Source organism: Trachemys scripta, chromosome 1, assembly GCF_013100865.1.
Source record: "Trachemys scripta elegans isolate TJP31775 chromosome 1, CAS_Tse_1.0, whole genome shotgun sequence".
Lineage (NCBI taxonomy): Eukaryota > Metazoa > Chordata > Testudines > Emydidae > Trachemys > Trachemys scripta.
Genome location: NC_048298.1, coordinates 191,490,717 through 191,562,613, shown reverse-complemented (window position 1 = coordinate 191,562,613; position 71,897 = coordinate 191,490,717). Strand labels below are relative to the sequence as shown.

Genomic DNA, 71,897 nt, shown 5'->3' with positions numbered 1-71,897 from the left:
TGTTCTGTGGCTGGTGGGATTTTGAACCTGAAAAAAACCAGGTGGGAGGTGAGCTGGGAACATTGTGTTCAATGGACTCCACTCACCCACTTGCCTGTTACTAGTGTAGGAGAGAGGCAAGTCTAAGGGCCATTGTCCAGTAGCTGCCAAAGTTCTTATGTATGCCATCCCCCTCAAGACCTTTTCTGACTCTTTTTTTTTATGGCCTTCAGGAACAGTACTGAAAACCCCACCACAAAATTTTTATCTCTCGTGCTTTAAATTCATAATCTCTGCCGTAAAATATAACGTGGATCTTTACGTACTGAGGTTTCTCCCATTCTGTCATGATTTTCCCATCTTGTCTTTCCTCGCAGTCACTTATTGTTAGCACCTTACCTGAAGCTGTCAAGGTAAATGAGCAGTTTGGCAAATGTGTCCATAAGCTGGCCATTAAGAAGTTCTTTTATAGAGGGTGGGTTTGCCTGTGCGTAACTCTCTCATATTTTGAGACCTGAATATTAGGAAATGTGTGATTCCAGGGTACACTGTTACTAAGCCTCTGGACTCATTTCAAAATTTACCTTTGGAAAACAAAAACTTACATTTGAGTAGCTGTTTGGGTGGGGTTGTTGTTAAAAATGCAGTTACAATAAAAACATACTCTTTTCTTTTCTCTGTACAATCTGACTGCTCAGACTTAAATGCTACTCTCTTTTCTATTTTTAAAATAATTGTGTTCACCATCTCCTAACTCTTCAGTAGAAACATTCTGAGTTCATGATGCAATACATGAGTGCAAAAAAACATCAGGTGTCACATTCTTGCATATTGTGAGGATGTTTGTGTCACACTCCACAAATAGTACAATATTGTTCTACACAAAAGCCTGTCAGAAAAAAAATTCACAGTCTAACTGTGGGGCTCTTGTATGTTGTGTTCTCTATAGCATCATGGCTTTTGTGAAGTAAGACAGGAATATTTCCTCTTTCCCCCATCCGCCCCCCACTAAGTTATGCTAGTACAAGATGTTTGTTGTTTAAAAACTCACATCTGCATTCGTTTTGCAGGGGAAGCGTTTGCCAAATGTTCTACTTAGCCAAAAAAAATCCTTCACGTACAATGTTAATGGTTCACAATTTGTACTGTCTTTCATTATTATTTTTGCTCTTGCCTGTGTTGCTTTTTACCTCTTATTACCTTTCTGACTTCATCTTTCTTACTCATGCCTTTTGTAAACTTAAGAGGACTACTATGCCAACCTGAATTAATTGCCTACACAGTAAGTTATTTTTGTTTTACTTTTATTAAAGAAAATGTAGCTTTACTGTGAGACACTTATTGCAAAAGTGAAGCAAAACTTTCGTTTGTTTTCTCACCTGTTATCCTCTTCCCTGTGTCAGGGTTGGGTTTTTTCCTTCTCTCCGCAATACCTTTGTTTCTGTAGAGAGTTCTTAGCAGCTTAGTCTGTAGTAGCAAGTCATTCTAATTTAAGTGTGTTACCCTTACAAATAATTGATTTGGGGGTGTGGGGGAGAAGATTCCCCTCTCCTCTGTCCAGATTGAAGATAACAGATTGGGGAAACTTGGATAATTACTGCAATTTTACTGACATCTCGCTGTATTTCTATGGCATTCATCCCTGTAGGAGCCTACCAAAGACATGCATGTACAAACTACAGATGATTACATACCCATACATGAATACTGTGTGTGTTTTACAAATTGTTTATGGCTTTCTAACACTCTTTCCTAACAATCCCCAATTATTTGAGCTATAATATCTTTATATTTAAAATATTGCAATATCATTTCAAAAACCGTATTATTCATTACATACATAGTGCACGTTTGTTTGCCTTTATGGAGCCAAGCAAAACAATTAAGACTCAAACGTGACTTGAACTCATTCAGAGTGCTTGCTAAGGATTCTACGTGCCCCACAAAAGGATTGCATGAGAATACAAGTTGATTTTGTATTTGCTTTCACCTGTTTCCAGTCACTTGTGTTTCCATCCTACTGCCCAGCTAACCTGGCTGTTTCACCAGCAGCACCACCTCCTGAAAGAAAGATACTCCTGCTTCCAGAAGTATAGATTGAACATTAAAGTATAAGCAGTACCAAAGTGAAAGCAGAGGCATGTATTAAATAACTATATTGCACTTCCTGGATGGAAGTTACTTTTGTGGAATAGAGAAGACTGGGAGAAGGAGGGGCTTTAGTCCAAAGCCACGAATAATATGGAGACACGGGATACAAAACTCATTAATTAAACAAAAAATGTACTAAATACAATTCTTCAATAATCAATTTGAGTGGGAGTGGGGAACAATGTTGTTGTACAGGACAACTAATCTTGTATTAATTGTAAGGATATTGCACTGAATTTCATTAGGGTATGTCTTAATATGATGCATTTGACAGGAGATTCCATTGACAATAATGGTAGCCATATCCTACTTCCAGGACAGTATAATATAAAAAGTTCCCTGTCTGCCTTGGTTTATGTATTCATAGGTAATGACAGCAAAGCAAAGCGAATGGCATCAAGATGGTGATGGGTGCCAATAAAAGAACCTAGCTAGACTCGTTAGATTAGATAGTGGTGTGAATACAAGCTATTGTGACTGTACAGCACTGGCAAGTTAGTAATAGAGACCACATTTTGTTCTCTTGTACTAGTTTGAGCTCCAGAAAAGAAGATAATGAGTACTTGATGCTCACTGTTTGGGGTCCTCAGCTGCACTCCCCCCAAGTTCTTCACTTTAACTGCCAATTTCCAATCTGCATGAACCCTCTAGAGGAGGAGATGAAAATGCCACCACCCCACTGTGCACAAAACCAAGTTTGTCATTTTAAATCTGTATTGCTAGACCTTCCTTTTAATACCAATGTTGGCTGACCTCTCCTCTTAACTTCAGGGTTTTGTATCAGACACTGACTAATTGCATGCTTCAGCCTCACAGTTGAGGCTATGTGTACACACAAAACAGGATCACTTACAGAAGAGAGAATTCTTAGAAGTGGGGGACTGCTGGCTCCCAAAAGCAATTCATTTTCTTACAGAAAGAAAAGATTACTGATGATTTGTGTTACATATGCAAGTTTATTGAGGGGAGACAGGCTGTAGTTGGCATGACCGCATAACACATGACACGCTTGCCTTTTCATGCATTAATCAGGACTGTATTATTAGAAGTATTTTTCATGTAATTGGGGTATTAATTTAGTACGTAACTACTTATGTCTGTTCATTTTAACAACCCTGCTTGACGACAAACTGGCGAGGGATTTTGAAGAGTTTGGCGCATGTGCAAACTGAGACTTTTTCAAAGATTTATTACTAGTCCAGATTTGGGCTTTTTTTTTTTTTTTCCCCCCCCTTATGGAAACAGCAAATGGCACATCCTTGACAGCCGGCTCCCTGCCAAATGCGAAGAACATCTCAATGAAACACTTGAAAGAATGTTTTTAACATAGGAAAAACAATGCATGTTTCCCTAGCCTCGTTTTCTGAAACAATTGAATTCCTTTCTGCTGAAATTTTAAAAATGAAGAAATTTAGCCACTTTCCATGCCCAGTCAGCTAAAGTTAGGCAAAGTTATAAGCATCTGACAACAGGACATTTATAATGGCAAGTGTTGGGCAACTTAACTGTAGGTACCAGCTCCACCTATAATACACACACTGACTTGTACAGGCACATGGCTTGTATTGCTCTGAATAAATTAGCATTTACAGATGCCAATGGGGATCCTGAACTTGGAATTTAAATGCCAACTTCATCTTGTGCATAAACTAGCTGTATACTCTCTCTCCCCTGCTCCCCCCCCCCCCAGCTTCCTTGCTATTTCAGCAGCAATCTATGCACTAGATATCTGGAGGGAGGAGGGTAGAATGTGTGTGTATTTCTGAACCTGTCATCCCATTCATTTCATGTCTCTTCCCCCGTACCATATGCTGTACTTCCTAGTGTATTGGAAGGATTAAATCAACCTGAATGAGATGTGAGAACTCAAAGATCCTGGAATGTTGCAGCCCACAATGAATGCTATGCACGTATCATGGGCTTTAAGAGAGCAATTGAAACTAAGCAAATGGAAGGGAAGTCTACAATACTCGTGGATTGGCCCTGAAAAGCTGGAGAATTCAAAGGATCTCCAATATAAACAATTCTCATCTGTACCTTGTTCTGTAATAGCATCTCTGTCCTTTTCAACCACACTCTTTTTTCGAGGACTGAAGGAAAACTGACATTCTCTTTAGTGCTCCTCTTAACAATAACAGTAAATGCCTACGTTGCTTTTGTTGCAGATAATATTTTCTTCTTGGCTTTTCTATTACCTGTAAGTGTCTGTGCATAAATAGAGATCTATAGTTGCTGTAGGTCCTCATGAATCTGAGTGATTAGGTTAGAATGAAAAGCGCTATTTCCATGGAGTTGAGGGGAGGTGAAAGAATATATATACACACACTTGGTCTTTCACTAACTTAAGAGCCTAGACTTTCCCAAAATTGTTCCATTTTGGGGTGGAGGGAGGAGGTATGTGCATGTTGCTGGAAATACAGTAGCATACAGTGTAGATGCATTCTGTCATGTAAGCATCTAGTTGACAGCACAGATCGTGTACAGGAAAACTTAAGTTATTGTGACTAGCTACAAAACAGAACTTTGGTAGAGCATTGATGTTATCTAACCTAGAGAACGTTCATAATATTCTTGCTCCAGTACAGAACATTCTTGGTTTCCTAGCTTGTCTTTCACACTAAGTATTTCAGAGGGCATCATTTAAAATTGGAAACACACTAAAAATGATTTTTTAAATAGAATGTTAAAACAAAATAAAATGGTGATCCATCGGGGAAAGCATATTTATATCTAAATTCTCCATCTCATTCACCTCTGCAGGTGGAATTTTGAAAAAAAGTGCAAAGCTGTTTTTCCGTCGGCGGCATCATCAGAAGGATCCAGGAATGAGCCAGTCACACAATGATCTTGTTTACCTGCAGCAGCCAACATCTGATGAAACCCGAAGGAAGGGAGCAACGCTAACACGCATCCTTCACAAGAAAATTCTTTCTAAGAACAAAAGCAAGAACAAGCTGAATGGCACTTCCATGGAGCCATGTGTATAAAACCTAATGCTCTCTAAATGATACTTGCACATCAATTGATCAGCGGTTTACAAAACAATACTAGAAGATGTAAACACAGATTGTGACATGCATAAAATGATATTCACAAATGCAGTGGTTCCAGAATAAGCAGACAAAGCTTGGCTTTTATTTTTCCAAAACACTTTATTTTTTTTAAAAGCCTTTAAGCAAGAAGGATCCTCCTGTCCCCACCAGCCTACTCCTAAGCATAAATAGTGTTGATTGTATGATGACAACATGTTTTCTCCCCCACTCCAATCCAAGTTGTCACTCTGCATTCAATCCTGATTTGAAGAAGGTTTGAATCTACCACTCCTAGTGATAAGATTTTTATTTTTGGGAGGGATGGGGGTAGAGAAGGTGGGTTGGACTGTAGAAGTGGTGTGACTGGGGAGGCTCACCTTTTTTTAAGTTTAGAATATTTAATCTATCTTACATTTAACTTCTAGCCAACATGACTTCTTGGTTTCTAGGTAGATGACTGGACCACTGTAAAGAGGTAACGTACCACTGTGGTTTGTGCTTCTGTAATAAGAAACAATAGTAGCAATGCAGATCTCAACTTGGGTTTCTAGACAGGCTGAAAGTGGACGCCAAGAGACTCTGATCTGGTTCCTGTTATAATTTGGAAACCGGTTTGTTTCTGGAAAAGGAAATTAAATGCTGATTAATACAACCTGCTGTAATAACTTGTAAATCAGTGTAGGTAGACGTTTACCTTTGATGTTAGCCATAATAATTGATGATTATGCAAAGCTGTATCCTAGAATATTTAATTATGTGCATATATTATGCTAAAACCCCTTTTTTTCTAGGTTTACTTTGTTCCCATTTGCAAACAAAGTATTTAAAAGGTCTTACTGTTACTTCTATTTCCCCCACTATATGAGAAGCTATAAGTGCTAATGCAACAGTTTTATTTTGGGGACTCTACACCCTTATCTACAGTACTTTTGTAGACCAGTATACTAGCAACCATATCAAAAGCAAAGTTAGGAGCAATAAATGTTGTGTAGATCACGTTTAATCCTACTTAGATTTTTATTAGTTCATGGTCTGATTTGCTAGTTACCAGTAGCCTGGAAAACAGAATTTTTGAAATGTTTCTCTTTCCCTTCCTTCAGTTACAAGTTTACAAGTTTTGTCATATGGTAAGGGTTTTTTTGGTTTGGGTTTTTTGTGTGTTTTAAAAGATATTGTAGTTAGCTCCTTTCTTTAATATCTGATAAAAGAAAAATTGTAGTTCTCACTTAGTCCCCTCTTAGGCAGTTTAACTAAAACTTCTGTATCTAGATACATTTTACAGATTACATATTTTTCATATATATGCCTGTTTACACATTCCTTTGCCATATATGCATTCCCTGTTGAGAACATAGCACCCAATCCTGCTGTCTTTACCCAGGCAAACATGCCTGTTGCACCAATATCACCACTGATCTAAACTGATGCAATTCTATTGAAGTGAACAGAGTTGTGCCTGTTTCTGTCACTAGTGAATTTGGCCCAAAGACTTCAGTAAGACATTTGACTGAGTAAGGATGGCAGTATTGGGGCTTAGCCTTAAAGGCATATTTTCCCTAAATGGAAACTTGAATAATTGAACTAAGAGCTTTCAATACTTGTGGTAGGCGCCAAATTCCTTAGCAAAGATGTACTGAAGGGTATAAAACTTGGGGGGGGGGGGGGAATCTTTAGCAAAAAATAAAATATCCAAAGAAATGAACCACCAAATGCTTTTAACTGAGCCTCTAGTTCCAAATACATTTTATTTGGCCTAGTAATAGGACTGTGACAGTGCTGTCATGCATACATTTTACAGAAAATAGGTACTGTCAACAGTCTTGCTGTATTTGTTGTTATAAATACTTGAAGGCATTTTTAAACACTATTTTAAAAAAATCTTAAGTTTGTTGCAGTTGCAATTTTTTGTACTATAACTATGCACTCTACAGCTTTTGTGGGGTTTTTCTGTTGTGGGTTGTTGGTTTTTTTTAAATCCGAAATCATTATGGCTTTGGGATTAGGTTAAAGTCCTACTTTAACATATTTGAGACTGTTTCTCCTTTTTACTGACTTGCAAAAAACTGAGATTAGGATTCCATATCTACTTTACAACAGTTTATGCCATCAGCACCAAAAGGCTGACCCTGCACTCCTTTGGTGCACACACAATTCCCCTTGACTTTGTTAGGTGTTGTTTGCACGTAATGGTAGGTAAAAGAGAGATCCCTGCCCTATTTAAAGTTTTTGATCTGGTCTACACTACAGACTTATATTGGTATAACTGCGTTGCTCAGGGGTGTTTAAAAATCCACACCCTTGAGCAATGTAGTTATACCAACCTACCTCTCCCCCTCCATGAAAGGCAGATTAATTATGCCGATTGGAGAGCTCTCCTGTAGTTTAGAGTGTCTTTATTTAAAGCACTATAGTGGCAAAACTCAGCGCTGCCCTGATGCAGCGTTTTAAGTGTAAACCCCCCAGGAGACCAGTAACTCTTCATTTTTATGGAAGTCTTGGATGACTGCCAAAATTTGAGTTTTGGTGGTGGGGAACTAAGGTGGAGACTAGAGTAGCCTATTCTCAAGATGGAGGGGACAAAGGCATTTGGGATAAAAGGGGGTCTTAATTTTTGTTGTTAAATTAAAAACTTCTCAACGGCCCCTCCAAAATAGCCCTGTTCAGATGGATAGTGATTTAAGATTTGCCACATGTGGCTAGGTCATTTCCCCCTCTTCTAGAAATCACTGTAGATAGTGTTGAGAACATGTTAGCCATAGTCACTAGTTGTGAACCCAAACTGACAGTTCAAATCCTCAGTATTTCAGATGTTCAAAATCATGATCCAGACACCCCCCCCCTTCAAAAAAAAAATTGAGATTAAAAATAAATGTGAGGGGGTTATATGCCCTCTGGTTTCTGAGCCTTCACTCTGTCATGTTTTTCAAGCTTTCCTCTGCAACCATGAGGACTAGGAACTTACTCTTATTTTTAAATGAAAGCTGAGAGTCTCATGTAATCATTTTATTTCCAAGCATTGGGGCTTTAAATAAAATCTCATATTGGAAAGCTCACTGTTAAAATTGCAAGAGCTAGCAACACTCAATCCTATGGAAATAGATGGGCACATACCAGTAGTTCACCTACAGCCTGCTCCCATCTACGTGAAGATGAGTTTTGCCACAGAGTTCAGCAAGATTGAGCACTTAACGTTAACACTGGGTCCAATCCTCTCAAGTGCTGAATGCCTCCTGTTGGTATTCTGTGAAGAATACCAATGGGCATGGGGGCAGCACAGTACCTTGCAAGATCAGATCCAGCATGGTTCTCTAACTTTGGGGAAGGGCAGGGGTTGTAATATACGGACACACATACCTTAATGATTTTAGTAGTTCAACATTTGAGAAGGAATATCACATCATGCACCAAAACCCTTGCATTGTGTTATAGTTTTTCCTCATAATCAAATTATTTCAAAGCTGTATTGTGGAAATAATTCATGAAATCTTTTTGTGGTGTTTTTTTAATTCTTATTTATCCGTGCATTCTGTAAGCCAAAGAAAGTATACAGCAGTTGGTTTATTTGGGTTTTTTCCCCCGTGTGTTTTCTCTTTATTGTTATGTAGAAATTGCAGAAGGAAACAGTGAAACTAACTATACTTTGTACATTTGACAGCACTTCACCTTCCCACCTTCACTCCAAATTGTCCTTTTCAGTTCTAGTGATCCCTTAGGTGTTAGAGCAATAGTACTATAGGGTTGGGGGGGGGGGGGTAGAGGAGGAATCACATAAATGTGACTTCTTTTTTTATTGCTTGTGTCTCATTGAATATAAAAGCCGAAAGTTAAGATACATATGAGCGGGGTACCATAAAAACCCCAAGTAGACCATAGCATAGGATTAAATGACTACTCGAAGGGGACAGAGCCTGGTAATACAGTCCATATTTACATGTAGCTGCCCTACAGGAAAAAGCTATGATATAAAAAGCAGAGTTGTTAACTAAACTGCTTTTAGCAACCAATGGCGTCACATTTACTCCTTGACATCCACATTGACTTCTGTGGGACGATTCATGTACTTAAAGTAAGGTCTGTGTTTAGGTACCTTGCTGACTCAGGGCCTTAATGATAAGGAAACTCTGAATACATTCAGTTAATCTTCCCACCATTCAATTAAGGGTGAGCGATGTATTACTCAGGACAGCTATACTGCTGTTGTGCAAGCTACTAGCGAGCTGCAAAAGTAGCTGGCATATATGGAACTGGTTATCTTGCCAATCTTGTTATTTTAACAGCCCTATATAAAAAGTGTAGCTGTTTACCAAGGGTGTAATATGCTTGCATATTCCAAACAGGGTGAAACATTTACTCTTAGCACTCAGCTGTGATAACTTTTTTTTAAATTTGTACACTAAAAGAGCTTGGTGCAATTAAGAGGACTGTGCTGTACAGATTTATTAGACTATCACTAATAAGCATGAAAAGAGGATGTCTCTTCTTTTTTTAAAAGAAATAACTACTGTTGTACATAAAACAATAAACACCAATTGTCTCTGTATAGTATCCTGTCATATGTGCCCAGGTCTTCCAGGTGTACCAGATCGTCTGTCTGCTCATCTGCATTAATAACAAGACTCCATGTTTACAGGGCCTCTTTACCTGTTTTCTTTTAGCAGCAAGCTCCTCCTAGCTGTGCCTGAACCCATCGAGGAAGGATCCTTTGCTGCTCTATTAAGATGCATAGTAAAGCTGTGTTGGGAGGCAGCCTATTGGAGGGGATTGAGGGACTAGTGAATAATTTGAGCCTAAGCTTTGATGTTTGCATAGTTTGTCCAGGTTTATGAACATGCCCAGCTCTTAATGGACAATTTGTTGTATCCCAAAACCAACTATCACTTCACCATTTTTTTTTTTTGGTCAGAAAAGGTCCTTTAGCAGAACAGAATGTCCAGAAGTCACCTTGTGTGGAATCCTACAACAGTAGGGCTGGGTGGCACCTCGACAGGTAATGTAGTCCAGCCCCGTGCACTGAGGCAGGATTATGTATACATAGCAGTATTGCAGTGTTGGTTGTCAAGATGCAATGGTGTTTAGATGAACTGAACGGAGCGGTTTGCCTAAAGGATACTTAGTGTTCTGTGTGTTTAGTTTGTGTGTGTGTTTAAAAAAAAAAACTGGAATTTTTTGATGTTCATTTTCCAAACATTAAAACTGGGATGAAATTGGGGTTTTAAAAAATTGGGGAAAAGGGAAAAAAATGTTCATAATATACACATTTTACTACAGTATAATTGAAACATTTTTATGTACAAAGATATTTTTGTCTCACTCAGAGCTAATAGTTTTTCCAGAAATCCTGATTTGCATACGCTCATATAATTTTCTTCACAGTATCCTCACTCTTGTTGAGTCTCTTGCTGTCTTGGAGGTAGTCTAACTTTGAAAATAAGCACCCTGCATCAAGACATCCAGGGTGTTCACTCAGAGCTCACCATGTCACTTGGCTGAAGTTGGGAAGTGTGTCTTGATGACTTCCAAAAAGCCAGCACATCCAGTTTCACATCAGGGTTAGGCATGTTCAGATAAGTCAGTACCGGGTTTACAATGGTGCCATGGAGTCAGGTGCTTGCTCAGAAGAGGCCCTGGCCTGCTCCGCTTACAGTGAGCCCCCGCCAGCCTCTGGTTCCCTCTCCCCCGCCTACCACTTGCTCCTCTCGGCCTGCCTGCCGGTCCGCCAAGGGCTCCTCTCCACCCCCTGGCCCCACCTGCCAGCTCCTCTCTGCCTCCTGGTTGGACTCCAGTGCATCTCTGTCTCCAGGCACTCTTCTTCCTGTCATCTATGGGGCCCCACCTGTCTTCCCAGAGTGAGCCGCCTGGGACTTGTGCAGAAGCCTGGCCAGTCTTGGCCAGTTGTGGGGGAGAGCCCTGGCCTCCCTGATCACGCCACTCCCGAGGAGCCGGAGTGATTTCCTGCCCCAGGACAGCCCTGGCTGCGCTGCCGGCTCAGCCTGGCAGACAGTCACCTCCCAGCAGGGAGTGCGGGAGTAGGTCTCTGGGGGGACGGAAGGGGAGCTGGGCTGTGAGGGGGTGGGGAAGATCTGTGTGTGTTGGGGCACTAGGGAGTGGAGGTTCTGTGGGGTGCTGGGCAGTTGTGGGGCTGTGGGCAGGGGGCACTGAGCAGGGGTACTGTTGTGCAGGGTGCAGTGCATTTGTGGCAGGATCTGGGGGGACACTGGGCATAGGAGATCGGAGGGGTGTTCCCGTATTGTGTGGGTGAGCTCTGTGGCATGGCATGGGCTCACCCCCGAGGGGAAGGGGCACGCTGACAGCACAGGGCCAGGCGGGCCATTGTGCATCTGGCAACTACCGCTTTGTAAATAGTGCTCTCACACTGGGCTGGGTAGAGCGGGTCCCTGCCATGCCATGTCATGCCCTTGGCCAGCCCCTCACTCCAGGGACCGACCTCCACATGCCATGCTCCATTGCCTCCATGGTGGCCCACAAATATGTTTGGGGCCAGGCCCACAAAAGGTTAATCCTGCCCTGAGGTAAGTAGTAAATTCTCCTTTTCAGATTTGAAATTCCACCTTTAGTGGCAAATGGTTGAAACACTCTGGCATAAGAGTCATAGTTAAATGCAAAATTCACCATGAGGAACAGGTGCAATACTTGGATGATGTTCTAAAATGAATCTTCAGCACCAAACACTTCAGGGTTCATTGTGTTGAAGGTTTTGAACGCGCTTTTTTTGTTTTCTTGTGTTCTGGGGTCGGAAGGATTTCTAAAAACAGCTGGATTTTCTTGACACGTTTCTCCTGCAGCGTTTGTACTCAATTCAGCTGAAATTTTGGTTGTCAGGATATGGTAAATGTGTGTATTGGCAAACATGTTGGCAGTAGTCAGAAAAAACTCCCGTGTTTTCTGTGTGTCACACAGTAATACCAAGTTTTCAACAATGAACATTACCTTGCTGTGCAGAATCTGGTGGTCATTTTGGTTATTTGCCAGTCTCGTCAGAGTTTCTGCTTTAGATCCAACAAACTCAGGATGATCTAGGAGACCCATTAGTACAGTCCATGCGTTATTTACATGATAGGCAGCACAGTACAAACTCATCCAATGATGTGGCACAAAGGGGTATATAATTGGCAGCCAGTTCTGCACTCATCTCCCACTGTGTAAAATGGAGCCTTCAACTTGTTCGCAAACGGCCCCAAATCCTATGATGCATGATTTCATGTCTTTTATTTCTTCTGTAGCAAAGAAATAGGTGAGCAGCATCTCCTTGTGAGTCAATCATAGTGCGATATTAACATTGTTTGATTTTCGACTTCCATCAGGTGTGTGTTCTGCGTTTTACACTGCAGAACTGCTTCAGTCTCAGCACTGCAGGACACAACAATCGCATAAAGCTTTAGTGTTTAACAAAAATAAGTACCTGAAAAAAATATTAACGGAGTGTAAGTCAGTAAAAAACCCAACTCCCTTAATTAAAAAAAATCTGGTAATTTGTCAATGGAAATTGGTAAAAACTGAAAACCCGGAACACTAAGGGTACTCAAGACCCCAGTCCTCGAATGAGCTCTGTGTGGGTGCTGGGGGCCATCTGAATGGAGCCCATTGTAGAATTGGAGCCTAAAGTATTATTTTTAGTTCACTGGCCAAAATGAAAAATAAAGTTCTGGGTTGACCTGAAATGAACCATTTCATTTTTTTACTTTTTTTAATCTTTTTTTTTTTAAAATAAAGTAAATTTTGAAACAAAGTAATTTCAAATGAAAAAAATCAAAATGTTTTGGTTCAACTTTTCTTTAAAACAATTTTGAATTTTTCAGAATTTTTTTTCAATCAAAACACTTGGGCAAATTTGACCTGTTCACAAAATGTTGGGGGTCAACCCAAACCTGCATTGTTTGGTGACAAAAAGTTTTGTTTGAAAAATTTCACCCAGCTCTACTTCTGGATAATCCTGCCAGCCTCTTAGCAGCTTGAATGCACATTTTAGCGCTATAATTATTGACTATCCTCTTCTCTCAAAAGGTATGTAAGTAGAACTTGTTTCTGAAAAGGATAGTTTTTGATTTGTGTGGGGGTATAAAGCCAGGGAGGGGTTAATTGTAATGATTTTTCTGTTTCTCCCCCCCACACACACACACACACACTTTTTTCTGTGGTGACTCTCTGCCTAAACTGACTTTTTTTTTTTTTTCTAGGGGTTTGGCCATACTGAACTATAAATCTATTCAATGGCCCCCAAAACTGCAGAGTTAGTGTTGCTTGGTGGTATGTCGTCCCGTCCAGTATATTGAGTTGGGCAAAACTCAAACTTCTGAAACAGGGTCTGGGAATGGGAGGAGCCAGGCAACTTTAAGCATGGCCAGTGCTTCTAGCCTCACCTGTAATAGCATTGTGGAAATCATTTAACAGCTTAATTTGTTAATTCTGTGTAATGTTTCAACAGTCATATTACAGGAGCCATCCTACCTCTTTGTGAATATGCTTTGTAACACGTGGCATAGTGGCTGGGACATGTGAGAGTGTGAGTAATGCCCCATTGTTTACAAGTTTCAGAGTGGCAGCCGTGTTAGTCTGTATCCGCAAAAAGAACAGGAGTACTTGTGACACCTTAGAAACTTAACAAATTTATTAGAGCATAAGCTTTCGTGGGCTACACTGTGCACTGTGGGAAGGCTCCAGCCTGTTTAGTAATGCAGAAGATCTCATGTTTGTGTTAGCATCTGTGGGTTTAATTGTATGGTGCCGGCGTTTAAGTCCAGAGAATCCCAGTTAAAGCATAAAAGTATGTTTACACTACAAGCACTACAGTAGAGGGTACATCCTTGCTACAGTGAGAGAAGTAACTCCTGTTACTGTAGTAAAGCCAGGGTGTCCCTTATTTTAAGATGTATTAAAACCGATAGCTTCCATTTAATATTTAAAATGGTATTTAACTGCATTGTATACAATAGAGTGGTGGAAATGAACACTGGAAAGAAGAATATGATATCCTAAGGGCAATGGTGTTTCCCTGACATGTCCTTTAAAATACAGTGTTGTCCTGTATTTCTCATGAGGTTTTCCCTTATTTTCAGACGCCACAGCTGGGCACCCTAATCCACCCTGTGAGGCAGGAGTTGGTCAATGGAAAAATTCTTCTATGGCCCAAGCTGTGCCTACAGCAGGGGTTAGACCTACCTACCTGCATCATTTCTACAGCTCTGAGTGATGGAGCAGGTGGCTGTAAGTCAGGGGTTCTCAAACTAGGGGTCAGGACCCCTCAGGGGGTTGCCAGGTTATTACATGGGGGGGTTGCGAGCTGTCAGCCTCCACCCCAAACTCTGCTTTGCATCCAGCATTTATAATGTTTATATAAATATATTAAAAAGTGTTTAATGTATAAGGGGGGGTCCTACTCAGAGGCTTGCTGTATGAAAGGGGTCACCAGTAAAAAAAAGTTTGAGACCCACTGTTGTAAGTGCTAGGGGCAGACCAGGGCTGGTGTGTGGCAGCCTGCAGCACAGTGGTTTGAGCACCGGCTGGGCTGCCCTGTGTGAGTGCACAAGATCCCCAGGTGTGCAGCGAGTGGGGGGGCCATGAATAAGGAGAATTGTTGCAAGGGGACGGGGAGAGCTACCAAACCAGCTACAAAGCACTGAAATAAGGGAGGCAGTATCAGAGGGGTAGCTGGGTTAGTCTGGATCTGTAAAAAGCAACAGAGGGTCCTGTGGCACCTTTAAGACTAACAGAGGTATTGGAGCATAAGCTTTTGTCTGACGAAGTGAGCATTCACCCACGAAAGCTTATGCTCCAATACATGTTAGTCTTAAAGGTGCCCCAGGACTCTCTGTTGAAATAAGGGAGGGTCCCTTAAACTGGGCCAGGCACCCGCCCACTGACCTGTGCTGCAGGCGAGCTTGCAAGGGTGGTGGCTGAGCTCTGGCAGGCAGCCTCCCTCGCCGGTGCGTACAGCGCCCTGCACAGGGGCCCGGACCCAGCCGGCTGCAGCAGCCTCGGGGCGCGACTGCAACAGCCCTAGTGTATAGCCCCGCCCCCACAGCGCGGCGCGGGAGTAGGCGGCCCCCTCCGCGAACTACGACTCCCATGGTGCTTTGCTGGCGGGCGGCCGGGCCGGCTTCCGGTGGAGGGTGGTTTCCGGAGCGGATCGGAACCTGGAGTCCGGATTCGATCCGGGTCGGAACATTCCAAAAGCAGGTAACGCAAATCCCCGCATTCCAGCGCGGCGCGCGGCGTTGCCCGCCCCTGGCCGGCGACCCCTCCCCACCCCTACTGCCCCACCACCGCGCGCCGCGCGGCCCCCGCCCCCCTGGGGCTGCCCGTGGCGCGCGGGGCCCCCGGTCCGGCTGCGCCGGAGCCGCCGCCGCCTCCGCCTCCATCTCCATCTCCAGGCCGCCTGTTCTTTGTTACAGCGGCCGCGCCGCCGCCGCCGGGGGGGCCGGGCGGGTCCGAGGCAAAACCCGGCGGAGCCGCTCCCGGATCCCGGCCCAGCCGCCCGCTCCCCCGGCGCCTTGGAGCTGCATCCCGGAGCCGGGAGCGGCCGGGTTCGGGGCCGCGCGGAGCCCGGCTGGGGGGGGGCTGGGGCTCGGCAGGTGCCGGGAGCCTGCAGGCCCCATGTCACGCTCTGATGGCTCGTGTGCAGCCCACCCCCATTTCCCCGGAGCGCGGGGTGTAATGATCCGCCCTCTCCCCCCGCTGCACACCACCCCCCTGGGTTCCCAAGCCCTTCCCAGGGCTGCAGCCGCTGTGAGCTAAAAGCTACTAAGTCCGATTTTAACTACAGCCACCCCCTCGCCCCTCCTGGAGAGCCCGGCACAGGCTCGCTGCTGAGACCGGAGAGAGCTGTTATCTGTTGTCGCAGGGGTGAAATCACCATAACTGAGGTGTTGATGAACAGACTCTTTGTGAGTCTTTCCAATCCATAAATGCGCAAACTGATTATTTAAACAGCATATTAAAATACAACGTGGAAGCACTTTGCACGTCCACAGAGAGGCAGGATTTATTGTATATTTCCAGAGAGGGTTGTTGTTACTTCTCTCTCTGGATACACAAGCCCTCTATGAGTTCTGTGCCGAGGTGAGATGTTTTGACTTCCGATTTTAAGGGGTTTGTTCTCCTGTCTTTGGGCTACACATTACCTAGACCTGAAAGGATTTAGCTGTGACAAAGCATTATTCTGCCACATAAAGTGAAACCTGTGCTAAAGACCCCCACCTCCAGTGAGGGAAACCACTGCTGTCAGAAGAAGCCACTTCAAAATCTCTCCAATTTTCTTCAGTCTTTAAAGGCCACCTCTACCAGGCTGTGGGGCTTTTTCTGGTTGGTCCCTTACATATTTTTGAAGGATGACTCACTACTCTCTTGCACTTAATGTAAACAGGATCTTCGTTGGCAATGTTAACAGATTGCTTTGGGCCCAATCCTATCTTAAAGTTAAATTGGATCAGGCCCTTTGTAAGCAGGTTGGGAAGTGGTCTCATTTAGGAAATTATTATTAAGTATTATTTATATAATACAGGCATTACCATCATGGTATTGATATATACATTTCTTAGTCTTTTTACATTTAAAATATTGGCTTCCTCTAAATATTGGTTTCAGAGTAGCAGCCGTGTTAGTCTGTATCCGCAAAAAGAACAGGAGTACTTGTGGCACCTTAGAGACTAACAAGGTGCCACAAGTACTCCTGTTCTTTTTTCTAAATATTGGCCAGCTCTATTGGCCTCCAGGGGAAATGTACTTTTCAGGCAGTGGTGAGGATGAAAGTGGTATGGTCCTCTCCACCCTGTAACTGTCATGGTTAGTTCTGAATTGTCATTCTGGCCTGTGGAAATGGAAGACACTTGAAAGTTTTGCAGTAACCTTATTTTATTTAGTAACAGTTAAATGTTACATTTTTGGCTAAAATCCATCTGCTTATTGGGGTGCATCAAATGGTATAAATGAATGTATGTGATACCTAGGTTTATTGCTAAAGTATGTGCTTTAAAGGCATGATGAAAAGTCAGGAAGACAGGACTAAGGGAGGGCAAGATAACCTTTCATGTTACTAGGAAGTACTTTGAGTTTTCTGATAGCAGTTAACAATGTAATGTTATGGTTTTTTATTTCAAGCCATTTAAATTATAAAACATATTGGTCCTATCATTTTGATTCTGCTTTGTAAGTGCTGGCCTATAACTTAACAAGGTGTGATGCTGTAGGTTGAATTATAAAGGAAAAAATGCCCTTTTCCATGGTGCATTCAGTGCTGTTTCCTGTAAAACATTAATTCCTTGCTGATGCCTTTCATTAAATACACTTTGAAGTTTACTTTTTCTTAGTACACACAAGTGATTATCGTGTTCACAGAGGGGCTAAATAAAATATGCTGTTTTTAAAAGGTACAACACAAACTCGGAACTTTACATTTTGCTAATCTGCCCTCTAAATGATTGGGGCATAAAAAATAAGACATCCTTTCCCCATCTCTCAGCAAAAAAATTAACAGTAGAATTGTATACTCAAGCCTTGTGTTACTAAAACTTTATTACTTGACAAAGTATACTGCAAGATATCTTTAATATGGTAAGAAGTATTATAAGTAAACTACACCGTGAAATAAGTGAACAAAGTAAACTTCTGATGAATTTTTCTTGTTTTATGTGTGTATTTGCAACCTTCATTCAGTTGTAGTGTGTTCCAGTTATTTGGGCAAATTAGTGAAGTTCTACTGTATTGTAGAAAGAGAAACCTGTATCATACACTCTCATCCTCATTTGTTTTCATAATGACAGGTATCCTCATAAATTCAGACAGAATTAAAGGTTTGAGTCTATGCATCTTATGCTTGAGTTTTAAAAAAATTATATTGTTTCCCTTTATATCTAGGTTACCAGTTCAGTTTGTGAAACCAAAATTGCGCATCTTGCCACTATGACCTACATTTTCCAACTCTGTGTTTTAAATATGTAACAATGTCCACTCACTCTGGTATGCTCAGATAAATGGAAATATTTTTATAAGAGCAATTTAAATATGTAGGTCCTGATCCTGCAACTGGCACCATGTGCCTGTATAGACCCTCAGTGGGGCTGACTTCAATGAGGCTCCACATGGATTTTATAGTTCGTGCATATGGAAAAGCTTTCAGGATCGGAGCCTTAATACAATTGGAAAAAGGGAGTTTACTTGGTTATGTTCTTAGAGCTCTTGCTTACATACAACATTGCTCAGTTATAAAATCTGAAAATAGGCATCACCTACATTTACAATCTGCTGATGATTATTAAATTATTACAGTAATGCTGTAAACTTTTGAGGGGTGAGTAAAATTCTCCCATTTACTTGCAAAATCTTAACTGGTTTAACATATAACTATTTATAGGATGCTATCTATCACTTGGGTATAGTTATGTATATTGGTAACTGAAGGGGCAAACAAACAGATTCTCTTCACTAACTATTATATTATAAGTATACCAAGCTGATGATAGCTTGCTGTTTGTGGGCTGACAGAACTCGTATGCTCCTTGGTGTAGATAATTTGCTAAAGAAACTTGGCAGTTCACACATGATTTCTTCAACCCTTGACCCCCAAAAGAAGCGCAGGTTGGTAAGTCAAAAATCACCTATCAAGCTGATTTGAGTTTCTCGCCCTTTCTACTTAAAGGGTATACTGTCCTGCCCTTCCCGCATAGCTGAGAGTACGCTCTGCACCTGTGATCTAATGGCCATTGTCTGCTTAGCTGAAACGATATTTGCAGAACTCCTCATGCATAGTGATGGGAACATTGCTGTTCATTTGCTTAGTCACCACTGAACTATTCCTATCAGTGTTGTTGGGCTTCACAGAAGTTCGTTATCATCTCTATAAGCAGATAACTATGTGCAGTGGAATGAGTAACTTAATAGATTTCTCCACTAGTACGAATTTTAGTATCTTAGGGAGGAAATGAACATGGTCTCAGGGTTAGAGCAGAAACTGGGAGTAACAACTACTGGGTTCTATCTTCAGCTGTGCCACACAGTGTGACTTTGTACAAGTTTTTCCACCTCTTCAGGCCTCATTTACCTATGTGGTAAAGGGGCATAGTAACACATTTCAAAAGGGTATTATGAAAACTTACTTCAGGTTTGCAAAGACCTTTGAGGTCCTTGCCTGAAAAGTTCTATGTGAATGCAAAGAATCATCAGCAATCCAGTTGTAGAGTCACACTTCCTCCTTCGAATTTGGAAAAACCAAAGATGTAGAGACTAGACAGAAATCTGTATCAAGAGAGTGCATATAGTAATGTACAGTAGTCTTTGAGATCTCTCTCTGCACCTGAGGTGTTTCATTTAGCAAATTTTATTAGCTCAGTCCCAATGGATATATTTACACAGCAGTTTCGAGTCTACTTGATACAAAATTACGGCTTCTGGTTTTCAGGATTTTTTAATTTAATTTTTCGGGGCTTATTTTTAGCAAGTTTTGAGTTCCACGTAGATGTCCAAAATTGTTTTTTGGGAGGGGCTTTCTCTTTGTACATATATGTAGTACTGTTTCAAAAACACTATGTTAAAGCACACTAGGAAACCATTAGTGCACGCCAGCAGTCTGCACCAGTGGTGGACAACCTGCGGCCTGCAGGCTGCATGCTGCCCATCAGGGGAATCTGATTGCGGGCTGCGAGACATTTTGCTCACATTGACCGTTTGGAGTCACGGCCCCCTGCAGCTCCCAGTGGCCGTAGTTCGCCGCTCCCAGCTACTAGGAGCTGCGGGGGGCTGTGCCTGCAGACGGTCAATGTCAGCAAAATGTCTCGCGCCTCGCAATCAGATTACCGTGATGGGCCACAGGTAGCCCACCCCTGCCTTAGATACAAGCTGGGGAGCGGGGACGTTGCCTGTATAAACAAACTGCACTTGGAAAGGGGTGATGTCAACATGAATTGAGTAACCATTTCTGGTGTTTTTCTGGTGTTCATGGGATAAACAGCAATTTATTTAAGTGTTTCATTGGTGTTTGTTGGTGAAACCCTAAAATCATCAGCCTTATACATATTGCATTATCTGTTCTGTCAACATAATACAGTAGGTCATTGTGCTAAACTTGCTGAAAAGACCTCTGATACATCAGAAATCACTGTGCTGTGTAGGAAACAAAAACACTTGTTTAGAAAGGTGGACATTAAGTTGATGTAAAACATTTACTGAGAGTTAGTACCTTCTTATCAATTAATTAATGAAGTGTATTTGGGTGACCTCTTGTTTTCTATCCTCATCTCCTTAAAGAGTAGCATTATGATGTTACTGTGTTCTCCCCTTTCTCTGTTAAATCGCTCGCACTTTCCCAAAGCAAATAGCAGTTTTGGTTCTTCCACAACAGTACACATCTGCATCCTCATTATTATCAAAAACATGTTTTGATTTAATCTGCTGTTTGTGAAAAATGCCATTCTGATAGTCCTGGAGCCAGAGTTGCTTGCACAACAAGTCTGACACAGGCAGTGTGCCACACCAATGAGTCTCAGCCCAATTCTATAGGGATTACTTTAGGACCCATCCACATGACGTATGGAAACCATTGCAAGGGCACAGACTATGTATAACCTAGAATTCCACAAGTGTCACAGTCATAGTCAGCACTGAATACACTAGGGAGAAGCTGTATGGGCTCTTTTACACTAGAACAGTAGTTCTCAACCTGTTTACCATTGTGGGCTACATATGCAGCTCTCTGTGCGTTATGTGGGCTGCATCCACACAATATATATATACTATCTGTATGGCCCTGAGGATGTCACATGGGCTGCAGCTGTGTGCTGATTGGACCGTGGGTTGAGAATCACTGCACTGGAAGCACATTTCATTAAAGCTTGAATGAGTGGCAATGGTTGTAAGTGGTGTCTGGTGGAATTCATAAGGAGACTGTGGATATCCAGACTATCGTCCCAGGGGGATGTTCCCTGGAGGACAGATCCAGGAGGAGTCCAAGTGACTGGACAATAGCGGCCCATCTTGTCCTCTTTCTTGCTATGGAACTTGCCCAGTGGAGTGTTAGCTCAGATCCACTTGGTAAGGAAACAGTGTTTTGCCTAATTGATCGGAAATAGCTTCTTGATTTTAGAAGGAGGAAGAACATGTTTAGTATCTCTGTGCAGAGCTGACCCTGTGTTTCAGTGATCATCAATACGGCTGAGAGCCGTAGGGGAAATATCAGATATTGCTTTCTGGTACATATATGTGATACTGGCAAGTCTGCAGCTTGGGCTGTTGTGCTAGGAGTGTGAATTGCAGGGAAGTCTTAAAAATATCCCTGAGGCTCAATAGAAAGAGTTGAGCATGAGTTGATCTCACTTACATGGTAGGGCTGTTGATAAGAATGGCCATACTGGGTCAGACCAAAGGTCCATCCAGCCCAGTATCCTGTCTGCCAACAGTGGCCAATGCCAGGTGCCTCAAGAGGGAGTGAACCTAACAGGTAATGATCAAGTGATCTCTCTCCTGCCATCCATCTCCACCCTCTGACAAATAGAGGCTAGGGACACCATTCCTTACCTATCTTGGCTAATAGCCATTACTGGACTTAACCTCCATGAATTTATCTAGTTCTGTTTTAAACCCTGTTATAGTCATAGCCTTCACAACCTCCTCAGGCAAGGAGTTCCACAGATTGACTGTGCGCTGTGTGAAGAAGAACTTCCTTTTATTTGTTTTAAACCTGCTGCCCATTAATTTCATTTGGTGGCCCCTAGTTCTTATATTATGGGAACAAGTAAATAACTTTTCCTTATTCACTTTCTCCACACCACTCATATCCCTCTTTAGTCTCCTCTTTTCCAAGCTGAAAAGTCCTAGCCTCTTTAATCTCTCCTCATATGGGACCCATTCCAACCCCTGATCATTTTAGTTGCCCTTCTCTGAACCTTTTCTAATGCCAGTATATCTTTTTTGAGATGAGGAGACCACATCTGTACGCAGTATTCGAGATGAGGGCGTACCATGGATTTATATAAGGGCAATAAGATATATTCTCTGTCTTATTCTCTATCCCTTTTTTAATGATTCCTAACATCCTGTTCGCTTTTTGACTGCCGCTGCACACTGCATGGACGTGTTCAGAGAACTATCCACGATGACTCCAAGATCTCTTTCCTGATTAGTTGTAGCTAAATTAGCCCCCATCATATTGTATGTGTAGTTGGGGTTATTTTTTCCAATGTGCATTACTTTACATTTATCCACATTAAATTTCATTTGCCATTTTGTTGCCCAGTCACTTAGTTTTGTGAGATCTTTTTGAAATTCTTCACAGTCTGCTTTGGTCTTAACTATCTTGAGCAGTTTAGTATTGTCTGCAAACTTTGCCACCTCACTGTTTACCCTTTCTCCAGATCATTTAGGAATAAGTTGAATAGGATTGGTCCTAGGTGTTCCCCAAGGGTCAGTCCACTAGTTACCCCTCTCCATTCTGAAAATTTGCCATTTATTCCTACCGTTTGTTCCCTGTCTTTTAACCAATTCTCAGTCCGTGAAAGGATCTTCCCTCTTATCCCATGACAACTTAATTTACGTAAGACACGATTTCCCTTTACAGAAACCATGTTGACTTTTGCCCAACAATTTATGTTCTTCTATGTGTCTGACAATTTTATTCTTTACTATTGTTTCAATTAATTTGCTCGGTACTGATGCTAGACTTACCGGTCTGTACTTGCCAGGATCACCTCTAGAGCCCTTTTTAAATATTGGTGTTACATTAGTTTGCTTCAGTCTAGATAGATAGGAAGATAAGAATTCATTTAGTTTCTCCGCAATGACTTTGTCGTCTTTAGGTGCTCCTTTTGTATCTCGATCGTCCAGGGGCACCACTGGTCATTTAGCAGGCTTCCTGCTTCTGATGTACTTAAAAAACATTTTATTACCTTTTGAGCTTTTGGCTAGCTGTTCTTCAACCTCCTTTTTTTGGCTTTTCTTATTATATTTTTACACTTAATTTGGCAGTGTTTATGCTCCTTTCTATTTACCTCATTAGGATTTGACTTCCACTTTTTAAAAGATGCCTTTTTATTTCTCACTGCTTCTTTTTCATGGTTAAGCCATGGTAGCTCTTTTTTAAATTTTACTGTGTTTTTTAATTTGGGGCATACATTAAAGTTGGGCCTCTATTATGGTGTCTTTGAAAAGTGTCCATGCAGCTTGCAGGGATTTCACTCTAGTACCTTTTAATTTCTGTTTAACTAACCTCCTAATTTTTGCATAGTTCCCCTTTCTGAAATTTAAATGCCAGAGAGTTGGGCTGTTGAGATGTTCTTCCCACCACAGGAATGTTAAATGTTGTTATATTATGGTCACTATTTCCAAGCGGTCCTGTTATGGTTACCTCTTGGGCCAGATCCTGCGCTCCACTCAGGACTAGATCGAGAATTGCCTCTCCCCTTGTGAGTTCCTGTACCAGCTGCTCCAAGAAGCAGTCATTTAAAGTATCGAGAAATTTTGTCTCTTCATTCCGTCCTGAGGTGACATGTACCCAGTCAATATGGGGATAATTGAGATATCCCACTATTACTGAGTTCTTTATTTTGGTAGCCTCTCTAATCTCCCCTAGCATTTCATAGTCACTATCACTGTCCTGGTCAGATGGTCAATAATAGATCCCTACTATTATATTCTTATTAGAGCATGGAATTACTATCCATAGAGATTCTATGGAACATGTGGATTCATTTAAGATTTTTACTTCATTTGATTCTACATTTTCTTACACATATAGTGCCACTCCCCCCACCCCCACCCTGCACGACCTGTTCTGTCCTTCCGATATATTTTGTACCCGGAATGATTGTGTCCCATTGATTGTCCTCACTCCACCAGGTTTCTGTGATTCCTATTATATCAATATCCTCTTTTAACATAAGGCACTGTAGTTCACCCATCTGTTTATTTAGACTTCTAGCATTTGTGTACAAGCACTTAAAAAACTTGTCACTGTTTATTTGTCTGCGCTGACGGAGCTTGCATGCTTATCCTATGCGCATTTTAGGAGCCATCACCCAGAATGACTATTGCTCCATTTAGAAGCAAGTGCTGGTGACTTTGAGATAGTTCTTGGATATTTCTGTTTGCTGGACAGGCAAAGTGCATGAAGCATGAATTTTTAAGAAATCTGGTTTGTACAAGAAGGGACAGTGTTTCCATTGTCAAGGGGGGGGTCTCTGCCTCTACAATGATCCTGGGTGACTGCTGTGCTAGATGTATCTTTGGTGAGTGTTTCCTATGGCAGCATGAAGACCTTTCGAATCTCAGATCAGACTAGCTTTGGTGTTTATCACCATCTGCTGGGTGTGTCTTTAGTCTTTCTCCCTCCTCCCTCCGTTTGCAGTTTTAATCTCTCATTCTTCTGCATTTATCCTCTCTCAAATACATCCAGCCTCTTTCTCTCCTTCCTTAGTTCTTCTGCTGATCATTTTGCCTCCTCCTCTCCCACTATAGCTCTGGGAATAGTCTGTCCCTTGTTTGGGGGTTCTGCTTCTCTTTCTTATGCCTCTGGATATGTCACTACAGGACCAGAATGACCTCTCGGAGCTGGGAGAGAAATGATCTTCCTGACCTTGTTTGTGCTTGCCCATTTTTTTGCTGTGAGCCCCAGATAATCACTAACAAAATATAGGGCCCAGTTATAACAACCGACCATTGACAGTTTAGGTTATTTAAACATCAGTGAGAAGCAATTATCCAATGATTTTCATCTGTTAACACTCGAAGTGCTTTAGAAGTGAGGGTACGGGTTCTTCGCCTCATTCACTGGTGAGGGGAAACTTGTTTGCATAGAGGTCAGGTGACTTGAGTAAGTACAATCACACAAGTCAGTGGCAGAGCTTGGACTAGATTGTGCATTTCCTAACTCCCAGTACTTAGATTGTAAGCTCTCTGAGGTAGGGACTGTCTTTTGTTCTGCGTTTGTACTGCGTCTACCACCGTGGGATCCTGATCCATGACTGGGACTTCCAGTAATAATAATACTGCATCCACTCCATCAAAGCACGCTACCTCTCTGGACCAGATGTGCAAAGGCATACGTGATTTACAGCCACCAAAATTTAACCCGAGCTTGTGGTTGGTGCGTATCAAAGAAGTAACTCTCCTCTCTCAAATAGAGTTTTTCCTTTGTTGTTCTGTAATACCAAAAATAAATCAAATAAAATCAGCCTTCCACGCTGGGTTGCCGTTCTTAGAATCCCGGCTCCTTAGCTCTCTGACCCATGACCAAAAAACCCAGCATCATAACTTGAGCATTGGGATTCACATTGCAGCATTTCTCCATTCTGCTTGCTCACTCCAATCTTCTTAGGGAACAGAGGACTGGCATTACGGATTCTTGTCATTTTCAGAATGTCTTCTTGTCTTGGCTCAGAAGAACGGAATTTGCAGGTGGAGGGCGGAATGATGTGACATGACTGTGCACCACACCAAAGCTGGCAGACCTCATTTCAGGCTTGTGAAGCAAAGGCATTGAGAAATGAGTCTTCTACTTCATGCTCAACTTGACACTTTATGGCTGAGAGTTGTGTGGGAGCTGAGCTCATTGTGTGAGGTTATGTACCATGTGCTGTACTGTCTAGATCTGGGGTAGGCAACCTATGGCACGTGCGCCGAAGGCAGCGCGCGAGCTGATTTTCAGTGGCACTCACACTGCCTGGGTCTTGGACACCTGTCCAGGGGGCTCTGCATTTTAATTTAATTTTAAATGAAGCTTCTTAAACATTTTAAAAACTTTATTTACTTTACATACAACAATAGTTTAGTTATATATTATAGACTTATAGAAAGAGACCTTCTAAAAACATTAAATTGTATGACTGGCACACGAAACCTTAAATTAGAGTGAATAAATGAAGACTCTGCACACCACTTCTGAAAGGTTGCCGACCCCTGCCCTAGATAATAGAGGGTATGAGTTCCTGAATAGTTGATGCACACTTAAAACATTTCTGTCCCCTTTTCTGTGTTGAACCTTGCCTTAGCTGACACATTACTAACAGGTGCTGTTATAATGTACAGTGGAATGCACTTAGAGTAAACTCAGAGAGAAGGTCAGTTTATAGTGAAATGGAATAAAAATCCCACATTGTTTAGTGGGTGTCTATTCATAGTGAGCCGTTATGTGGAAGGGAAAAAATACTTGATAATAAAAGAAAAAGTTGCATTGTGTTTACGTGCCTGCTTGTAAAGGTGTGATAGTGCATGAACTGCTGTGAACTGTTTGTTCATAAATGATTGTATAAGGATTAAGGATTGAAGTAATGTATTTTCGTTCTTTTCATTAAAAAAAAACCTGCATGAACAGAGTGGTTAGGAAAAGCATGATATTTATCATAGGAGGGGTCTTGCAAGGCACCTGACATCACCCTTAATAGAGACATTAGTGGATCATTAACCACTTTAATTTGTGTTTTACATTCTATGAATGATATACTGTGCTAGGGTTCAGTAATCTCTTTGCACACACATTGGGTCAGTTAATATTATCACTCAGTAGGTAACTCTTTCATTAGATCTGCACATTAGAACTGTGTCAGGAAGGAGCATTTACATTATGCTCAGTTTTCTCCTTTTGTATTTTGACAGGTTTCAGAAATGGCAGAAGATGGCAGCGATGAGACCATGTTTATTTGTAAGTACTAGAAGAATAATGATGGAGTCATAATGTGACGTGTATTTACAGAGCATTAATTTTAAAGCTCAGACCAACTTACTCTTATATTGTTTTCCCAAAGGGGATTATTTAAGGGAAATCTAAATAGTTTATGGCAGTGTGGAGGGAATCGCACTAAAGTTAAGAATACAAATTCTCAATTTTTTGTTGGGAAATGCAAGAAATGGCTAGATATGAATTAATAGCTCAGTTTATTAATTGCTAGCCTCCAAGAGACTAAGGGTATGTCTACATTGCAATTAGACACCTGTGACTGGCTCATGCCAGCTGTCTCAGGCTCATGGGATTCAGGCTAAGGGCTCTTTAACTGCAGGACAGATGTTTGGGCTCAGGGTTGGACCCAGGCTCTAGGACCCTGCAAGATGGGAGGGTCCCAGAGCTGTGGCTCAGCTGGAACGCAAACATCTACACCGCAACTAAACAGCCCCTTAGCCTGAGCCCCATGAGCCCGTCAGCTGGCACGGGCCAACCGTGGGTGTCTAACTGCAGTGTAGCCATATCCTAAAAGCCTAACGGTCATCCGTGGCTGAATAGTTTCCTTTAGGTTAGGTGACTGCTGCCACCTTGAGTGACACACTGGGGAAGGAACCGAGGAGCTCCAGAGTTAAAAGCTTGAACTGCTACAGCTGGCTAAAGAGTCAAGACTCTCTAGTGGGGGCTGTGACAGTGTTGCATCCTCTGTGGATATGGCACAGAGGTGGAACTGGAACACACACTCACCAATGAGCTGCACTTACATAAGTGGACGAGACCTTGATCTATCTGGCGTGGGGAGATCAAGAGCAGAGAGTGCTGCCTTGATGGTATGTGTCATAGTCCCGTCCCCTCGCAGTCCCTGTAGGTGCACTTCAGGGTTGGGGCTCCAAAGGTCAGGACGGGACTGACTGGGACATCTTCTCGCTTTTCAAAATTTGCTGGGGTTCCCCTCCCCCCCAAACAGTAATGCTGATTCAGTTGATATAGTCTTATTTGGATTGTTCATCTCCAGAGGGAGCCTTCTTCCCCTGCCCCTCCTCAGAAGAGCTGTAGAAACTGGAGAGGACTAGGAAGCAGAGAAAAAGGCTCAGATCTCTATGGGTTTCGGGGGGGCCAGTTATCTTGACAGTTCCACAGATGGTGTATGTCAAACAACCCTCCTCCTGCAACCCCAGATGGGACAAGATGGATGAATTCATGAAGTTTCTTGCCTCCTATGTGAGATTTTTCCACAGAATTTAAGGGCCGCTTCTGTTTCAGAAAAGTGAATTTCTAGACCTGACATTGTGGGCTTCCATAGTTACTGACCGTCAGTGAGTTTCATATCCAGTTACCTCAGTTTATAAGCCAGACAGCTTGTTTCTAAAATGCCAGCTCTTGCTGCTCAGTCTGGGGCCTGAAAATTGTGGCTGTCTCTTTTGTTCCATGCAGCATCACCAGAAATAAGGGTTGACAGTCGTGTGGGTAAACCTGAGGCCAAATATAACATGTGGTGCTCTTCAGCAATTATGATGACTTTGCAGTGCCAACAGCAGTGACACTTTTTCCTTTCTGCCAGCAAACTAAGCACGTGTGTCTGAAAAGATGCACGTAAAGTCCCGTACTTCGACTTCAGTGGGACCAGGGAATTCTGTCTTTGAATTCAGTGGGAGCAGGATTGAGCTGTCATTAGGGAATAGGAATATGCAGTGGAGGGCGTTGTAGTCTAGTGGTTAGAGCTGGGAATTGGAAGCAGACTTCATGTGTTCTGTTCATAACTCTCCCAGTGACTGTGCCAAAGTTTACCCAGTTGCAAAATGGATGTAATACCCACCTCATATGTCACTAAGATTTAGTTGTTTGCAGAGTGCTCTGAGATCCTTGAATAAAAAGCACTATATAAATCAAAATATATTAAGGTTTGTACTTTTAAAATATGTATTGATTAGAGTTATTCTTCTACCATAAACTCAATTTTAAAAGGCATCTTCACCGCTAAAGCCCAACTGCATACACTCCCCTTAGAGAAATCTACGGTTTATCTCTTTGTGTCTGACTTTGTATTTCTTCTGTGGTCGTAAGCCCTTAAGTATCACATATGGTGAGCACTCCGATTCAGGGGAGGGTCTGGTATGAGGCATCCTGTACAGATTCTGTAGACTTCAGAGACATATGTAAGAAAACGCTAGAGTTCCCCACTTCGATGATCTTTAATCCTCTAGATGAACAAAAATGAGATATGCTTCTTGTACTCCTAAATAGTGCTGGACAATAAGAAATGTGGAGAGCCCAGGCTGTACAGTGTGTGCTATCTTTGCACAAGTTTCAGGCACTCTTAATTCGAATGCTGAACATTGAGTGAAAGCTTCAGCTACAGCAAATCATGACATGACCACTGCTGGTGAGAGTTTAGTTTCCCATTGTAAAAGCAAGGTGTTCTTTCTCACTAGCTACAGTCTGGAATTAAATTCTGTATCACACTAATTTACAAACAGGTATGTAATAATATACTTGGGCAACCTTACTGAAGTCCTCAAGGTTCCCCATGTTTGTCTTGAATTTGGCAGCTGGGGAATATCCCCTCTGTGATGACTTCTTGTCCCTATCCAATCAACTTGGCTTCACAGTAACATTTTGACAACTCTTTATGACAGAAATGTTTGTTTCAACTAGTCCTAAATTGACTCTTACTTTATCATTATCCAGGGCTAAAGGTTGTTTCTTGGGATCCCATTATCCCTGGATAACTTACAGTATTTTAAAATAAAAGTCAGATTAGGGGAACTGAAAGCTTGTATTATTTTGCCCTGTAATAAAGAATTGCCAGATTACATTGGAAAGGGACCAGAGGTCCAGAAGAGCTGTTGCCATAGTGCCAGACTTCCCCCCCCCACCATACACATGCAAGGGAGGGTTGCATAGGTACAACTGTGGGCAGAGCTTGCTACCCAGAGTCTCTGAGAGCCCATCAGATTTTGACTGTGCATTTTAAACCCCTGGCTCCAGTGAACAGAATAGTGATTTTTAGCCGAGAGAGAGTAGCGCAGTGGTTGTTTTAAATCCTCCTGCCTTTAAACAAAATATTTACTAGAGTTTTGTTTAGCAAATATTCTCTTTAGGAAAATATTTACATTTTTAAAGTGTCTTCTGGTAGTCCTAGGTATATGTTGAATGATACCTTTGATTCAATTGTGTATATCCTTTGGGGCGCAGTAAAATTTACTGCTTTATTGTATGTCATTAGTTCAGTGTTCGAATTTTCTGTCTGGCTGCTGACTGAGAGAGCACTGCCCGAGGACAGCATTTACCTTGCAGCTCTATGTGCTGTTTACTTACAGGGTGCGAGGATTGTGGTCAGTACCATGATTCGGAGTGTCCTGAGCTGGGCCCCGTGGTGACAGTCAAAGACTCCTTTGTGTTGAGCAGGGCAAGGTAAGTAACTTTAGCATGACTATATGGCTTGCTTGTTTTTTAAAGAGAATTTCGTCTTTGTGAAAGGTGCCAGACTGACAGCTGAAAAATGAAGTCCTCTCTCGACAAAATAGATACAGCCTCAAGTAAACAAAGAATCAAAGCACATGCTTAAATGATTTGCTGAAACAAGGCGGAAGAGAGTCTGTTTATGCATTCCTTGGCAACTCTCAGATTGCCAACAAAGGAGTCAGATAGTACCAGTTGTGGTGGTGACTTGTTTCCTATATTGGTTGAAAATCTTTGACATTTATCCCGTTCCTCCTCCTTACCTGTGCTGCAGTACATTTTCAAATTTCAAAATGGTTCATGGGAATTTCCCAGTGGCGTTAATAAGAGTTACACAGCTTTGCACTGCCTCTGTAATTCCTCTACTGTGAGAAGCAAAACTTGGGGACTTTTCCATCTTTGTAAATCTTCTAAAGAGTGATCATCAATCCCAGTTTTGTCAGTAAATCTAGGTCTATAATACAATAGCAGAAATATTTATGCTCCCCAAAAGAAAATAACAAATTAAATATAGATTTAGGAATAAGATAAAACAAAATTGAGGAGTAAACTTTATATTGAAGCATTAAATGTTTATATTCTGACGTAGAATGTTTGATTTTTTTGCTTATAATGGCTGTAGACACATGGTAGGAACACAGGAAATCAGAGAAGGATACTGATCTCTAACGTATAGCATGGGGGCAATGCAGTGAATGTTTGATCAGTACCAAACTGACTCATTGAGAGCTAAACTGTCCATATCAACTTTCTCTTCTTCATAGCGCCTCTGGTGGATGAACACCCCCCTCATATCACCAGCAATGACAGTAATGCTTAGATAACCCAACTGATGTCGCTGTACAAATGTATTATCAGAAGAGATGGTCCCTGTCCTGAAGAGCTTACAGTCTAAATAAACAAGATAGACAACGGGTGGGAGAAATATTGCCATCCCTGGTTTACATTTGGGGAGCTGAGGCTGAGCGAGATTGACTTGCCTAAGGTCAAATGGGAAGTCTGCAGCAGAGCTGGGACTAGAACACAGATCTCTTAAGTACCAGTCCAGTGACTTAACCACAAGATCACCATTCTAACAAATGTCCTTTCCTCTCATATAACAACATGATCTCTTAGGATATTAAAACTGCTTTTAAAACTCTCCTTTGCTTTTCACTAAAAGTTTAATTGGTTTACTTTCTGCATTTCTCTCAGCCTTGACAGTGAAAATAGACTGGTCAGATTCACCTTTGTTTATAGTTGGTTTCTAGCCAATTTCATTCTCAGGTTCTCATGCACTAGAGCGGTGTTGAAAAGTTGCGTAGCTAACAATGCAGAGGGACGTTTGTCTTTTTATAAACTTGACTTAATTGGAATCTTAAAAATGTTTGGAAACCATTTCCCTTGAGCATAGGCTTTGTAACAACTTGCTTTTATAAAACTTATATTTGGGCCAAATTTGACTAGCCAGCATAACTTTTTGAAGGTTACAGTTCTATAAATGCACGGGGTCAAATCACTCCTCCAGTAGGAAAACACATGGGGGGAGAAACTTTGAATTACCCCATCCCTCCCTTCTGAGGTGAGTTATTGAGGAGGAAGAGGTGCATGGATTTGGAGGCTCTGCCCCATGCCAACCCCACACATGTGGAGAACTTGGGAGCATCGAGGGAAAGGAACTCGCTGGCTTTTCTTTCTTGTAACACAGCTGTTACTGAAGCTGAGTTGCCATTGCCTCAGTCCCCCTGCAGGTGAGGAGCGCTGCTCAGTGGAAGGCAATGACAGCACTAGCGGTATTATTTGCTGCCCGGATTTGCATGAGGAAATCTGAGCCCAAAGGAAGGGATGGTATTGTGGAGAGCAGCCCGTCCCTGGTCTGTTTTCCTTACCCTTCTACAAAGCCCTTTCAGCGCAGCTCTCACTGGGGGCATTCATGAGGGGCTGGAAAGGGGATAGTATAGAAAAATACAGTCCCTCCTCCCCATTTCTATGCCTAAAGTTTGGGCCACAATAAGTTAAATAGGAAAACAGATTTACTGGGTGTGGCTGCAACACTTGAATATAAATGCATGCTTAGGCTTCTTACACCAACATATTTTTCTTCTGTTTGTTACACCAGTATTGAAGAACAATGGAGAATGGCTTACAATCTTTTACATCAAGTTCCCATACAACTATTACAAGTTCCCATTACCTAAACTGCATGGCGGCTCTCATCACAGGAAGTTATTTTCAAATATGTGTCACATTTGGATACAGTTCCCCTTAAAAACAGATTTGGAAAAATCGTGAGGCACCAATGACCAAGGCACCTATAATCTGAAGGAGAGCTACTGCTAACCTCTGGATTTAGAAAGGAGACAGGATTTGACATCAGAGATGGGAAAGATTCTGATTAAAGAGGAAAATATCTTGAAAGCAAGTGATCTTTGAAAAGGGCTCAGATTTGGACCAAAAAATAAATTATTTTAAAAATCAGCTTTTATAGAATTGAAGCTCAGTAGAAATGTTTCCATTGTTTGTTTGTTTTTTTAAAATTCCAATGGAAACTAGTTTTATTCAGCATAACAACTTCCTGTCATTGCAGCATTGAGAAATGGGTGCTGATTTCTTTTGGACATTGCAAGAATTGTGTTCTGCACAGCTACTTTACATGGTATTTAGATTCTCTCATTTTTGTTTTCAATAGGTCATCCCTTCCTTCCAATCTGGAGATCAGACAACTAGAAGATGGGACTGAAGGAGTATTTGCAGTGACGCAGCTTGTCAAACGTACCCAGTTTGGCCCATTTGAATCCAAGAGAGTTGCCAAATTGGAAAAGGAGTCAGCATTTCCACTGAAGGTACAGTATGGCACCAGCGAAATGATACTGACATGAAGTTAGTTTTAAGGTCATCACCTACAGATGATGTAAAGAAGCTGATAAGTAGAGACGGGTTCAAGCCACAAAACTTGGAGTCAGTTATTGAACTGTCGGGTGCTCCAGGTATTTTTAATGAAGGGTTTGATTTGATCCCACTTCTCTAATAGGTAGTCACAAAAGCCAGTACGCTTTTGCCTTGACAAGAACATAAGATGTGATGGTGCTGTTTACGTAACATCCAGAAGAAAAGTTTGTTTCTTTCCCTCTGGGATCTTCTCCCACTGGGAAGAACTCCTGGGATCTTCTCCCACTTTGCCACTAGCTTTCTGTGTGACCTTGTGGGGGGGAGGGATAGCTCAGTGGTTTGAGCATTGGCCTGCTAAACCCAGGGTTGTGAGTTCAATCCCTGAGGGGGCCATTTAGGGATCTAGGGCAAAAATCTGTCTGGGGATTAGTCCTGCTTTGAGCAGGGGGTTAGACTAGATGACCTCCTGAGGTCCCTTCCGACCCTGATATTCTATGTCATTTTTGTTTCATTCTCTCCCCTTGAAAAGTTCCAGTGAAAAACTACTTTGGGTGTTTCAATCCAGTCTTCCCTTCTCAGTAATATCTGATTCAGCAATAATGATCTAGAAACCAAATTCAAGGGTAATAAGTGTTCAGGATTTTTTCCCTTACCCTTAATAGGTAAACAAGTTAAATGACATTTCTGTTTTGAGGGAGGAATTGTGATCTAGAGGCTAAAGCAGCTTACTTTGAGTAAGAACTCCCTGGGATCTTCTCCCACTTTGCCACTAGCTTTCTGTTTGACCTTGTGCAAGTCTTTGTGCCTCAGTTTACACATCTGAAAGCATATGTGACGTGTACCTTGCAGGAGTGTTGAGGCTTGCTTTGTTTCTAAAGCGTTTTCAGACCCATGGATGAAAGGCACCAGCAAGGCACTAAATACACACTTATTCATTATTAATAACAATAATGTGTTATAGGGCTGTCAATTAATCACAGTTAACTCATGCAATTAACTCAAAAAAATTAATCACGATTAATCACAGTTTAGTCGCACTCTTAAACAATAGAATACCAATTGAAATGTATTAAGTATTTTGGATTTTTGTCTACATTTTTAAATGTATTGATTTCAATTACAACACAGTATACAAAGTTGACAGTGCTCGCTTTATATTATTATTTTTATTACAAATATTTGCATTGTAAAAATGATAAACAAAAGAAATATTATTTTTCAATTCACCTCATAAGAGTACTATAATGCGTTCCCTTCATTGTGAAAGTGAAACTACAAATGTAGATTTCTTTTATTACATAACTGAGCTCAAAAACAAAACAATGTAAAACTTTAGAGCCTTTCCAGAGGACATGCATCCATGTTGATGACAGGTTCTGCTTGATAACGATGCAAAGCAGTGCGGACCAACGCATGTTCATTTTCATCATCTGAGTCAGATGCCACCTGCATAAGGTTGGTTTTCTTTTTTGGGGGTTCAAGTTCTGTAGTTTCTGCATCAGAGTGTTGGTCTTTTAAGACTTTTGGAAGCACGCTCCACACTTTGACCCTCTCAGATTTTGGAAGGCACTTCAGATTCTTAAACTCTGGGTCGAGTACTGTAACTATCTTTAGAAATCTCACATTGGTACGTTCTTTGCATTTTGTCAAATCTGCAGTGAAAGTGCTCTTAAAATGAACAACATGTGCTGGGTCATCATCCGAGACTGCTATAACATGAAATATATGGCAGAATGCAGGTAAAACAGCAGGAGACAGACAATTCTCCCCCAAGGAGTTCACTAATTTAATTAACACATTTTTTTAATGAACATCATCAGCATAGAAGCATGTCCTCTGGAATGGTGGGCGAAGCACGAAGGGATATACGAATGTTCAGCATATCTGGCACGTAAATACCTTGCAATGCCAGCTACAGCAGTGCGATGCGAACACCTATTCTCACTTTCAAGTGCCATTGTAAACAAGAAGAGGGCAGCATTATCTCCTGCAAATATAAGCAAACTTGTTTGTCTGAGCAATTGGCTGAACAAGAAGTAGGACTGAGTGGACTTGTAGGCTCTGAAGTTTTACATTGTTTTGTTTTTTGAATGCAGTTATTTTTTGTGCATAATTCTACATTTGTAAGTTCAAATTTCATGATAAAGAGAGATTGCACTACAGTACTTGTATTAGGTGAATTGAAAAATATTATTTTTTTTTACAGTGCAAATATTTGTAATCAAAAATAAATATAAAGTGAGCACTGTACACTTTGTGTGTTTTAATTGAAATCAATATATTTGGAAATGTAGAAAACATCACATTTATTTAAATAAATGGTATTCTATTATTGTTTAACAGTGCGATTAATTGCAATTAATTTTTTAAATTGCGCAATTAATCACGATTATTTTTTTTAATTGCTTGACAGCCCTAATTTTATTATTTATTATGTTTGTATATATATGCATTTGTTTGTATGGGTGGCTCACAGGTTTTCCAGAAGGATGGGCCCCTGGTTTATTTTGATACCTCTAACGAAGATGACTGTAATTGGATGATGATGGTGAGAGCAGCCACTGAATATGAACACCAGAACCTGACTGCCTTCCAGCATGACAATGATATTTACTTCACCACCTCCCGGGACATCCCACCAGGAACTGAGCTGCGAGTGTGGTATGCAGCTTTTTACGCCAAAAAAATGGAAAAGCCAGTGCTGAAGCAGGTCACTAGTATTGCCAATGGTACGTTTTGGGGGCCTTTTTCTTCTTCCCTAAGGGCCCAGTCCAACTAGGTGCTGATCCTCCCCCTGAGCTCAGTGGCAGTTGAGGGTGCTCAGTACCTTGGAGGATCTGGCCCCGAATTTGTAAATTGTGTAAAAAATTGGACTCTCAGATGCATTTCTGCCCTACAAGAAAGAAGCCTAAGTTCTGCACCAAGAGGTATCTGAGTCTTTAAAAAAAGATGCATGTCCTAATTGGTTCTGCAGCAGTTTGAGACCCAAGACTGGAGGAATGGTCGTTAGCTGCAGAATCAGTAATTTCATCAAAACGTTTCTTCATGGAAGAGCTTTCCAGTCTCTTCCCAAAGAAATTCAAATGTCAGCACAGTGCAAACACATAAATAGATCACCTGAGAAGCAGTCGTCTTTTCTTTTAATTGCAACGAAGCTTTCTGTCCTTGCCATTGAGTGTTGTACAATTGGGAGCAATTACATACGCCTTCGGAAGTCTTGTGTAGAGCCCTGTGAAGCAAGGAGATGAGTTCAGACTGAGCTTTTGTTCCTCATGATTACTCGAGCTTCTGCAAAGGAAGGTAGACAGCTTTGGTAGAGTTCTTTAAATTGATGTTAAAGCTTCTATGCTTTGTGCTATGGTAATATAAATAATAATCATTTCCTCCTCAATTCTCTTCTACCTTTACATTTCTGCAGCCAAAAAAAAACCTTCTAGTGTTATTGTTGCTGTTTAGTTGAGAATACTTTAATGTCCAGTGTGGTTCCTGGGCTGAGAAAAATTTCCAGGATTATGAATGTAGCCATGATTGCTTAGTGATGTGCCAGTACCATCAGTGTGCTTGGTAACTTTGTGTTCTTGACAGTGCAGCAGGCAATCTGAAGTGCCGTAAAACTGATTGGTATTTAGGTCATTCTGGCAAAGTAGTTTTGGTCCCCCAAGATGTTTCTCAGTGGTGTAAATTGAAAGCCTACCTTTTGTTTGGTTGGTTTTTTTGGCGCAAACAAGCACCAGGGTTGGTTAATCTTGTGAATGTGTTGCGAGATTAAATCAAATATCCTCTGTTCAAGTTTTCTGATTAGCTTAGATCAAGCTTCAAGTCTGTGCTAAATATTGGAATGAATATATACATTTGTAGGTTAATCCCTTCCAAATGACTTCAAAGCATTGGTGGCTTATATAGTGTTAGTGATCTTTGTTGTTGAATGAAAATATGGAGACCGTACATACCTCTGTAAGGTAGTATATCCATACACAGTGAAATCCATGTGTTTGCATCCTGAGTGCACACCTTCTGCTGTGCGATGCCGCTGTATCCCAGATTCTAAACTGGAAGCTATTCTGCAGAATTCAGGCATATGTAATGTTTTGCCTTGATTAGGCTCTTTCGCAGAGTAAGTTGTCGAAGACCTGCTGGGTGGCATAGCCTGCAGCACCCATATATGTCACACTGGCACCACAGCAAGGATACCAGTCAGATATTGGGAAAATAAGAAAAAGGAACTATTTTTTCCTTCACCGCAGATATATGCTTAGTAGTGATGGAATGCGACAAGGAAGGGAACAAAATCTCTTCAAAGCCTCCCAGTGCAGTCTTGTCTCTTAAAAAAATCAAGAAGTCCAGTGTGCCTGTAGCTGACTTTGCAGGTAAATAAAATATTTCATCCTCTGTTCCTGTCTGTGCTGTATGGAGCCAATAGTGACAGTTGAAGGGCAGATCTGGATGGAGCAAAGGAGCTGCTCAGTGCCCAGTGTTTCTGCGGTGATGGAAACATCATGATTATGTGACATACAGTAAATATGTAAGCGCTTAATCAATCTTTGATAGTTAATGGGGAGAGAATTTAAGTCTATGGATTTTCCCTTCCCAGGTGTTGTGCCTAAAAATCCACTGAAGATAAAAGAGGGAGTGAAGGGACATGGAAACTTTTTCAAGCAAATGTTTCTTATCCTAAATGCCACTGACTGTTTTTAATTTGTTTTTTTTTCATATTACCTCTTTTTTTTTTTTTTTTCTTTTTGGAAGACATAATATCTGAAATGTGGTAGAATACAGGAAGAAAAACAAAAAGATATAGCAGAGTGAGAGCAACGCCATTTTGGAGATGGCAAGAACAGTGGTTACCCCTGAATCTTGTGTTGGCTAAAGTAGAAGGATGTAGTTAAAAATCTTAAACTTGTAAGCCAGGTGGATAATATTGATAAAGAACAGATCATTTGGAAAACCTAAATGTGTTATAAAGATTGGCTCCCACTTCCCATAGGCATGAAGCAGAAAAAAGAAATCTAATCTTTGGTAACTGGGGCAAAGAAAATTTTTAAAAAACATTAAACTTTTAGAAATTGCCACACTAAAAACCCAAATCAGGGTACATTCATGAACCTGGAATCCAGATCAAAAAGAGATCATCTGGGATTGTTCTTTGAAAAGTAGTTACACTAACTTTTACATATTAACATTAAAGATGTCATTTTCTTGGTTGCAGAAGTGTAAAACACTCCACCAGAACATCCCCCCTTTGTTAGTTCCAGTACTGTTATTGCCAGAATGTAGAGCTGGACAGGAAACTGAAATTCAGTTCTGTGAGAAATTTTAAATTTTCAGAAAATTTTTCATCCACAATTGGGACAAAATATAAGACTCAAGACATTTTCATGGAATTAAGCTTCTGCAATATTCTGTGTTGGAAATGGGAATGTGTTTCCAAAATGGAATATGGCCTTTGGGATTCCTGGCTACTCACATGGCAGTCTGTAGGATTTCAATAGATTGTGAAATATTCAACTTTGGAGATCTTAAACAATCTGCAGAATGTTCTAGATTTCTCAGGTCCACCTGATGGATCCTTAGATGACCTGTTTAGAACTTAATCTCTGTTCACAGCACACAGTTATTTAACAGTTTTCCTGATTCTGTTACCTTCCTTTTCCCTGAAAAATCCATAATAGCATTATGTGTCACATGGTTACTTAAAATAACATCCTACTTTTCTTTCTTTGTATGTAAGAGCTGGGAAGTTGCTTAAGCAAAACATCAATATGCTCGTCTGGCAAAATATCCAGCTCACTAAACTGTTCAAATATGTGATTTCCTTATCACCACCCTTATTTGCTTTAACCCAAATGTTAGTGTTTCCATGATGCTTTTCAGACAGTACTTTGTTCAGTCTGTGTCCCCAGTTTGTCCAGAGCTGGGTAACTCCGGTTTTGAAGGTGCCCAAGATTGGTTGCTCCAGGTGTGCTTTTTGTACTGTTTCTTTCATCTCCACTTAATTTAGGGAGAAGGAGATCCAATCTACAACTCAGATGAGACGTAGGAAGGCTCCCACCTCATAAATCTCTCCTGTTTTTTTTTCCAGTTTCTGTTTTGTCTCCTTAAATGTTGGTATGAGAAAGTCCTGTTTGCAGCCTTCTCATGGAGTAAATGTTAGTCTTTGAGTGTCATTTCTGGCATTTTGTACATCTTAAAGTATCTGAGGAGGTGTGGTTTTTATCCCTCCTGTTCTTTACCAGACTACAATACTAGTGCCAAGATAGCAGCAGCTGCCTCCTGGGGTCTTTCATGACTGATTGATTGTAATCTGCTCTTCTGGGGACTTCCTTACAGGATAAACAAGATAGTAAATCCCAGAAAGTTGCTGAAGGGTTTGCTGTCTTCATTTTAAAAACTTGTAATAATTTCTCCTTGGCATGTCCTAGTGAGCGCTCCAGAGAGTACCGGGACCCTTGAAGCGGAGTCCAGCCAGTGGACGTGTAAAGTGTGTTCATCTGTTTTCCCGGAACCTCAGCTACTGACAGGTAAGGGGAGTATGGAATTCATATAAAAAATATACCCAGAAATATTCTGGAAGTTCTGTCCTTCCAAACCAACAGATTATGGGCAGGGAGGTGGCTTCACAACAACATGAATTACACTTTTGTAGATTTCCCCCCCCCCCGTCCCCCCCCGATCCTAAGGGAGTAACAAGTAAAACTGCAGTAGCAACTGATATTGACTGTAGGCATCCTGTCTGATAAAATGTTTGTGTTATTGGATCTGGAATGAAAGAAACACTTGTATAACATATGGTAGATTAATATTAAGACTCTCAAAGGATAGGGAATTGTATACGCAAAATGGTGCAAAATTAGTGACAGGCTTATGCTCAGTGTTGTTATCAACAAAGCGATTGGAGCTGAAAGACACTATAAGTAAAAGCTAATGGAACTTGTCATTTTCATACTTTGTGTTTATAGCTATTGAGCATAATTTCTGAGCACCTAAAAGGTTAGCAGTGGTGGTCCCATTGACTTTCAATGAAACTTAGGCTACTAAGTCATTTTTAAAAATGGCACGCTGTTAAATCATTGAGGTACATCAGTGGGCCGTAGATCTGTTCAGTAAAATATAATGTAATCATCTTGGCTGATACACCAGGCATTGAACCAGGAATCTTCAGAGCAAAAAGTATGAACTGCTACAGCTTGAGCTAAAAAGGCAAGGTTCTGTAGTTGGGGTGTGTAACAATTCATATCCTCTGCAGAGTGGCTCAGAAGTGGGACTTGAGCACGCACTCACCAATTTAATAACAAGTATTAAAACCTCTGAAATTTCAATCGATCTCAATGATCAATTTAGTTTATAATAGAGAGTGTACTTTTAGTTAGAAAGGTGTTTTAACTGCAGTGAAATACTTGATCCAGGCAAGATTCAGTTCAATAAAGGTTCAATAAACTAATTATAAGTTTTGGTGCTGGAGCCGTCTACATGTTACATGACTGTGTTTCCCCCACATACACGCCTGCAGAACATCTGTTGAGTCACCTGGAACAAGCCAAAGGAGTCCCCCAGACAAGCCAAAATGATGCAACTCCAGAGAAGCCTGCAGAGGCTCCCATTGCTGATCAGCCTGTGACTGGCGAAGGTGCTGGTGCCAACGTAGACTCCAGGAGGACTCCACGAAGGGGAAGAAAGCCTAAAGCAGCAAAAGCAGAAACACCTCTTGTCATCACTGAAGATAAAGACCCAGCAGGTGAGATGAGAGAGGTTTAATAAAAGTAGTTGCCAAACATGCTTCCACCTTAATGATCTATTCTCAGCAAAGTCTGCCGAGCTCAGAGTCTAAATGGGGAAACCTGGAGATTTTTTTGGTTCACATAGAAAACCCTAGTGTCACTGCAGAAAATGATTGTCAGTCTTTTCTAGATGCCTCAGTGCTAAACGCTGCAGCAGCTGCATTTAATCTGGTGGGCAGATTTACCACTGGGCAGCCAAAAGAACGCCCAAACTTTCAAGTTCAGGTCCAAGTCCCTTTCTTTAGGGCGGGTTTTAGTAAAGCAGAAGTTGCAGAAAGACTCAAAGACGCACAAAATACTGGGTAATGGAAGCCTGACTTGCTTTCCGCAAGCTGGGAAGGGAAAGGACACATCCTTCTGCCTAGCCTCTCCTGGCTGTCCCCTAGGCCTTCTGCCTTGCTCCCATGAAGGGACTTCCCTCAGGATCTTTCCTTGATCCTCATCTTCCCAAGATTGAGCCAGGAGCCTTCCTTTATATTGTCTCCAGTAGGGCGTCACATAATGCATGGTCAGCCAACCCTTCATTGACATGTGCCCTGTCTTGAAACCACTGTTCTTACAAGGCTGTGCCCCTGTGACAGACATGTTGGCTGTGCCTCAGCTACAGTCTGGCACTCTGTTACACGACACCTGTGTTATCAGTGAAGCTGTTGAATGTGCCAGTGCCACACAGGGCATAGCACCTGCTGTCCATGCTCTGCACACCAAACTGTGAACAGCTCTAGCTTTAGTACTCCCCTGGGGGAGTGGCTTGTGAACCTAAGTCTGCAAAATAAACTTGACTCCTCATCCTTTGCAGTACATTATTCCATGGGCGTAAAGTTTTTGTCTGAGGCGGTTAGCTCAGCAGGAAAAAAAAAATAGATTGGACATTTATGTGGCTAACAAGAATATCTACAGTTACATTAAATAGGATAAAAACGAAATTTGGAAAGGAGATAAACCCCTGTGTTTCTGGGAGAATAAGCCAAGCTCTAACTTGAGTTTGTTGGCAGAAACGTTTCTGATGGGCAGATTTTTCTGTAATTGCCTACTTCCAGCTAAACATCTGAATCCTGAACACTGCTGGTGCTGACTAGAGGCTGTGGCAATTCTCTTGTTTCTGTTCTTATTGTAGATCGAGGTGGGCAAACTTTTTGGCCCAAGGGCCACATCAGGGTTGTGCAACTGTATGGAGGGCCGGGTAGGGAAGGCTGTGCCTCTCCAAACAGCCTGTCCCCCACCCCCTATCTGCCCCCTCCCACTTCTCGCCCCCTGACTGCCCCCCTCAGAACCCTCAACCCATCCAACCCCCCCGCTCTTTGTCCCCTGACCGCCCCCTGGGACCTTCTGCCCCATACCAACCAATACCCCACCCCTCCGCTCCCTGACTGCCCTGACCCCTATCCACATCTCTGCCTCCTGACAGCCCCCCTGGGACTCCCACACTTATCCAACCCCCCCTGTTCCCCTGACCACTCCCTCCCAGAACCTCCACCCAATCCAACCTCCCCCTGCTCCCTGTCTCCTGACCGCTCCCCTGGGTCCCCCCGCCCCTTATCCAACTCCCCTCTGTTCCCCGCCCCCTTACCATGCCACTCAGAGCAGCAGGAACTGGCGGCCACGCCACCGCGCTGCCCAGAAGGAGCAGTGGGCCAGAGCGCTGGCGGCGTGGCGAGGTGAGGCTGTGGGGGAGGGAGAACAGCAGGGGAGGGGCGGGGGCTCAAGGGCTGGGCAGGATGGTCCCGTGGACCAGATGTGACCTGCGGGCCATAGTTTGCCCACCTCTGTTATAGATAGATCTGTCTGGAGACCTTGGTCTCTCTTATGTAAAGAAGGGTCCTGTGGAGAAAGAGAAATGTTTTCTTTTCTGTTCCTTCTGAGACGAAATTGTTCCAAAAGAGTCCTGTCCTGCCCTCCCCACATAATCAGATGGTGTTGTTTGTCTTGGAGGTGGCTGTTGAGTTGGGTTCCCATTATGGACTTGAATTTGAATCTTCATTTTTGACTGTCCTATGTATTTTGAACTCAATCGGATGCCAAGAGTTGAAGCTTCATTTCAGTTTGTTTCTGAATCAAGAGTGTGTCAAAGTAAATATAATGGTTAACGTCTGCCTCAGAAATATTCTGAGTTTTATTCCTCTGTGTGTGTGTGTGTGTGTGTGTGTGTGCGTGTGTTTAAAACTCTTCATGCAAATATTGTATTTTTATAATAATGTATTCACAGTGGATCGAGTAGCTGAAATTATAACAGAGATCCCACCTGATGAGGCAGCCCTTCCCTCTGCAGCGGAAGAGAGGATTATGGAACTGGTTTTAGGAAAGCTGCCAAGCACCACAAACAACATCAGTTCAGTAACAAAGTAAGTCAGAGTGGGATGCAATCCTTCATAACGGGGTAGAACCTTCTCTCCTAACATCTGTAAAGCACCATTGTAGTTTCCCCCTGTTAGCATGGAGGAAGGGCTCATTTGGAGCAAGTGATGAGAGCCATATACACTTAGACAGACGTCTTCAGAGTATAATGACTCTGATGAGAATTTGGACACATAGCCATATCCATTCAAAGCCTTCTGTCTTGTATGTGCATGCGCACACATGCATGCTGCCGGTGGAACAGCTGGTCAAGGAGTCTCTGCACCCTTGTATGCCACAAAGGGGGATTCATGCAGGCCCAATGCACTGATGCTGGGTTGTAGCCATGGGTGATGGGAGATCGGTGACATGATTTTCACCCTCAGAGTGCAGTGCAATAGGATTATTTCTCTATCTTGCTACAGTTTTGTACAGTGGGATATTTGAAACCCATTAGAGGCTGCAAAGTTAAATGTTACTCCCACTGAATGTTGGTGCTAAAGATATGGATGTTTAAATAACATGCCTGGGAGAGATTTTGTCTCTCACTGATATTTGTAACTTGTGAATCGCGTCTCTTGCATCACTGTGAATTTCAGGGTTTGTAATAAACCTTGAGCAAAGGGGAAGAATATCTATGAAATTTACAGAACCTCATAGAGGCCTTTGTTGTACATTTAATTACATATTTAAGAACTTGTTCCAGTGAAGCTAGCTTCTTGAGAGACTTGGAGGTGATCGATCCGTTGGTGTTTTAAGGTTCTAGTTCATAATGCTATAAATAAATTGAAGTCCAGAGCAAGTAGATGGCAATAAGAAAGTACACATTCAAAAACATGTGCCGAATGGCATTTAGACACTGAAACAGAACAGTGCTGACTGATGGTTCCACGCGTGATCATTTTGTACGGTTCTTGCATGAAGACTATAAAGCATTTAAGTGAAAAATGACATTGAGATACCTTTGGAGGGTGAGAAGAGCAGTTCCTGTGAGAGCCCTAAACATACAATCTTTGACTGTGGTGGCCACTGTTTTTCTGCCTGAGAGAGACTGGAGCAAATTCTCTTCCGACAGATCAGCTACTCTTCATATATGGCCAGGAGGAGTCACCATTGTCCAAACAAGAGGCTGACTTCCCCCTAAAGGCTGAGGTAGCCCTCTTAGCCTTTGTCAGCGGATGGAACTCTTAACTTTTTATTTTATTTTTAACTATGGAATGCTGTTCACTCACTGCCTTTCTTTCTCTAATCCAGTAGGTTTGCTCATCACCAAAACACCATGTCCCTCAAAAGAAGTTTAATTCTCTCCAGTAGACATGGAATACGTCGAAAGCTCATAAAGCAACTTGGGGAACACAAACGGGTATATCAGTGCAACATCTGCAGTAAGATCTTCCAGAACAGCAGCAACCTCAGCAGGCACATCCGGTCTCATGGTGGGTTTCCCTTCAGCTCCCTACTATGCTGTGGTTCTCTCCAGTCAGTTCAGGGGTTCAGCAGAAGAACTGAGATATTCGAGATGCAGATGTTTTTCACAGGTTCCATCATTAATTACTAGAGGGCTCCTCAATCAAACAGACAAAAGCATGATAAGATCCAGTGGCTGGAAGTTGAAGCTAGATAAATTGAGACTGGAAATAAGGTACAGACTTTCAACAGTGAGACGGTGTCATGTGTTCTCCGTCACTCTGAGTCTTTAAATCAAGATTAGTTGTCTCTCTAAAATACATGGTCTAGTTCAAGCAGGGGTTATTTGGCATGTAGAACTAAATGCAGGAATTGTGTTGGGGAAGTTCTATGTCCTGTGCTATACAGGAGATCAGACTAGTTGATCACAATGGTCCCTTCTGACTTCAGACATCAATGAATTAATCCTTTTAATGATTGAAGCTGCTCACATTTCAGCTGATTGCTAGCCTATTTGTTTGGAGCAACCTATAGAATTGTTCAGATATCACACATGGAGTTCCCAGTTGGTTACATCAGTCGCTCACTCTTTTGTTTTCTCTTGATGGATCCCTCAGGTGACAAATTGTTTAAATGTGAGGAATGTGCAAAACTGTTCAGCCGTAAAGAGAGCTTGAAGCAGCACGTTTCATATAAACACAGCAGGAATGAGGTGAGTAGAAATAACCAGATGGTTCTTCATGAGGAGAGATGAAAATGTGCTGAGAGTTCAGTGCTGATGATTGGGGTGTGTAAGTCAGTCCTGTGTGAATGGATCCCTGGTATGAATTGCCTATGGAAAAGTGCTCAGGCATTTCTTACCACAAGGAGAGTGTCACTGAATGAGAGCTAGCAGGAGACTCTGGGCAGGATCTAAAGGTGTGCTCTGACTGCTGTTCACTGTACTAAGTAGGATTGTTTCACTGTTGTCTTGTTTGCGTGTCCTCTCTGGTTATTGCCACCTGTTGTCTCTTGTTGTATGTTTAAACTGTGAGCTCCCTAGAGCAGAGAGGGTCGTGTGTGTGTGAGTATGCAGCGTTACTTGCATTGGGGCTCTGATCTTTGATTGAGGCCTCTGAATGCTACTGCAATACAATTCATAATGCTAGTAAAACCCATTAATGGCAATGAGAGTCTTTCGACTAACTTTAGTGAGTTTTGGATCAGGCCCTAAACTCTCAGATTACTGGCATCTGATGCCAAGAATATTGTGGAGCCTGACTATGAGTCAGAAAACATCTTGTTTTTCCTAAATCAAATTCTTCATTGCAGGGCTTAGAGTAGCCAAAAACACACACTCTCTGTCACCTACACACGTACATATGTGTCTTTTATAGATCAGTAAGTACAGCACCGTATTTTTTGCAGCAAGTTTAGAATTAGGAGTCATTCTTTGAAATTTAAAATGTCAAAATTCTGCGCTGAAATGTACTCAAATGTTTTGAAGAAAAATATTTCTGTTGAAGAAAATGAAATGGATGTCACAATAAAAAAGCAACCTAGAATTTTTTGCAAGCTCTTTTTCCATTGTGTATGGTTTGTGTTTCTTCTCCCTCTTTTAAATGTTTACTGTTTACAATCCTCAGGTTGACAGCGACTACAGGTACAAGTGTGCTACATGTGAAAAGGCCTTTCGGATAGAAAGTGCATTGGAATTCCACAATTGCAGAACAGGTGATGACTGCTCACCAACGTTATCTAATCTTGAATCAGCTTTCATAATTTCCCATATATGATGGCATTTACAGACCCCTCACTTAAGACTAAATGAGCGATGGAGCAGTACTGGGCCAAGAGGGCCCTTCCCCTCAGCCACTGTAGAACTTGCTCCAGATGTAGGACCTGTTTAAAAGGGGAGTCTGGCACTCAAGCAGGTGGGAGAGTGAAGAAAAAACTGTCTGCAGGAACGAAGCCAATTGGTTGGTAGCTTCTGGGACAGGAATCCACAGGGGGAGGGCCTGGACTGTGGGTAAGACCTGACGTAGCAGCCAGAGGCTCGACCCCTTTTCCTCTCCCCTTCTCTCTGACGGGGAATCACTGGACAATGCGAAGGGAGCTGGGAAGCCCTGAATGACTATCTGACTTGTTGAGAGTGTCTGAGCAACCCTCCCCGGGGAGGGAAGCAGCGTGCTGTGACCCTGCCCCAAACGGAAGAAAGAATAGGGAAGATAGGAAGTAGTCCAAGGGTGGCTGGTCTGGTGTACCAGCAAGAGGGGGGCTGAGACACTCCTCGCCCTTTTCCGCCTTGGGCTGGGACCCAGTGGAGAGGGAGGGCCCAGGTCCCTGTACCCTTCGCTCCCCCCCTTTGTCCATCTGGAAGAACCCAGCGAACACCGGAGGAAGACAGCTGTAATTCAGCTGCCAGGCCCTCAGATTGCCTGACAAGGCCATCCCATGATTTTGGAGACTGTTGAGCCATGGCCTATGGACCCCCAAGTGAAGTCTGCTACACCATAATTCATCTCTATAGCAACCAGGAGGGAAGAGTAGTCATTTCAGGCTTCACCTTCCTCACATTACAGCAGCACTGTAAAAACAAACATCTGTTACCGCATCATGGAAAACTATTCCAGGCAATTTGTACAGCAACAATTCCACCCATGCGTTGTATTTTATCTCTTTCCCTCTCTCGAATCTCACATCCCCGGCTGTGTCTCGGATATCTCCTCCCAGATATCCTACCACTTTCTCCAGCTTGCTTTTTCTAAAACTAAACTTCACACCTTTCCTCTCAGTCCATCTCTGCTTCCTCTTATCTTTATCACCATTGAAGGCTCCAGACTTGCAGCCTCCAGTTTCCCAGACTTGCACTCTTCACCTGCTTTCTCATTCCTTCTCCCAGTAAATCCAGTCTCCCACTAGGTCCTGTTGTTTCTTCCTCTGTGATATCACTAGAACTGTCCTTTCCTCTGCATCTCCTCCCTAGAGCCCTTAGTCACTCCTTGGACACAAAATATCCATCAGCCTGGAATCCTCTGGGTAATTGTTCCTCCAAGCACAACTGGAGGTAACCTTACTTAAGACTTTTCTTCCAAGGGGCAATGCTTGTATAAAAGGACAGATGGTGCCAAGACCTCCCAGTAATCTGCCTTCGTCAGTGGCAGCTCTCTCTCTCTCACAGAGTTGATCCTTTCCAAAATTAAAAACATTTTGGACCTATTGTTAACTGGCCTAATACTTCTTTCTTCTATCTTATCCCTGTGGCATCTGCAGGACCATGCAACAACCCTCAGACTTTTGAACAGCCTCTGAGTTAGGAAGAAACTTCCCCAGTAGGCCTCTTGTTGTTTAACTGTCCATTATGGGGGTTTTATGCCTTCCTCTGAAGCACCTGGTACTGTCTGTTCTTGGAAATCAGGTGTGGACTAAGTGTGCCTTTGTTCGAAGCTGGGATAGCAATTCCTATGCTACTGTGTTCCTCAGACATTGCCGCTCCAAACAGGACGTCATATTTGGGAAACCTGTGACTGAACCCAGTTTGGATAGAATTAATGAGAGTATGCCAGACTGCAGGGTCGGGGGCCTATATGAGAAACTTATTTTGCTAGAATCAATGTACATGTTAACATCTTTAATATTTACCATTGCTGAATTAACTTTGGAAGCAATTTTGGTGTGTTTTGGTGACTTCCAGATTTTCATAGCGCAAGATAAACCTGAGGGAGCAAGGGTGGAATCTCTAGTAGAGTTGCCTGTGATTGATTTTGAGGAGCAGATCTTAACCTGTCAAGATTCTAGATTGACTGATTTTATTTTATTTTTTGACAGAAGACAAATTGACAAGTAAGAACGAAAAACTCACGTTCTGCTTTCCCCAGATTCATGTGTGGTGCTTTGTAATGCCAGATCTAACTATAGAATAAATTTCTTATCATATTTTAAAAAAAATACCATTTTTATCTTAAAATAATTGCTTTATTTTCATTACCTACAGATGACAAGACATTCCAGTGTGAGATGTGTTTCAGGTTCTTTTCCACGAATAGTAACCTCTCCAAACACAAGAAGAAGCACGGGGATAAGAAATTTGCATGTGAAATCTGCAATAAGATGTTCTACCGGAAGGATGTCATGTTGGATCATCAAAGGAGACACTTGGAAGGTAAGTACACTTGGCATGAAGCTGATTGTTGCTTTTGAAGTGTCAGTTGGCTTGGGGAAATTAAGTAAATCATTCTGCATCAGTTTTCACTTGATGCTGGCTATCATTTCAAAACTAATTAGCTGATCTGGTGTAGCTTATCCTTGGGAAGGTTAGCAAATTTTTAACAATAAGGATAATGAACCATTGGAATTGATTACAGAGGGAAGTGGTAGATGCTCCATCATTTGGAGTCTTTAAATGAAGATTGGGTGTCTTTCTAGACTATATCCTATAGTTCAGTCACCAGTTGTTGGGCTACATGCATTAACTGCCTGGTGAAAATTGTGTGGTTTGTGTTGAATAGGAGGTCAGACTAGATGATCAGAATGATCTCTTGTGATGTTAAAAATCCAAGTCTTCTGAAATTTCTGTGGTAACTGAAAAGCTTGTTGGCAAAGTTGCTCTCTTTCATTGGGAATTGGACGGCAGTGAGTAAGCACAGATCCGTTCCAGAGAATAATATGGGATTATGACAATCAGTTTAACAAATAAATTGAATGCGGCACAATATGTTGCCTTACAACATTTAGAGCACTTATGAAACCAGACCAGAAGAGCTGAGCACTCACAAATCTCACTGAAGTCAGTGGGCATTGCAGGTGCCCAGCACCTTTGATAATTAAGCCGTAGCCTCTGAAGGAAATGATAGTCACAAAGGAGAGGTTAAAAATGAGAACATACAATGAAATCTGGGTATTTGTTTTAAACTACCACTAGTAGTTTTTAGGGACAAGATTGAAAGTAGTTTAGAAGTAAGGCCAGATTAAACAATCTGGGCCCTAGGCACATGACAAGAGAGGCCCCTCCTTTTGTTCTGCCCCCCATACCACAGCCCCATCCCCCACTTTGAGTGGTGTTGGGGGCAGTGGGTCTCCTCTCACCTGTCACAGAGGCTGCGCCAGTGACCTGGGGCCCCCTTCTCCCCTCGAAAGCAGCAGGGGTGGAAACAGGGGTCTTTGTTAAACATGAAGTGCCTGGGGTTGAGCGGCTGTGCATCTACAGCACCCACTGACTGACTGACTGGCTGGCAGAGTTTCTATGTTAAACTGCTCCCCACCCTAGATAAATCACCTCGCACCGGGTAGACTTTACTGAAACAAATAATGAAAGTGATTTGCTTACAATAGAAGTAGCTTTTCTCGCACTTTAAGATTGGTACAAGTAACCAACAGGAAAACAAAAATATATCTTCAACACGCCTCTCTTGTATTTCTAAGATCCCTTTCACTGCTGTAACTAAGTATTGGTTCGTTCATTCAGAGACAAAATTATGCATAGAGCACTAGTCCCCTATCTCACTGCGCTTTACAGAAACAGTGTGTATTCGACTGAAAAGGCATACAGGAGTGGAAAATGTGGTTTATTTTATTTTATTTTTTTTTGGTGGGGACTGTGACGTTAAGGGGTGAGGCGTGTGAAAAGAGAAGACTTTGAGCACAGCACCGAGAACATGGTGCGCTACAAGAAGGAACCCTCGGGATGCCCTGTGTGTGGGAAGGTAGGCTTTTTTTGCCAGTTTGTGTCAGATAGAGCTTTGCATTCAAGCTCCAGTAATCCTCCAGTCCTCACTACAGACGCACCAAGAAATACTCTGTAGCCAGCGTTCTGACAAGCTTTTCACTTAAAGCAGCATTAAACAAAACCCTAGTCCAACCTCATATTTTCCGAGGACCAGTTATAAACTGTTACGCTCCAGATTTGTCTGTTAATACAGTCTCTTTATTTGGCTTAGGTTGGAGTGAAGGGTTTGTGTTGGAGTGAGAGGAGCTGGATGTGGGCTTTGTGAGCAATTCTGCATTAGAACTGAAAGTGAGCGTGTGGCGTAGTGATGGAGGCCACGAGTGCAATTGGGCAGTGTTGGGTGGTAAAATATGCAATCCAAGATTAGTGTGAATGTGAATGGCATGGATGAGAATGTGGACTTAACTACTGTTTCCAAGATGTTAAGTGATTTGTGGTGGTGGAATTTGCACTCAAGCAACCTTATTTCTAAGTAAATGATGGGTTTTTTTACTTGGGAATAGCTAAGTGTCACTGCAGTGTCGCATATATAGAAGGGGACCACCCTTCTTAGGCAATCCTGTTTCAAGGGACCATCCCCAAATATCTCCAAATGTATTAGTTGTAATTCTACTCCACCTATATTAGATGTCCACCTCTGTTACATAACCAATCTCTGCTAATCCTTTGAGTGATTATTGATGCATAAGTGACTATGTTAACAGCTTGTGTAGCCTGGTGTGAAGTGGATGATGGGAGCTCTTACTTCTCTGAAACACAAACAAATAGGTTGCCCTGCCCAGGAACAAGTAGAGCAGTATTAAATACCTCCTAAATCTAATTGCAAATTAAGTTATGAAGAGGAGTAGCTCAGATGCCTCTTGAGGCATGACAAGAAAAATATTCTTCAGTGTTCTTCTACCCTAGGTATTTTCATGCAGGAGCAATATGAACAAACACCTCCTGACACACGGAGACAAGAAATACACCTGTGAAATCTGTGGACGTAAATTTTTCAGAGTGGACGTTCTTAGAGATCATATTCACGTCCATTTTAAGGTATTCTGTTAATATTTTGATAACTTGCATTTTTTATTGGAAACCTGTTTGAGACTACTAAGGTGGTGTGATCATGCTGGCCACGTAAGAGGGATCACATATATCTCCTTGCCCTGTCCGTACATCTCTATAAGGGTCTGTTACACCTGTTTCTCGATTCAAGCCAGAATTTGGTGTTTGGAATCTCAGAAACAAGAGTTTTGGGTTTTTTAAGGTAAATCCTTCGCAGCTTATCTTCAACTCTGTGGGTGGTTAAGTATGAGAAAAAAAACTATGAAATAGGGGAGTTGAGGGAACCGTCACTTTAAACATTAATAGCTAGGTTACATAGAGGAGGTGTTGTCTAATGGTTATGGCAAGCAACTAGAAGTTAGGAGGACAGCTTAGTTCAGGTCCCAAGATTGACCCCTGACACTCTGCCTGACCTTGGGCATGCCACTTAACCACCGTGCTTCAGTTCACCCACCTAAAGCAAAGAGAACACTTACTTCCTTTGCAAGGTGTGGCAGCTCAATTAACTAGTGTTGGTATGATCCCTTTTAGAGCTTTGGGTGGAAGCTGCTATGCGAGTGTTGGGTAGAAGTATTGATTATTATAGCAGTTGTCACACTGATCCACAGAGCACAGGCTGGTGGTCCGCAGACATGGTGCTGCTGCTCCTCCTCCTGGTTGCCAGCTGCTAAACTGCATTAAAAGGCAGCTATATACTGAATCTTTTCTTGATGTTACTTTTCCATATAAGCAATTGCTATAATTGCTACAGGGCTGTTAAGCAATTATGAACAGGAGAGGAGGCATGCCTGAAATAGTCTCTCTGCTATAATGTGGTCCATACTCTGAAAGTCTTTCAGAATCCCTGAGGTATTGCAGGATCCTCACAGGGAAACGTCTTGCCTGTTGAACTGTCTGGAGAACCCTTGTAATGCAGTTAAGAGTCAAGTGGTTTAGTGAAATGGTGCAATTTCTTTAACACAAACTGAAAGGTGTTACACTCTTCAATGGTTCCATTAAAATGGTTCTATAGATTTAACACGGCTGCGGTTGGTCCCTATTTATACTAATATTCATAAAATATGCATATATTTGGCATTTAAAAAATAACAACATTGTGTCTGTACAAACTGGGGAACTTTTGCAGGTATTTCATTATATGGGAGAATGCCTTGAATCACATTATTGTCGGCAGTTTATGTAGTTAATCAGTGTTGCAAACAGGTTGGAGATGTATTAAGTTTTGACATTAGATCTGATTAAGATGGAATCTCCTTCCCCACCCTGTATAGGACATTGCACTAATGGATGACCACCAGAGGGAAGAGTTCATTGGTAAAATCGGAATCTCATCAGAGGAAAACGATGACAACTCTGATGAAAGTGCAGATTCTGAGCCTCACAAGTATAGCTGCAAAAGGTGCCAGGTAGCTTTAAATTCTCCTTTCCAACTAAATGTGTGTGTTAGTTTCTCCTGTCAAAGAAAAAGTTGTTATAATCAGAATTTCACAGAACATTGAAAATAAGCTAAGAGAGGGCCAGTCTGATGGTCTAGCAGCAGCACAATTTGGGGGATTCAAGACCATGACCTAATTCTGGTCCTGCACTCCCACATCAGCAATGAGAGGGTGCCACACTCCTCCCTGGCATCCGACGCTAATGGAATGGCATTCATGGCCTCTGGAGCATACTTGATTGAGCCATCCACTGTGGGAGGAAGAGATGATCATCACAGGGCAGGGCTTTTGGGAGTTGGAAAGAAGTGTGTGGGGGTGGGAGTCGTGGCCAGGGGGAAAATGTCATCTTCAAGATTCTTAGAATTCTCTATCAGAGAACTGGTTGGTTGGGACAGCTAAACTGACTGAATTATTACTTATGTCAGAAAGGCAGAATGGCTTTGTCATACAAGTAATCATAATAAAGATGTGTGACCTCAGCAGTGACATGCCTCACTTTCAGCTCAGTACAGTTTAAACAGCCGAGAAGTGAAATCCCTGAGACGGTGCTTTGTGGTAACTCTTCAGGCTGCCTGTTGTCTCCTTCATGAAGAGACAATTTCTCTTGATCCTCTCCGCTTCCCCTATGAAATGGGAAAGATCCTTAGGCCTTGGCTACACTTGCGAGTTGCAGCGCTGTAAAGCCGCCCCCAGCGCTGTAACTCACTCCCCGTCCACACTGGCAAGGCATTTGCAGCGCTGTATCTCCTTGGTTGCAGCGCTGCATGTACTCCACTTCTCCGAGAGGAATACTGAGTGTGGCCACCCAATGCACTGTGAATGGCCTCCAGAAGTATTCGGCAGTATCCCACAATGCTTGTTCTAGCCACTCTGGTCATCAGTTCAAACTCTACTGCCCTGGCCTCAGGTAACCAACCATGTGACCCACTCTTTACATTCCCCGGGAATTTTAAAAATTCCCTTCCTGTTTGCTCAGCCCGGCGTGGCGTGGAGTGCTATCAGCAAATCTTTCCAGGTGACCATGCCTCCATGCGCCAAACGAGCCCCAGCATGGAGCAATGGCGAGTTGCTGGACCTCATCAGTGTTTGGGGGGAGGAAGCTGTCCAGTCCCAGCTGTGTTCCACTGTCACCTCCAGCCCACTTTCCCCAACTTCCGTGTTCTTCACGCCACCCACTGCCTCCAACACCAGTATCTTCACCACCCAACCCTGAAGACCACGACCCTTACCCTCTGCACTCAACCCCCATCACCATGCAGTATAGCTGTCCTGAAGTGCAGCACTCACTGCACAGCACACCAGACAGAACATACACAAATCTGTGATTGCACTGTTCCCCACTCCACCCCCTTTTTTCTTTTCAATAATTTTTTTTTCTTTTCAATAAATGGATTTTTTGGCTTTGAAAACATTCTTTATTATTGCATAAAGTAAAAGACTCCTTCGCCCACGAAATAAACAGGCACTGCAAGTCTGCTTGTCTGCTAAGCAGACACTGATTCCTAAAGATTGGAACTACTGCACTTCACTCCCGTGCAGGGCACCAGATATCACTGCTGGTTTTCAGCCTCAAATTGCTCCCTCAAGGCATCCCTAATCCTTGCAGCCCCGCGCTGGGCCCCTGTAATAGCCCTGCTCTCTGGCTGTGCAAATTCAGCCTCCAGGTGTTGAACCTCGGAGGTTCATGCCTGAGTGAAGCTTTCACCCCTCCCTTCACAAATATTACAGAGGGCACAGCACGCGGATATAACCGCGGGGATGCTGCTTTCGGCCAAGTCCAGCTTCCCATACAGAGATCGCCAGCGGGCCTTTAAACGGCCAAAGGCACACTCCACAGTCATTCAGCACCGGCTCAGCCTGTAGTTGAACCGTTCCTTGCTGCTGTCAAGGCTCCCTGTGTAGGGTTTCATGAGCCATGGCATTAATGGGTAAGCGGGATCTCCAAGGATCACAATGGGCATTTCAACGTCCCCTACCGTGATCTTCCGCTCTGGGAAAAAAGTCCCGGCCTGCATCTTCCTGAACAGCCAAGTGTTCCGAAAGATGCGTGCGTCATGCACCTTTCCGGGCCAGCCTGTGTTAATGTCAATGAAATGTCCACGGTGATCCACAAGCACCTGGAGAACCATAGCGAAATACCCCCTCCGATTAACTTACTCGGATCCTAGGTGGGGTGGTGCCAGAATAGGAATGTGCGTCCCATCTATCGCCCCTCCACAGTTAGGGAACCCCATTTGTGCAAAGCCATCCACTATTTCCTGCACGTTACCCAGAGTCATGGTTCTTCTGAGTAGGATGCGATTAAAGGCCTTGCAAACTTGCATCAACACGATTCCAACGGTCAACTTTCCCACTCCAAACTGGTTTGCGACTGACTGGTAGCTGTCTGGAGTTGCCAGCTTCCAGATTGCAATAGCCACCCGCTTCTCCACTGGCAGGGCAGCTCTCAATCTCGTGTCCTTGCGCCGCAGGGTGGGGGCAAGCTCCTCACACAGTCCCATGAAAGTGGCTTTTCTCATCCGAAAGTTCTGCAGCCACTGCTCGTCATCCCAGACTTCCATGACGATATGATCCCACCACTCGGTGCTTGTTTCCTGAGCCCAAAAGCGGCGTTCCACGGTGCTGAGCATGTCCGTGAATGCCACAAGCAATTTCGTGTCGTACACGTTACGCGGCTCGATAGCATCGTCGGAATCCTCACCCTCACTGTCACTTTGGATCTTAAGGAATAGTTCGACAGCCAAATGTGACGTGCTGGCGAGATTCGTCAGCGTACGCCTCAGCAGTTCGGACTCCATTTCCCGCAGACAGATCGCGCTGCACAGAAACCGTTGAAAGATGGCGCCAAAGGTGGACAGAAACAAAGAGATTTCTGGGATGCAAAGCGATGCATCACGGGGCATTGAGACAGGACCCAAAATCCCCCGCACCCACTCCCCCTTCCCACAACCCACAGCACCAGAATGGGAAAAGGTGCTCTGTGGGATAGCTGCCCCTAATGCACCGCTCCCAATAGCTCTGCAATTGCCGCAAATGTGGCCACGATAGTGCGCTGGGCAGCTGTCAGTGTGGACAGACTGCAGCGCTCTCTCTACTCAGCTGCACGAAGTCAGGTTTAACTCACAGCGCTGTACATCTGCAAGTGTAGCCAAGGCCTTAGAGTCCAAAAGCTACTCTCTCCCCTGCAGGTTTGCTCCATTGATGGCTAAGGGAGGTTGGCTGTAGCTCCCTTCAGGGCCAGAAATAATCAGAGGATTCCTAGCAGAGCAATGTGAGACTTTTTTTTTCCATCTCCAGCGGCTGAGTGAACTGCCTCTGCCGCATTCTTAGACCCCAGGAGGGGAGTATCAGCCTGCACTAGTATCCCAAACTACAGTCTCCCATGTGGAGGGACTGGTTTTGGATGTTCTTTATAGTGCTTAGTACCTCAGGTTCCAGGAAGGAGTATAGATTTCCCTGTACTCTTTGATAGTGAGGACAGTATTTCTGATTACTGGCTATTTATGCTGTAGATCCCAGTACTACATTAACTGGTCACTATTTCCTGAGAGATTTTTTTCCCGTGCGTTCACTATTGGTTCGTTCTGCAGTTAACCTTTGGCAGAGGGAAGGAGTACCTAAAACACATAATGGAGGTTCACAAGGAGAAAGGCTATGGCTGTAGCATCTGTAATCGACGATTCGCCTTGAAGGCAACTTACCATGCTCACATGGTCATTCACCGGGAGAATCTGCCTGATCCAAATGTGCAGAAGTAAGATGACATGTCTGACTAATATTGTATGAACTACTTTTTTTTTTTTTTTTGAGATCATGGTGGCTGTGCCAAATAGGGGTGCTTGGTTAGTGAGGGATAGACACACATTGACATTCTTGAGGCTTTTCTCTTTAATGTCAAGGTACCAGGAGAAATCCCTTCTTTTTTCAGTTTCTTTTGTGATATGAGTAGCTGATGTTTTCTGACATTGTTTCAGGTTTATACAGTCCTGCAGTTCTTGTGTCCCATTGAGACCTCTTGCTTCATCAAGGGTTGTAAGATCAGGTCCTCATTTACTAAAGGGGTAAAACATACCCCCAATTGTCAATATGTCATGTCATATATAGCAGGTACACCATCGGGCAGATAATAGTTCTGGATTTTTAAAGTAAAGATTTTTAATCAAATCAAAAAATGACTGTATAATTTGAGAGAGCAATACTGCCTGGCCACACTTACTTTGTGATGCACTTGTATGTTTTTTTAAGGCTTATTTTATTTAACCCTATTTTACCATACACTTATATTGCAAGGAAACCTTGCCAGTAACAATCTTTTCAAACAAATTCCAGTTGCTGATTGAGATCACTGAAACCATAGTCCTGTCAAAAAGAGAATGGCAGAGTCTGCTTCTTTTTCTGTTTCAGATACATCCACCCATGTGAAATTTGTGGAAGGATTTTTAACAGCATCGGGAATTTGGAACGACATAAGCTTATACACACAGGTAACATGATGTTGTTGTTGTTCCTTTATTATTAATATCAAAGGTTTCCTTTTCTGGATGCTTTCTGAGGCCATACTTTTACTTGTCAGGAAGAAACTGGTTATGGTAGTTTACAGTAAGAACCCATACAGTTATTGCTATTTTTATGGTTTTATGGCAGGCCAGTTTTATAAAGTGTGTGTGTATGTATGTATAAAATTGATGAGGGTAAATGATACCAGAGCATGATTTAAGAGATTCCCTGATTATATAATTTAGCTTTCATTCAATAAAAATGTTGACTCTCTACTTATCTCTGCTGAAATACTCATCCGGGCCTTCATTTCGTCTCACCTTGAGAACCGCAGTTCCTTCCAGCTCTTTGGCATCTCAAAGTGCCAGCTCTTTACTCCAGCATGTGCAGAAGGCTGCTCCCCATCTCCTCTGAGGTGGAGAAGAGCAGGTCCACATCCCTTCATCCTTAAATGACTTTGCCGGCTCCCCACTGTGCATTTCAGAATGCAGTTCAATCTAGCGCTCTTTGGTTTTTAAAAATCTCCAGTCAGACTTCTGTCCCTTGTCTCCATCTACCCCCCCCCACTTGCTCACTTAGCACCACTCACTCTTCTGTCCCTTTACACAGTCTCAGCACTGTTGATACAGAAGCATAAGTCTCTACGCTCATCATGAGATCCTTCTCTACAGCTTTCTTCCATCTCTCGCTGCCTCCGTCTTGTTTCAAAGCTCAGATGAAAACCTCTTCTCTCCCTTGCCTATTTCTCATAATTCATTTTGGGATTCAGTTTGTCTGAGAGGAGCTGTTCAGGAGACAGTTGGATTATTGCTCAGTGAATCTATTGCCAGAGGTTTGTCAGCTTTTAGCAACACACATTTTCCCCTAGAGATTCTGCTTATACTGCAATAACCTTTTTTTTTTTTTTTTTTTTTTTTTTGAAGGTGTAAAAAGTCATGCGTGTGAGCAGTGTGGAAAGTCATTTGCCAGAAAGGACATGTTAAAAGAGCACATGAGAGTCCACGATAACATCCGAGAATACCTGTGTGCGGAATGTGGTAAAGGTACAGACATCGCCTTTGAATTAGACATTTTGTTTGTTACATTTCCCATATTAAAACCAATAGCTTCATTAAATACCAGGAAAGTCCTCAAAGTAATGAGTCTTGAATAGGAAGCCATGCTGATCAGGATGTTAGGGGCCTGCCTTAATTATACATCCATCAGTTCCCTGGCCTGCAGCAAGCAAACCTGACTTCTAAAGTTCTTCATCTGTGCTGCTGCTAATTTCAGGAACGCTTGCCTGCCTGACTTCCATCGCATTTACATCCCAGAAAAGAGTCAGAAAGAACACAGTTTAACTGTGCGTTCTAGGCTGAGTTTTCAGGACTTAGCAGTTAGAATAAACATTTTTCTTTACTTTGTTACTTGAACAACCTTGAACTGAAATCCCTGCAAGACACTAATATGGTGCCTTAGATTATGTTCTTGTCAAATTCCCTGTCTCTCCGTGCTTTTCTCTTACCCTCCTTAGTGATTGTTTAAATGTTTTTCATAGATTTTTTTTTTTTAACATAAAAAACCCAAACCCACTATTTAAAGAGCATTTCTAGATCACCTATGGGCATTCGTGGACATCTTCTATTAGGGATGAAGTTAGGATCATCTGTTTGAAACATGCTCATCTTGAGTCCTTACTCAGGGTGGGGGGTGAAGGGTAATGCAGATGAATTTTCCCACCATGTCTTCAGTTACATCTTCATGGCTCACAGGAATGAAGACAAAACATGCTCTGCGTCACCACATGAAACTCCACAAAGGGATTAAGGAATATGAATGCAAGGAATGCCATCGTAAATTCGCACAGAAGGTCAACATGCTGAAGCACTACAAAAGGCACACAGGTGAGAGCAACCCAGAGGACCAGTCATCCTGCAGAAATCACACTTAATCAGTTAAATGGTTGTTTTGGAAATATGACATTACCCTGCGCTGAATAGTCAAAGAGCATGAGCAACACAGTTAAAAAGAATATGCATATACTGTATTTTAAAAGGTGTGAAGACTTTGGCCTCTCATGAGCAGAGACCTGCCCACTATGTCATGGTTTGTTTTTTTAACATAGACCATTGGGTGTAGGATACGCTTTTTGTCTCAAATTAGGGTTTGAACTCTGATCCCCAGACGAACATCTCACCCACTGCACCAGCTCCCATTAGTGCCTGCATTTCCTACAGTACTTTTGCAAACAATGGAAAAAGTGGCTAGTGAAACTGATTTTTCATAACCTAAGATTCATAATTGTACCAGGTACCTTAATCTATTATCACTCCAGTTTTAAATGTAATCTCTCCATATAGGAATCAAAGATTTTATGTGTGAGCTCTGTGGGAAGACATTTAGTGAGAGAAACACAATGGAGACCCATAAACTGATTCATACAGGTAAGTGCACTAATGCAATGTATTGAAAGACAACAGCTTGACATTCTGCTTCAAGCAATCCTGAGTCCGCATTCTGCACTACGTAATTAAAAAAAAATGTGTTCCTCTTAATGCACTATTACAATATTCACCTTTAGGGATATCTACTAACTCCTTTTCATTTCATTTGCCACCAGTTGGGAAACAATGGACGTGTTCAGTCTGTGATAAAAAGTACGTCACTGATTACATGCTTCAGAAGCACATCCAGTTAACTCACGATAAGGTAGAAGCTCAGAGTTGTCAGCTCTGTGGGACAAAGGTTTCTACCAGAGCTTCAATGAGTCGACACATGAGGCGCAAACATCCAGAGGTGAGATCTGTGGCAGATGGATTGTGGCTTATTATAAATTCACTTGGCGTAGCTATGACTTCAAGTGAGTCATCTACTTCCTCCTCCTTGCATTCTGGCAGGACTGATCTTGGTTATTTGTAGACCAAGTGTCTGTGTTAGGCTTGATTTTCTGCATTAATGGCAATTCCACAACCCCTTGCCCCTCTGTTTGTGTTCCTTCTAATTGCTGATTCATAAACATTTAATAATTCCTTTTTCCTATTAATTCAGCTAATTTTTTCTGCTGCATCTTAACTCCGTATTTTTCTGTTTTGTCCTCATCAACTAGTGTGGATAATTGATCCCCGTTCCTTTTATGGCATCCCTTGTTGACAGCTATCATGTCTTCCCTCAGAATTCCTTTTATCTAGCTCAGCTATGACCTGCTCTACTAACTTTTCCCTTGGAGATCTTACTTTATAAACCGTTTATCACTATTGCTCTTCCTTGATCTCTTCTGTTTCCCAGTGAAGGTGGGGAAACAAAATAAGGGGCAAAACTCTTGCCCTCTCTCTTTTGCATTAAAACCAAGCTGAGTAATAAAGTACCTGAAATGTGGAGAGCTGGTTGTTTCAGATCTTCAGTGAACTGAGATGTATAGATCCTGTTGTATACAGTGGAGCACGCCACACTCAGAGATTTGTAGTTCAGGGGCACTGTAATTTTTGTTGCTCACTGAACCATCAGGGCTGGTAAATGTGGGTTTGTCTTCTCCTGAAGTCCTCCAGTTTTAATGGGGTATTGTCTAGGAAGCAAGGATGAAAAGATGGACTGCAGCTGCTGTTATGTTTAAACTAAATTTCCAGCGGTGTGGTCACTTTGTTCACATGGCAGTATAGTGACCCATATATTATGCTTATTTTTTCCCACAGAAAGCAATGAGATTTTATGGAAACTAAATGTTATGGAATTGGTTGCTGTGGTGTCAGTGAGAGGAAGGAAGATTATATACCATAAGATTATTATTATCAATGAAAGTAAAACACATTAAACCTATTATATTGATTAATCAAATCAATTAAAACGCGTTCGGTTGCATGATCCTGTCTTGTGATGTTACTTGTCAGTGGAGCTCTCCATTGCTGTTCTGTACTGGCCATAATTTATCAAGCTGACCAAGATCTGTTTATCTGTAGGTTCTTTCAGTTAGAATTGACGATTTAGAGCAGCTCCCAGAAGCTACCACCATTGATGCCTCCTCTATTGGGATTGTTCAGGTAAACTAACCGTGGTAGAATCCTAAATTCTTCTGTGGCTTTGGGTCCTTGCCATTCACATGTTGTTTCCATGGCACTGAATGACATACACCATGGCATCCACCATCACTGGTGAGTGACCCCGGATAAAATTGGAACCTGCTCATGAATGCTGGGGTTGGATTCAGGATCCTGTATGCACTATGGGCAAGTGTTTTGCATTTGTCCCAGGCTTAGTCTTAACTGAGGATGAACAAACTTCTTTTTCTGAAGGTGGAAAAACAGGTTTGAAAACTTTACTCAAACACTGTAGCTTATTGTTACGGTAGTGCCTAGAGACTCCAGTGGGGTTTGGGTTTGTGCTCTGTTTATAGAGATAGTGAAAAAAGAAGCAGAGAGAAAATGCAGTGGAAAAATGGAGCAGAGAGTGGGAAGAGTTAACAAACATTATTATTAAGCGTTTCGGTACTGTCATTGTGTTTGACTCTGTGTTGAATAGATCAGAGACAGGGGCCCTGCTCTCAAGGCTCAGACCTGTGATGATCAGACTGTGAAAGAAGCATCACAGGGCAGATTTGAGCTGGGGCTTTATAGGCCTTGTGGAAGAAGTGTGCTTTATGGAGGGACAGTAAAGAGAAGAGATTGATCAGATCGGAAGCAGGATTCTGAAGAGGAAAACAGAAGGTGAAGCCCTGGTCTTACTGAAGTTAATGGAAAAACTCCCATTGACTTCAACTGAGCCAGGGTTTCAGAGAGGAGTAGGAGAAGGAAATGAAAGAGGGATGTTAAGTGCTCAGGTAGAGCAACAGGGAGCAGGTGAGCTTGAGTAGTAAGAGATGTAATGGTCAGGGCGCAATGCTAGGCAGAAGGTGATGACAGGGAGCTTTAATTTTATGTTAAGTGAGCAGAAGGCAGTGGAGGGATTCAAAGAGGCAACAAACATGATCAGACTGTCTGAAAAATGGAGCAGTGAGGGGACCAGCAAAAACTCCAAGAAAAAAATAGAGTGACAAATAGAAGAGGGGAGTGGGCAGAGTGAAAAACAAATCCAGAATGAGTGTGAAAGACTGTGTCGAGAGGAAGAAAAATTCTAAGGAAAACCAGATTTTGTGCCTACTGTAAATAAGGGTTATGTCCTTTGCAAATATCTTAACTGTGTTCAGCATGGTTGGTGGGGAATGCATTTTTCAGTGACTCAGCTCAGCTGGTGTAGGTCATCTTTTTGACTGCACTACAGAGATGCTAATAACCTCTCTGCTTTGTGGTGTAGTGGGGGTACTGGTATTGTAAAGAGTTAATTACAGGGAGAAAAACCATTCCCTCAAATCTGGTCATCTTCACCTGGGGATGGACAGAAAACCAACCTCTGGTGACACACTCAGATCTATGCTGAGCTAAATGACTTGAGTAGCGACATTCAGTTGTACTGCAAACTCTCTTCTTGTAGCCTGAGTTAACCCTGGAACAGGGAGAGTTACCCGAAGGCAAGCATATGAAAGCTTCTAAACGTGGCCATAAGCGAAAGCAGAAGCCGGGTGAAGAGGAGGAAGTGCAAGTGCCTGAGGACCCTGCCTTCAATGAATACACAGAGAAAGAACCTGAATTCACAGGGAATGTGGGAGATGAAACCAATTCAGCTGTACAGAGTATTCAGCAGGTGAGTTCCCATGAAAAGCTACTGGACAGACATTGCAACAGGGGTTGATGGTGTTGGAATCCTAAGGCCTAATGTGAATGAGCTAGAGATTTAAAGCTGAAGGTAGAAATCACAATTGAAAGAGATATAGAAAGCTGGGGAAGGAAGAGGGATCTATTTAATCCCCTCCACTTCCGCTAAACTCCTTATCTTCATTTCAGCCCATTTGGTGCCACTGCCTCTTGCTGAAGCTGTGCTTGCAAGTTTGGAATTAATTCAGTGAATCGGTATCAATATTACATTTGTCTCTAGCTTGTTAGCTGCTTTCTTCCGCTTACAGCAGCAGATTCCCTTCAGCACGATATCCATGGCCAGCAGTAGGGGCACCAAAATGGTCTGCAGCCAGCTAACATGTTTTATTTCAGAGAGCCAAACAGAAGGTTGAGGTTTTATTTCTGTTTTTCCTTAGGTGGTGGTGACCCTTGGCGACCCAAACGTCACGGCCCCTTCTAGTTCTGTTGGGTTGACAAATATTACCGTCACCCCGATTACCACGGCAGCCGGAACCCAATTTACCAACCTCCAGCCAGTGGCTGTGGGCCACCTGACTGCTCCTGAACGCCAGTTACAGCTCGACAATTCAATCCTTACTGTGACATTCGATACGGTCAGTGGTTCTGCCATGCTGCACAATCGCCAAAACGATATTCAGATACAGCCGCAGCCAGAGGCCGCCAATCCCCAGTCTGTGGCCCATTTCATAAACCTGACAACCCTGGTGAACTCCATTGCTCCTCTAGGGAACCAGATCGCAGAGCAGCATCCGCTGACATGGAGGGCAGTGCCTCAGCCCGATGTCCTGCCGCCCCAGTCGCAGCAAGCACAACAGCAGTCAGGACAGCCGCAAGTTCAAACAGAGCAGCAACAGCAGATGTACAGCTACTGAGTGATACTTGGCAAGGCTGGAGAAGGACTGGACTCTGAGACAATTTTTAAAAAAAGTGGGAAACGATAAGTGAATGGTTTGCTGGATACCAAACAGAGATGGGAAAATGTTTATACAATGAAATGTAAACTAAAATTGGCATAGCACCCTGCAACGCTGTGGTCTTGAAATTCACACACTATTTCTAAACGCAGCACCGCCTAGCAGTCTCGTTCTAAATTCAGCACCCCAGTGTGGTGGTGTGTTTTGTGCAGTGCTGGTTCTGGGTTTTGACCAGAGCATCGCAATAGACCTTACACAAAGAGGGGAAATCACAAATAGTACATACGACTAACCCCTCAGCCATACAATTTAATTGTTTTCCAGTCTGGAAGGAATGTATACACTGAGCTGGGGTTCACTGGTTGTCACCTTCTAGAGACTGAAATGTAAAGATATAATTGAACCCCCAAAAAAGGATTGTCTTGCTTTTTCCATTCTTAGAAGGTCTTGTATCTCTGGTAAAGTAAGGGTGAGGGTTTGGGGCTGGAAGTGGGGGAAAGTCTATGGGGTAAAAGAAAATGTACCCAATTTCACAAAGTATTTCCATTGTGGTGATGGAAAAATCTTTTATCAGTAAAACATGTCAGTGCTACCTGAAGCAAATAGTCAGTCTGATGTTAAAACAACTTTACTAGAAGACCATAAAAGTTGTTTGAATCAAACCGGTTATGAGCTGAAACCATAATGTGATAAAATTTTATGTAATTTTGTCAAAATTGCTCTTTCAATATTGCTTTTAGCTAGGAGGCTTGAAGAGCAATCAGTCCCCTTTGATCAAGTTCAGGATGTGAATTTACCAATTAGTCTTCTTTCATCATGTAATAAACATTTGAGAAAGTAATTTTTTATATAGCCTTTGTATTTCACTGTGTGTTCTTGGTGGATATTTACGTATTAACGGCTGGTCTGACTTAGTTCCATGTATCTTTTCATCTCCTTATTCTTCTGCATGGCAGAACTAGTGTGTGGATTCTGCTTGTAGAACTTCCAAATCTCATAGCCACACACTGGCTGTCATGAAGTCATAAAGTGCAATGTCTAACATTCTTGTATACTGCCACAAGGAGGCACTCTGAGCCAATGGATATAGGCCTGCCTGGATATATGACCCATCTATGCTGAGACTGTCATTTCCAATGTCTGATAAGCTGTATCCTCCATATCTTCTGTTTGTGCCAGTGTGCAGTCTGGATTGTTGCATATCAAAATGACGATGATATCCTCCCACACAAAGGACAAAGCACTGCTGTTGTCAAAGAGCAGTGAACAGTAAAAGTTGCTCTCTGCCACTGGACACCTGAAAGGCAAATTTTCCAAACCAGCAATGGATGAAGAAAAAGTTCCTTTGCTGCATTACAAACAGAGGCACTCAAACTTGCTAAGAGGGATATTCCTTCATACGGCAATTGCTGCACTTCACAATGGAGACCGACTGATGTTAATGAAAAGCCTATCTGTGCCTAACATATTAATGAAAATGTTCAATTTGTAAACAAAAACGTGATGAGGAATGAGTTAAACTTGAAAGTGTGTGTCAGCAAGATCTACCTCACCCTTAGAGAATGAATTATAGTATCCACAGAAGAATAATTCTACTTAGAAACAAAAACAGATCCCTCAGACGTATGAATGCCTGGAAATGGATAGTTAAGGGATGTGCAACCACTTTGCTCATTATTAATTATCTGTATTGTAGCATTGTCCAGAGGCCTGAAATAGGAGTGGGACCCTGTCGTGTCAAGCTCTGTACAAACATTCAGCAAAGAGTCCTTGCCCCAAGGGGCTCACAACAAAAATAAAATTCAGAACCATATATTCTATTGCCCCATGCAAATTACACCTTCCCACACATTCTAAATTATGCACCCTTGTTGTGGTCTGAAATAATAACAGTGTTAGCGAGATAAAGAAGAAATAACATTCTGTTTAATTAGAACTGAAGATTTCAAAACTAACAAATCCTGCATCTTGGCAGGGTGTTAGACTAGATCAGCATTTCTCAAATGCGGCCACAGCCTCCTGGGCAATGATTGGGGGAGGGGGCAAAGCAGCAGCCTCCCCCTCCCCCTCCCCCCCATCCACCCCCAGCAGGGGTTGGGCCCTGTCCTCTTCTGCAGACACAAATGCTGGAGGAGCAGGCAGCCAGTGAGTTCCCCACCTGGGGGGGAGGGGGTCAGGTTTCAGCCCTGGAGTGGTGGCCAGCAGCGGGGCTCCAGACTGCAGTGACAGGCTCCTTACCCCAGCTGCAGTGCTTCAGGCTCTGTCTCCGGGCCCCATCCCCTAGGCGCGGGGCTTCAGGCTCCATCCCCCAGCCATATGATGACAGACTCCAGCCCCAGGCCCAGCACCCCTCCCTCATCACCCTTGTGTCCCACTGCCTTCTCTGGCTCAGGGCTTCAGCCACACTGGGGCAGGCTCCAGCCCTGGGCTTATCCCCTATGACCCCTGGCCTTCGCTGCCTCCTCTAGCCCTAGGCTTCAGCCACGCAGCAGTTGTCGGACACTGGCCCCTGCTGCCTTCCTATCCACCTCCCCATTCGGGGCTTAATTTGTCCCCAGGCTTACCAGGGTTGAATAATCTGCAGTGAAAATGCTATTTGTATGTTTGTTAATATCACTTTTCACAGCAAAATTAGCTGCTAGCTGGGAGGCTGTGATATTAACATACAAGCATCACTTTTCATAGCAGCAGACTTACTAGACTTAAGTCTAAAATCAACAAAGCAAAAGGGACAACAGAAAAGACAAGAATGTGCAAAGCACCTTATTTGTATTTCTATTCTGTTTAGACCCAGTAAAGAATAGAGACAACTGTACATTATTTTTATTATTGAGTCTGCAAAAAAAAGCCAACCCTACATAAGTGAATTACATACACATGTCCAAATCAGTGTACATATTTGTTTTTCCTAAAGTTAATTAAGTATTTTAGGAAAAATTGACAAGAATGGCTGCCACCACCAAGAGTTGGTGGCTGCACTCTGAGGCCACCAAAAAAATCGTTATGAGAATCCCTGGATTAGATGACCCTTGCTGTCCCTTCTAACCCTTATGGTTCTATGATTCTGTGCCCCAGGGTACATTTGCTTATGTTGGAACTCAGTTTTCTGCAAAAAGAACAGGAGTACTTGTGGCACCTTAGAGACTAACAAATTTATTTGAGCATAAGCTTTCATGGGCTACAGCCCACTTCTTAGGATGCATAGAATGGAACATACAGTACGAAGATATATATAACATCTTAAGAGTTTGTATGGCAACTTCCACCTTTTCATGTTCTCTGTATGTATATATATCTTCATACTATATGTTCCATTCTATGCATCCGATGAATTGGGCTGTAGCCCACAAAAGCTTATGCTCAAATAAATTTGTTAGTCTCTAAGGTGCCACAAGTACTCCTGTTCTTTTTGCGGATACAGATTAACACGGCTGCTACTCTGAAACCAGTTTTCTGCAAGTGTGTTGTGCTGATTGAAAGTGTTTTTGAGAGAGAGAGAGCGAGCGAGCGCACTGGCAAAAAAAAAATTGTGGCGGAGAGAAATCATTATGGAGTTACAAAATGTGTTGCTATATGTTGGTGTAAAGTTAACTGGTACATTTGACCTAAATTTACTAACAAACGTATGTATAGCTTTTAAAAAAGTGTACTATATGTTAGAGCCATATCAGACTGAAAATAGACCTCTTGATAAGGAAATGTTTGGGGGGGGCGTTTCTTTTTTCATTTTCCTAGAAATATGTTTTCAACTTTATATGTATTTATGCAAAGTGAAATTTGGCTGGGAGGTGTAAGTTCATCAGATGGCAGTAAGTAAAAGGAGTATGTGGCATGAGTGTGTATTTAGTTTTTCATTTCTCCAGAGCCTAGTAGATTGGTGTTTCTTCAATATAAATAATGAGGAAAGTGGCTTCATCCCTTAACTGTTCATTCCCAGACTATCATATTTGAGGATTTTTGAAGCAGAAGCATTATAATACAGGTGCAGTGGGACAGGATAGGCTCTATTGCTAAATGCTTTCAAAATCAACTCATTCCTGCTGTAGTTTGTTGTTTGTGAATTTCCCTGCTTTTTTCTCCTTTAAGTGCCAAATGTTGAAAGAGGGTTAATGTTTATATGGTTTGCAATAGAGAGAGCCCTACTGAGACAGATTTTATGAGGACCAATGAAACAGAGCTGCTTTTCTCTGGATGTTAGCAAGGCCATAGAAGGAGAGTCCAGGGTGTGGAAGAGTTCCCTGTGGGCGGGATCAGAATGGGTACAGTGGAGAAGGAAAGGCTTTTATCTGTGTGATCATATAATGAATGTTTGCATGCCACCCATTTATTTGATCTACTGTAATCATATCAAAAGAAATGTCTCTTTTGATCCTCTAATAGCCTTCCCCTAACCCTAAAATACTAAAAGGCATTTCACCGCAGGAGAACAAAAAGAAAAACATTGAAGTTCCTTGACCAGGCCACTTTGAAGAGATTATGAGCTAAAAAAGTATTAGAAAGTTTTTCAAAAATTAAACTTCAGCTACATTTTTCAGAGCACCACAACTTTAAAATTGTTCTACTTGGGTCAGTATACTGCCAACATCATATTTATCAGAGTATTTCTCTTAATTTTTTTCACTAAACTTCCCCCCAAAAAGCCATGTACCCAGGGTGAGATGCCACGTGTGGAACTGCAGCACAATTTATGTCTTTTTGGAGAAGTTGGGGGTGGAGGATCTTAAAAATGAGCTGATCTTGGAGAGCTAGTGAGTGCTGCAGCTTCACAACTGCTCTCCCTGTGAAAACATGTCCTTCGCAATGCTGCCTCAGGACTGGCCTGCTTTTACCTTTTTTCCACAGAGTTTGTCAAGGATTTTTCTTTAATACTTTGGCCCAATATGAGGAACTTGCTTATCTGAGCAGTTTCTATATCTCCTATGCTCAAGAAATATTGTCTTTAGATAAAACAAATACCAAAGTTATGCCACTTTTGTTTCAAAGTAAAAATACAAGGGGTGTGTAATCCAGCACAGAGACGTGCATTTATTGAACAATATCTTTGCCAATACATCACCAGCCTCTTTTGACTAACGTTAAGTTATTCCCGGTCTTTTCAGCAATGATTTGGGAATTTTGCACCTTGATAATAGCAAAATATTGAATTATTTGGAGCCAAAATGGCAACATTGTATAGCGATCCATGTACATACAATTGTCTATTGGTAAAATATTTATTTAGTTGAACAGTGCTTATGGCACATTGACACTGAAACAAAGGAGCCTCAAGCTACAGAATCTTTACTAGCGCGATCATTCAAAACCAAAAAGGGATTAGTGTACCATAGGGCTTTGCCTACAAGTTACATAGACTTGCTGTAAAGGCAATAGGCTTACTCAGTAGTTATGTCACGTTACATTTGTACATACCACAGAATACAAAAACACAGGGTACAGTTTTCAAATAATTATACTATAGCAGTGCCATTGTAAAGAAGTGGGATGAGGAAGAGGTTAAGTCCTCCTCACTTGTAGTCTGAGTTCTCTCAGGAAAACGTACTGTATCAAGTGCTATTACACTGTCTACCATTAAACTTTTTTGAGACTTCTCAGTATGGAAGGTGTATATTTTATGTAGAAACTTACATATCACTTTTCCCGCTGTCTAAATAGCCAAGTTCTCTGTACCTTTTAATGTTCTGGAAATTTTGTCTGAAGTTGACATGTGGGTAGGTAAACTTTTCAGAAAAGATTTCCTATCACTGTGTAATAGAACAATCCAGTAAATGGTGCTCTGTGTGTATGCAAAGGTAACTGAATTTCTCATCCTGAAACCCATGAGTAGAGCCATATACACAGCCTATATATACACAGACTATGGATGCCATAACATCTCCAATTCCTGGCTTCCTTAAAGAAGGGAAATTCAGTGTATCTGCTGTGGAGTGGGCTTCCCATTGCCATTCAGGGGGCTGGAAGAATTTTGTAATTTTGCCTTCAGTTAACAAGTTGTGAGTCACTGACTTCATTCATAGCATTGTTGTCCTCACCTAGAAGCCAAAGTAGCAATGGTAGAAAGAACAAGGAACAGCTGCAGACTCTTCCAGATTCTGATGTTAATTGGAGAATCTATATGAATTTCAAGTTACAGCTGTTTGAATATTAGCTAGAAATTTACATTTCTGTTCATTCCCGATGTAACAAGTAAAGACTCTCCCTGGTGGGGTGTCACAGGTCTGAGGAAATAAGGGTAAAAGCGGGAAATCAAATTGCTATTTTTATTCTTGGAGCAGAATAGCTATCTGTGACAAAGTTCCTCCTCTATCTTGATGGGTCCTGCGCTTATTGTCGGATTTTCTTGCCTCAAAGATTCACCATGGGGGTTGGGGAACAGCCCAGAGACCTACCCCTCTGGAAGAACCCACAGTCCAGGTCAATTGGGAGGTTTGGGGGGAACCCGAGCCCACCCTCTACTCCGGGTTCCAGCCCAGGGCCCTGTGGACTGCAGCTATCTATAGTGCCTCCTGTAACAGCTGCATGACAGCTACAACTCCCTGGGCTACTTCCCCCTGGCCTCCTCCAAACACCTTCCTTATTCTCACCACACGACCTTCCTCCTGGTGTCTGATAATGCTTGTGCTCCTCAGTCCTCCAGCAGCACACCCTCTCAGCTCCTTGCACCTCTTGCTCCCAGCCCCTCACACTCACATCACAAACTGGAGTGAGCTCCTTTTAAAACCCAGGTGCCCTGATTAACCTGCCTTAATTGATTCTAGCAGCTTCTTCTTAATTGGCTCCAGGTGTCCTAATTTGCCTGCCTTAACGGGTTCTAGCAGGTTCCTGATTACTCTAGTGCAGCCCCTGCTCTGGTCACTCAGGGAACAGAAAACTACTCATCCAGTGACCAGTTTATTTGCCCTCTACCAGACTCCTGTACCCCACTGGTCTGGGTCTGTCACATACCTTATACCATTACAAGTATAAGATCTTACAAGAGGGCATTGGAGGACATCAGGAACTTAGTAAAGAAATGAAACTGAATTCCTTGTAAAAGGGCAGGGGACGGGGTTCAAAATACCATTGAGACAATATCCAAAGGAGAAAATCCTATCGAAAGTGAGGATACTTATTAGGCCACTGGAGCTGGTGAGCCTTGCAGGGGCGAAAGGGCAATGTGGAGCACATACTTCTCACAACAAATGTGGCATTTGTACTTTGCAACTCCATCACTCTGCAACCCCAAATAACAACAGACAAGCTCATGCCAGCTAATGTCCAAAAAAATTAAAAATCACTAGTTTCAAGAAAACAACTGAACATGGGGAAAGACACAGATGGTTGTTATCAGGTCTTCCAAAGGATGTTTCCTCCAGCTCTGAGATGTTTTATTTTTCTGCCACTAACCCATTTGCACTGCAATAGGTAAGAAGCAGCTGCAGTTTTCTTGATTAAACCCCTGATTTGGAAACCTTTATAATGCTGCTGTAAAAATTTACTTCAGGCTCTGACTTGCACAAAGTGTAGCATACAGCACATTTTAAAATAAACTTTGAGAACATTGTCTTGGATGTTTTCTTCGTACCTTTCTACACACACTACTCGTTTGAGCTACGGAACTCACATTTCCATTTCAAACTGAAATTCATCATGTGAAGCATCCATAATATAATCAAACCACATTTGAAGTTTTGGATTGTTTTCTGAAGAATCCAAGACATCCCCCACTGCCCTTATACAGGGCCCTGAGCTCTCCCTGACACTCTGCTATCCTCGGTCCTGAGTGTTCTCGTGCATGCTGTCTCAGCACCCACACACGCAGTCCCCTACTGCTGCCCTGCATCCAGCTCTGAGCTCTTCCCCAGATAGATAGGCTGAAGAGCACCATCCTCACCAGGGGCCCAGCAGTTCTAGGAACCCAAACTACATTCTGTGTGTCTGCTTCTCCAGGAAGAACC

General features: G+C 42.4%; 2 protein-coding genes across 9 annotated transcripts in view; both read left to right on the top strand.

The window, feature by feature from the left end:
• The window catches only part of C2CD2 (C2 calcium dependent domain containing 2), a gene marked incomplete in the record, with an annotated part of 44,031 nt that extends 37,644 nt beyond the window's left edge, over positions 1 to 6,387 (top strand). The window contains 1 exon segment of the mRNA XM_034753304.1: positions 4,891 to 6,387. Coding sequence (XP_034609195.1) covers positions 4,891 to 5,117 — 227 coding nt within the window.
• Positions 6,388 to 15,276: 8,889 nt separating this feature from the next.
• PRDM15 (PR/SET domain 15) lies at positions 15,277 to 64,811 on the top strand. 8 transcript variants are annotated; one of them, XM_034753244.1, is made up of 25 exons: positions 15,307 to 15,356; positions 25,517 to 25,719; positions 26,754 to 26,799; positions 30,135 to 30,228; positions 32,945 to 33,098; positions 35,621 to 35,873; positions 39,564 to 39,662; positions 40,652 to 40,876; positions 43,126 to 43,261; positions 44,511 to 44,689; positions 45,278 to 45,372; positions 46,286 to 46,373; positions 48,634 to 48,801; positions 50,247 to 50,341; positions 51,271 to 51,402; positions 52,686 to 52,820; positions 56,441 to 56,604; positions 57,255 to 57,334; positions 58,271 to 58,390; positions 59,099 to 59,230; positions 59,687 to 59,770; positions 59,947 to 60,122; positions 61,280 to 61,360; positions 62,787 to 62,996; positions 63,445 to 63,921. In XM_034753244.1, exons 2-25 carry the CDS (start codon positions 25,645 to 25,647, stop codon positions 63,919 to 63,921), a joined length of 3,498 nt encoding a protein of 1,165 aa, XP_034609135.1. In that variant the 5' UTR covers positions 15,307 to 15,356; positions 25,517 to 25,644. The 8 variants fall into 8 exon arrangements, with proteins under 8 accessions (XP_034609181.1, XP_034609153.1, XP_034609135.1 ...); XM_034753225.1 differs by having other exon boundaries at positions 44,508 to 44,689; XM_034753290.1 differs by lacking the exon at positions 25,517 to 25,719 and having other exon boundaries at positions 15,277 to 15,356; positions 63,445 to 64,811.
• Positions 64,812 to 71,897: the final 7,086 nt, after the last annotated feature.

Coding starts and splice junctions, on each gene's coding strand:
- PRDM15 (XM_034753225.1), top strand. CDS start 25,645: ATGAGTCTTCTACTTCATGCTCAACTTGACACTTTATGGCTGAGAGTT. Junction 44,690..45,277: donor CAGGCACATCCGGTCTCATG/GTGGGTTTCCCT, acceptor TGGATCCCTCAG/GTGACAAATTGTTTAAATGT. Junction 57,335..58,270: donor ACATAAGCTTATACACACAG/GTAACATGATGT, acceptor TTTTTTTTGAAG/GTGTAAAAAGTCATGCGTGT.